At 44.5% G+C, this 72,089-nt stretch overlaps 3 protein-coding genes across 11 annotated transcripts; 1 reads left to right on the top strand and 2 right to left on the bottom strand.

The window, feature by feature from the left end:
- The first annotated feature begins 46,462 nt into the window (after positions 1–46,462).
- LOC125545007 (receptor-like serine/threonine-protein kinase SD1-8) lies at positions 46,463–56,816 on the top strand. Of its 2 annotated transcripts, none has more exons than XM_048708832.1 (8): positions 46,463–47,447; positions 47,631–48,186; positions 54,953–55,084; positions 55,165–55,337; positions 55,509–55,719; positions 55,799–56,036; positions 56,122–56,272; positions 56,356–56,816. In XM_048708832.1, the coding sequence occupies exons 1-8, from the start codon at positions 46,707–46,709 to the stop codon at positions 56,665–56,667; spliced, it is 2,514 nt and encodes an 837-aa protein (XP_048564789.1). In that variant the 5' UTR covers positions 46,463–46,706; the 3' UTR covers positions 56,668–56,816. The 2 variants fall into 2 exon arrangements, with proteins under 2 accessions (XP_048564789.1, XP_048564788.1); XM_048708831.1 differs by having other exon boundaries at positions 46,466–47,447; positions 55,796–56,036.
- On the bottom strand, positions 48,836–54,946 carry LOC125545010. The gene is made up of 2 exons (XM_048708841.1): positions 49,368–54,946; positions 48,836–49,241 (listed from the first exon to the last, which is right to left on the bottom strand). Exon 1 carries the CDS (start codon positions 52,034–52,036, stop codon positions 51,212–51,214), a length of 825 nt encoding a protein of 274 aa, XP_048564798.1. The 5' UTR covers positions 52,037–54,946; the 3' UTR covers positions 48,836–49,241; positions 49,368–51,211.
- A 992-nt stretch (positions 56,817–57,808) lies between the features above and the next one.
- LOC125545008 (nodulation protein H-like) lies at positions 57,809–66,140 on the bottom strand. 8 transcript variants are annotated; one of them, XM_048708836.1, is made up of 9 exons: positions 65,704–66,139; positions 63,190–63,295; positions 62,035–62,152; positions 60,493–61,955; positions 60,053–60,300; positions 59,698–59,956; positions 58,588–58,767; positions 58,245–58,400; positions 57,809–58,161 (listed from the first exon to the last, which is right to left on the bottom strand). In XM_048708836.1, exons 4-9 carry the CDS (start codon positions 60,559–60,561, stop codon positions 57,994–57,996), a joined length of 1,080 nt encoding a protein of 359 aa, XP_048564793.1. In that variant the 5' UTR covers positions 60,562–61,955; positions 62,035–62,152; positions 63,190–63,295; positions 65,704–66,139; the 3' UTR covers positions 57,809–57,993. The 8 variants fall into 8 exon arrangements, with proteins under 8 accessions (XP_048564793.1, XP_048564792.1, XP_048564791.1 ...); XM_048708835.1 differs by having other exon boundaries at positions 63,190–66,139; XM_048708834.1 differs by lacking the exon at positions 63,190–63,295.
- Between the last annotated feature and the right edge of the window lie 5,949 nt (positions 66,141–72,089).

Raw genomic sequence — 72,089 nt, 5'->3', positions numbered from 1 at the left:
CTATAAGAGTTCGCATGACTTAGTCAACTATGCTAGAGCCCATAATAGCTTATGGCTGCACACGGAAGTTTCTAGCAAGAAAAATCTCATGATCCCTTTGAGCCTGGGTGGCGGTCCAAAAGAAAACATGCAAATCCTGGATTACCCAGGTGCCTCAATCCACCCAGATGTGTGTTTAAGTTGCCACCTTAGATAAACCATTAATTAACAAACTCACATCTGTCATGGATATCACTCACCCAACTCCCAAAGGTTTGATAATAAACAGGTAATAGGTACTACCTCAACTACTTCCCATCCCACAATTTAATTAGATCCTAATCATGCAATGTTTGAGGATTTGATCTAATGCAATAAAACTGGGTAGTGGGAAAGGTATGATCAAGTGTTACTTGCCTTGCTGATGATCCGCGAAACCTAGAGATTCGAAGTAACAGGCGGCGCACTCCGGGTATTCTATCGCAGACAAACAACACGCATACAATAAGTACTCATCTAATGCACAGGTAAAACTCAAGTAAGAGATCTAACCAGAAAGTTTAACTTAAGAACTCTGGTTTGCAAAAAGAATCAAATCGAAAGAAGCAATGAAAGTCAAATGGCGAAAGAAAACAACTTCGTTCTACTAATCTGGATCTAAGGCAATTTTTACAGTGTAAAAAACTTGTTTAAGTTGGTTAGACGGATAGAGGGTTTCGAGACGAAACTCCAGGCGCTTGAATCGCCTGATTCCGATAAACGAGCGAAAAGTTATACTAAAACAAAAATCGGATCAGAAATCGCGATCAGAAAATAATCGCGGAAAATCCAAGAAAAAGAAAAATGACGAACGGATTAACGAATGAGTGTTCGTTAACCGGATCTAAACAACGAATACGTTCGTTAAAACGAACGAACGAGCGAATGCTCGCTATTTAACCTAAACCGAAAAAAACCGATCTATATAAAAAACGGAAACTAAAAAAACCGATGGAAAAACTCAACGGTTTTTTTTCGAGAAAAACGGCGGCGCGGAAATCGAGGCACCTCGGCGGCGGGTCGGCGGCGGCGGGGTCCGGCTAGGCGGCGGCAGGCGGCACGGGCGGCGGCGCGAGCGGCGGCGGCGCGGGGCTCGAGGGCGGGCGGGGCTGGCGGCTAGGGTCTGGCCCGGGGCTGGGCTGCGGCTTATAAAGCCTGCCGGGCCAGGAGTCCTAGTCGGACACGGCCCGGTTAGGTCAGTGCGCTTTTTTTAAATAATTACGCAGAAGAAAAATAAAAAGAAATACTAAACGGACTCCAAAAATCTCGAAATACATTTTCCCGGTCTTCTAAAATCAAGCCGCACAAGGTGAACATTTATTTGGGGCCCAAATGCAATTTTGAAAAACGCACATTTTTCCTAAATTCAAATAAAATACCAAAAAACTCCGAAATAAAATCTTACTTGATTTTATTATTAAATCCTCAATATTTCTTTATTTTGGGAAAGTCATTTTATTCCCTCTCTCATATTTTTGTAATAGAAATAATTGATGATAAATAATTAAAATCAAATGATCCTATTCTCAATTTTTGAGAAAACTCAAATATGAAAATAACGAAATCCCCAACTCTCTCCGTGGGTCCTTGAGTTGCGTAGAATTTCTAGGATCAAAACAAAAAGCAAATAAAATATTATATGCAATGATGATCTAATGTATAACATTCCAAATTGAAAATTTGGGATGTTACATATGAAATTCTTCACTGAGGAATTTGCCAGTGAGGAAATTCCTTAGCGAAGAACTACTAGCAGCGGAATAAGTACTCAAAGGTAAACATAACAGAATACAAGCATAGTCATCATGATGAAATGAAGACTGGCACAGAGTACAGGAAACGTAATCACAGGATAACACAGGATGAAGACAAACAGACTGAAGAAATTAAACTGAGAAAATTGAGAAAGTCTTCAGTCAAAGTCTTCAAACACATATATGAACAAACACACAACACAGTTATGAGGAAATTAAAGAGATGAGGAAATAGAACCAGTAAGCTTGGTGAAGACAATGATTTGGTAGACCAGTTCCAACTGCTGTCTCAGTTGTATGTCTGGTTGGAGCGGCTGAGTATTTAAACTCAAGGACACACAGTCCCGGACACCCAGTCCTGAACACGCAGCTCAGGACACCCAGTCCTCACCGTATTCTCCTTGAACTAAGGTCACACAGACCTCGTCCAATCACTCGTGGTAAGTCTTCAGGCGACTTCCAAACCTTCACAAACTTGGTCACTCGGCGATCCACAATTCCTCTTGGATGCTCTAGACCATGACGCCTAACCGTCTGGAAGAAGCACAGTCTTCAAAGGTAACAAGCGTCGGATCCACTCAGGATCAATCTCTTCAGTGATGCTCAATCACTTGGGGTTTGTAGGTGTTTGGGTTTTGTGTTTTTGGTTTTTCCTCACTTGATGTTTTTCGCTCAAAGTCCTCAGAGGATGGGTTGCTCTCAAATGACAAGTGTCGGTTTCTCTCGGAGCAGCCAACCAGCTAGTGGTTGTAGGGGGCGGCTATTTATAGCCTAGGGAGCAGCCTGACATGATAAGACATAAATGCCCTTCAATGATATGACCGTTAGGTGGATAGATATTTTGGGATAGCTGGCGCATAGCACAGCAACGGTCGGAATTTTGAGTAGCAAAATCCTCAGGGCTATCATGTTCCTCACTGTGTAGGCAATCCGCACTGGCGAATTCCTAACTCCTCAGTCAGGACAAATTCCTCAGAGACCAGAAGAACTTCGTCTCTGTCACTAAAGAAATTGACTGAACTGTATGAAATTTCCAATGGCTTCACTCGAAGGGATTGGTAGGTGTAGGATTTTGAGTTGAGCATCACATGGAAATTTTTCCTTAGTATTTCCTCGACCCCCTTTAACAGTACATGAAAGTCTTCAGACACACCAATTTCTTCACTTTCAAAGTCTTCATGAAAGTCTTCAGAAATACCAAAATCTTCAGTCGAAGATATTCATTTTTAGGGCTCAACTTTTCCTGTAAATATCAAACTCCTCATAGACTTATAGATCTATGTACACTCACAAACGCATTAGTCCCTTAACCTATAAGTCTTCAATACACCAAAATCACTAAGGGGCACTAGATGCACTTACATGAAGGGAAAGCTCCTCCTTGCAACTATGCTGTGAATGGGCATGGATACAACATAGGGTACTATCTTGTTGACGGTATTTATCCTCTGTGAGCTACATTTGTCAAGACCATCTCTAAGCCAGTTGGTCAGAAAAGGTCTCACTTTGTCCAAAAACAAGAAGCAACTAGAAATGATGTGGGAGTGCATTTCAAGTGCTCCGGGCCCGTTTTGCTGTTATTCATGAACCTACTAAATGATAGGATTCAGAGACCTTTTGGGAGGTGATGACATGTTGTGTGATCATGCACAACATGATCATGGATTATGAGGCTGAAGATGCTACCACAGCTCTTGAATTTGAGAACATGGGTGATCCTATTGAACTTACAGATCACAATCGGGCCATGTTTGATGAGTTTATTCAAATGCATCAATAAATGTACAACCCAAAAAAGATTTGATTGAGCATCTGTGAGCGGTTAAAAGGGACAACTAGAACATATGTGTTAGCTGATTTTAACTTTGAACTACATTAATTTACAAAGTTTGTTGGATGTATTTAAATTAGAACTATTGTCGCATTTTCAATCATATATGATTTGATGTGTGGTTATTTTAAACTTGCGGACTTAAAAATAGGCAAAAGTTTAGGGGCAAGTTTGGATGGCCGACTTCCAAATCACTATTCATGAACTGATCCTCATCGGTCCACAAACGTATGCAGTGTCCAGGGTCAGCATTGGATATTCCTTTACGAACTTTATCGATGACACGCCAGGCAAAGAATCGCAAGTCATCTCAAGCCAACAAAAAAGCAATCATGAGCCATGATGAAATTTGGGCGTGGAGGGATACAGTTCTTTACCGTACCGGTACCGCTTGTACTATTCTGACAAGCGTCCGGTGATCAACAATGCTAACGAACACCACTGATGAAGTTTTCTCTAATAAAAGATGTGTCTATCATCGTCGGTGGGTGTTGGGGATATGACTACCAGATATGACCCGCCCAGGAGGGGCCGGGTCAACAACAATGGCGGGTTACTTAAGTGAAGCTTGAAGAGTATACAAGGTGACGGTTTATGATATGGCTTATAATAGACCCAAGCCCAGAGGCGGCTTAAGGCCCGTAAGTATAAACCGCCATGTATGAATAAGACTTGTAAAGTAAGGCATGTAGAGATGTCACCGAGCCAGACACGTTGTATGAGCCGGCCTGGACTCTGTAGGCCGCAGGGCGTCAACCCGTGTATATAAGGGGACGACCCGACGGCGGCTTAGGGCAGGAAACAACAGATCGAGAGCCAAGCTAGCGTATTTCGCTCCTTGGTCATCGAAACCTAGCAATACCACATCAATTGGACTAGGCTTTACCTTCACCGCAAGGGGCCGAACCAGTATAAACCTCTCGTGTCCTTTGTCCCGATTAACCCCTTTAAGCTTCCTAGTTGCGATGGGTCCACAACTAAGTCCTTCCACTAGGACATCTGCCGTGACAATTCCATGACAGTTGGCACCCACCATGGGGCCAGCGCACGGTGGATTTGAGTTCTTGAAGGGTAGCTTCGAAGGGCTCAAGGGATAGGCTGTGGGCCGGATGACCAAGAGTCGTCGCGGCAAGCTCTACATCGACGACGCAGGCTGGGACCCCGACGCCGGCTCAATTGAGTATGGGTACCGAGTCCCCTTCGGCGACATCCACACGTCTTCATCGGCCGGATCGAGAAGCCGGGTCCTGAGCCAGACATCTGCACCGACATCATCGAGACGGCTTAGCGCGCAAGACCCGGTCGGGCTCAGCCGGCTATGAAGCGTGCCTTCGTGGGATGCATCCATGGAGGGGAATTTTCTGAAGGATCTATGTCTGGTGGCGAGACAGCCGTCCAGTCTGATGGCGAGTCATCCACGGGTGAGACAGATTCATTGTATCAACTGCAAGATGGTGGGCTTGGAGGTTGTTCCGATGGCAGCAGAATTCCGAACCCCTTCGAGCCACCGAGCAGAGCGGGGATCTTTATGACTAGCACGCAGCCAGCTCAAAACTCTACGACTGCGGCAGCAATAACCACCGGGTCAGCAGCGGCCGAGTTAGGAGGCCCCACACGCGCACCGGCTCAGGTACTGATGGATCTCATGGATAGGATGACGGCCCTTTTGACTGTCGTGGTTGAACCGGAGGATCAGGCTCGGCATGATGCAGAGGTGGCACGGTTACGTGAGGAGGTAGCACAGTTGATACGTCCATTTTGCATCATGCTTTTATATCGATATTTATTGCATTATGGGATGTTATTACACATTATGTCACAATACATATGCCTATTCTCTCTTATTTTACAAGGTTTACATAAAGAGGGAGAATGCCGGCAGCTGGGATTCTGGGCTGCAAAAGGAGCAAATATTAGAGACCTATTCTGCACAGCTCCAAAAGTCCTGAAACTTCACGGAAGTCATTTTCAGAATATATAAAAAATAATGAGCGCAAGAAGTTCTAGAGGGGGGCCACACCCTGCCCACGAGGGTGGGGGCGTGCCCTACCCCCTGGGCGCACCCCCTGCCTCGTGGGTCCCCTGGTGGCCCTCCAATGCTCATCTTCTGCTATATGGAGTCTTTCGATGAGGAAAAAATCATAAGCCATCTTTCTGAACGAGACTGCGCCGCCACGAGGCGGAACCTTGGCGGAACTAATCTAGGGCTCTGGCGGGGCTGTTCTGCCGGGGAAACTTCCCTTCGGGAGGGGCAGATCATCGCCAACGATCCTCTCATCGGGAGGGGGTCAATCTCCATCAACATCTTCACCAGCACCATCTCCTCTCAAACCCTAGTTCATCTCTTGTATCCAATTCTTGTCGCTAAGTCCGGGATTGGTACCTGTGGGTTGCTAGTAGTGTTAATTACTCCTTGTAGTTGATGCTAGTTGGTTTATTTGGTGGAAGATCATATGTTCAGATCCTTTATGCATATTAATACCCCTCTGGTTATTAACATGAATATTCTTTGTGAGTAGTTACGTTTGTTCCCGAGGACATGGGAGAAGTCTTGCTATTAGTAGTCATGTGAATCTAGTATTCGTTCGATATTTTGATGAGATGTATGTTGTCTCTCCTCTAGTGGTGTTATGTGAACGTCGACTACATGACACTTCACCATTATTTGGGCCTAGAGGAAGGCATTGGGAAGTAATAAGTAGATGATGTGTTGCTAGAGTGACAGAAGCTTAAACCCTAGTTTATGCGTTGCTTCGTAAGGGGCTGATTTGGATCCACATGTTTCATGCTTTGGTTAGGTTTACCTTAATACTTTTGTTGTAGTTGCGGATGCTTGCAATAGAGGTTAATCATAAGTGGGATGCTTGTCCAAGTAAGGACAACACCCAAGCACCGGTCCACCCACATACCAAATTATCAAAGTACCGAACGTGAATCATATGAACGTGATGAAAACTAGCTTGACGATATTCCCATGTGTCCTCGGGAGCGCTTTACATCATATAAGAGTTTGTCCAGGCTTGTCCTTTGCTACAAAAAGGATTGGGCCACCTTGCTGCACTTTATTTACTTTTGTTACTTGTTTCTCATTACCAATTATCTTATCACAAAACTATCTGTTACCTATAATTTTAGTGCTTGCAGAGAATACCTTGCTGAAAACCGCTTATCATTTCCTTCTTTCCTCGTTGGGTTCGACACTCTTACTTATCGAAAGGACTACGATAGATCCCCTATACTTGTGGGTCATCAAGACTCTTTTCTGACGCCGTTGCCGGGGAGTGAAGCGCCTTTGGTAGGTGGAATTTGGTAAGGAAAAATTTATATAGTGTGCTGAAATTTACTGTCACTTGTTACTATGGAAAGTAATCCTCTGAGGAGCTTGTTAGGTGTATATTCACCCCGACCAGTAGAGCAAAGAGTTGCTCCTCAACCTACTGAACCTACTGAAAATGAAAATGTCTGCTTTGAAATTCCTTCGGGTATGTTAGAAAAACTGCTAGCTAATCCTTTTGCAGGAGATGGAACAAAGCATCCTGATGAGCACCTAATATATGTGGATGAAGTTTGTGGATTATTTAAGCTTGCAGGTGTGCTCGGAGATGTTTTTAAGAAGAAGGTCTTCCCTTTATCTTTGAAGGGAGATGCATTGACATGGTATAGGCTATGTGATGATACGGGGTCATGGAACTACAAACGATTGAAATTGGAATTTCATAAGTTTTATCCTATGCATCTTGTTCATCGTGATCGCAATTATATATATAATTTCTGGCCTCGTGAAGGAGAAAGCATCACTCAAGCTTGGGGTAGGCTTAAATCAATGTTATATTCATGCCCCAATCATGAGCTCTCAAGAGAAATGATTATTCAAAAAATTTATGCTCGGCTTTCTGATAACAATCGCACCATGCTCGATACTTCTTGTGCTAGCTCTTTTATGATGAAGACTATTGAATTCAAATGGGATTTATTGGAAAGAATTAAATGCAACTCTGAAGATTGGGACCTCGACGAAGGTAAGGAGTCAGGTATGACACCTAAGTATGATTGTGTTAAATCTTTTATGGATACCGATGTTTTTCGTAAATTTAGCACTAAATATGGACTTGACTTTGAGATAGTAGCCTCTTTCTGTGAATCTTTTACTGCTCATATCGATCTCCCTAGGGAGAAGTGGTTTAAATATCATCCTCCCATAGAAGTAAAAGTAGCTGCACCTATTAAAGCTGAAGAAAATACTATCACTTATAATGATCTTATTGTTCCTACTTCTTATGTTGAGAAACCACCTTTCCCTGTTAGGATAAAGGATCATGCTAAAGCTTCAACTGTGGTTCGTAAAAGCAATATTAGAACTTATACACCTCCTGAGCAAATTAAAGTTGAACCTAATATTGCTATTGTTAAAGATCTCTTGGCTGATAATATTGATGGGCATGTTATTCATTTCTGTAATGAAACCGCTAGAATTGCCAAACCTTGTGCTAAAGATAAACATAGACCTGTGGTAGGCATGGCTGTTATTTCTGTTAAAATAGGAGATCATTGTTATCATGGCTTATGTGATATGGGTGCTAGTGCTAGTGCAATACCTTTTGACTTATACAAAGAAATTATGCATGACATTGCACCCGCTGAGTTAGAAGATATTGATGTCACAATTAAACTTGCCAATAGAGATACTATTTCACCAATGGGAATTGTTAGAGATGTTGAAGTCTTGTGTGGGAAAACTAAATACACTACTGATTTTCTTGTTCTTGGCTCCCCACAAGATAGCTTTTGTCCCATTATGTTCGGTAGACCCTTCTTGAACACTGTTAATGCTAAGATAGACTACGAAAAGGATGTTGTTACTATTGGTTTGGGTGATATGTCTCATGAGTTCAACTTTTCTAAATTTCATAGACAACACCGTGAAGAGGAATTGCCTAGTAAAGATGAAATTATTGGTCTTGCTTCTATTGTCATACCTCCTTGTGATCCTTTAGAACAATATTTTCTAGACCATGAAAATGATATGTTTATGAATGAAAGAAGGGAAATAGATGAAGTATTCTTTAAACAGGAACCCATCCTAAAACACAATTTGCCTATTGAAATCCTAGGGGATCCTCCTCCACCCAAGGGTGATCCCGTGTTTGAGCTTAAACCGTTACCTGATACTCTTAAATATGCTTATCTAGATGAAAAGAAGATATATCCTGTTATTATTAGTGCTAACCTTTCAGAGCATGAAGAAGAGAGATTATTAAAAACTCCGAGGAAGCACCGCGCTACTATTGGATATACTCTTGATGATCTTAAGGGCATTAGTCCCACTCTATGTCAACATAAAAAAATTTGGAGAAAAGATGCCAAACCAGTTTGTGATCACCAACGACGGCTGAATCCTAAGATGAAAGAAGTGGTAAGAAAGGAAATACTAAAGCTTCTGGAGGTAGGTATTATTTATCCTGTTGCTGATAGTCAGTGGGTAAGTCCTGTCCATTGGTCCCTAAGAAGGGAGGTATTACTGTCGTTCCTAATGATAAAGATGAATTGATTCCACAAAGAATTATTACAGGTTGTAGGATGGTAATTTATTTCCGCAAATTAAATAAGGCTACTAAAAAGATCATTACCCCTTACCTTTTATTGATCAAATGCTAGAAAGATTATCCAAACATACACATTTTTGCTTTCTAGATGGTTATTCTTGTTTCTCTCAAATACCTGTGTCAGCTGATGATCAATCTAAGACCACTTTTACTTGCCCGTTCGGTACTTTTGCTTATATACATATGCCTTTTGGTTTATGTAATGCACCTGCTACCTTCCAAAGATGCATGATGGCTATATTCTCTGACTTTTGTGAAAAGATTTGTGAGGTTTTCATGGATGATTTCTCCGTCTATGGATCCTCTTTTGATGATTGCTTGAGCGACCTTGATCGAGTTTTGCAGAGATGTGAAGAAACTAATCTTGTCTTGAATTGGGAAAAGTGCCACTTTATGGTTAATGAAGGTATTGTCTTGGGGCATAAAGTTTCTGAAAGAGGTATCGAAGTTGATAAAGCCAAGGTTGATGCTATTGAAAAGATGCCATGTCCCAAGGACATCAAAGGTGTAAGAAGTTTCCTTGGTCATGCCGGTTTTTATAGGAGGTTCATTAAGGACTTCTCAAAAATTTCTCGGCCTCTGACTAATTTATTACAAAAAGATATACCTTTTGTCTTTGATGTTGATTGTGTATAAGCATTTGAAATACTTAAGAAAGCATTGATCTCTGCACCGATTGTTCAGCCACCTGATTGGAATTTACCCTTTGAAATTATGTGTGATGCTAGTGATTATGTTGTAGGTGCTGTTCTAGGGCAAAGAGTTGATAAGAAATTAAATGTTATTCAATATGCTAGTAAAACTCTAGACAATGCTCAAAGAAATTATGCTACTACCGAAAAGGAATTCCTAGCAGTTGTATTTGTTTGTGATAAGTTTAGACCATATATTGTTGATTCTAAAGTAAGTATTCACATGGATCATGCTGCTATTAAATACCTTATGGAAAAGAAAGATGTTAAACCTAGAGTTATTAGATGGGTGCTCCTGCTACAAGAATTTGATTTGCATATTGTTGATAGAAAGGGAGCTGAGAACCCCGTTGTAGACAACTTGTCTACGTTAGAGAATGTGCTTGATGACCCACTACCTATTGATGATAGCTTTCCTGATGAACAATTAAATGTCATAAATGCTTCTCGTACTACTCCATGGTATGCTGATTATGCTAATTATATTGTTGCTACATTTATACCACCTAGTTTCACATACCAACAAAAGAAAAGGGTTTTCTATGATTTGAGGCATTACTTTTGGGATGAACCACACCTTTATAAACAAGGAGTAGATGGTGTTATTAGACGTTGTGTACCTGAGCATGAACAGGAATAGATCCTACGCAAGTGTCATTCCGAGGCTTATGGAGGACACCACGCTGGAGATAGAACTGCACATAAGGTATTGCAATCAAGTTTTTATTGGCCTACTCTCTTCAAGGATGCCCGTAAGTTTGTCTTGTCTTGTGATGAATGTCAAAGAATTGGTAATATTAGTAGACGTCAAGAAATGCCTATGAATTATTCACTTGTTATTGAACCATTTGAAGTTTCGGGCTTTGATTATATGGGACCTTTTCCTGCCTCTAATGGATATACACATATTTTAGTTGTTGTTGATTACGTTACTAAATGGATAGAAGCTATTCCACCTAGTAGCGCTGATCATAACACCTCTATTAAGATGCTTAAAGAAGTTATTTTTCCAAGGTTTGGAGTCCCTAGATATTTAATGACTAATGGTGGTTCACATTTTATTCATGGTGCTTTCCGTAAAATGCTTGCTAAATATGATGTTAATCATAGAATTGCCTCTCCTTATCACCCACAGTCTAGTGGTAAAGTATAATTGAGTAATAGAGAACTCAAATTAATTTTGCAAAAGAATGTTAATAGATCTAGAAAGAATTGGTCCAAGAAACTTGATGATGCATTATGGGCCTATAGAACTGCATATAAAAATCCTATGGGTATGTCTCCGTATAAAATGGTTTATGGAAAAGCATGTCATTTACCTCTCGAACTAGAACATAAGGCTTATTGGGCTATTAAAGAGCTCAATTATGATTTCAAACTTGTCGGTGAGAAGAGGTTATTTGACATTAGCTCACTTGATGAATGGAGAACCCAAGCCTATGAGAATGCCAAATTATTTAAAGAAAAAGTTAAAAGATGGCATGAAAAAAGAATACAAAAGCGTGAGTTTATTGTAGGTGATTATGTATTATTATACAACTCTCGTTTAAGATTTTTGCAGGAAAACTTCTCTCTAAATGGGAAGGTCCTTACTTTATCGAGGAGGTCTATCGTTCCAGTGCCATAAAAATCAACAACTTCGAAGGCACAAATCCGAAGGTGGTAAACGGTCAAAGAATTAAACATTATATCTCAGGTAATCCTATAAATGTTGAAATCAATGTTATTGAAACCGTAACCCCGGAGGAATACATAAGGGACACTTTCCGGAACGTTTCAGACTCCGAAAAGGAATAGGTATGTGGTACGGTAAGTAAACCGACTCCAAAACAGTTCTAATGGCAATTTTCTTCCGTTTTGGAATATTTAGAAAAATAGAAAAATAAGAAACAGTCCGGGAAGGACATGAGGGCTCCACGAGGGTGGAGGGCGCGCCCTACCCCCTTGGGCACGCCCCCTACCTCGTGGGCACCTCGTGTGCTCCCCGGACTTCATTTTCTTACACGACACGTGTTTTGGTCGATAAAAATTCATTATATAACCTCCCGAAGGTTTTGACCACCGTATCACGCAAAAATCTCTTGTCTTTGTTTCGAGCTGTTTTTTTGACAGATCCAGGTCATCATGTCGTCTTCAAGTGCCCCCAAGGACCAGTTCTTCGAGAAGGTCATCAATCCCTACCTCGCGGAAGTGCTGCAACACCCTCAAACCATTGAGATGCGTGAGGGGTTGTTGCAGATCCGCGATGTTGAGGGACCAAGGAAGACCGGAAGCATGGAGGCAAGGCTCGAGGCATTGGAGCAAGAAGTTTTCAAGTGTTAGGAGATGGTGGAGCGTGGACTCGATTCCAATCACATTATGATCACGGATTTCACCAACAACCACAAGCTGGACGTCGAGGACATTGGGGAGGACATCTTCAAGCTTCATGAGAAAATCAAGCACCTCCAAGCCCAGATCTATGACCTACAAAATCAAAACTGTGAGTATGAATATAGATTCAAGAGGATGAGTTTGGCTGTAGATTTGAGGTTTCAGGAGACTCGATCATCCTTCTATGATGGTGAGCCTATGCCTTGGAAGAAGGACGACAAGCCTACGCCATCAACAAAACCATCAACTTCTTCACCAAAAAAGGAGACATAATCACATGGGTATGGGCACTCCCCTTGGCAACTACCAAGCTTGGGGGAGTGCCCCGGTATCGTATCACCATCACTTTTATCTTTACCGTTTTTCTGAGTTCGGTCCTTTTGATAATATCTTGATCTAGTAGCATAAAGTTTTTAGTATGATCTAGTTGTGAGTTTTGCTTTATGATCCTTCTATGTAATCGAATCCATGAGCTATATATAACAAAGATTAGTGTTGAGTCAAGGGCTTGATTATTTTGCCATGATATTGAGTGAATAAAATAAAAGAGAAAGAAATAAAAGAGACCATATGGATCTTATGGAGAGTAATGAGCTCGCAAAGAAAAAGTATGATGAATAAAAGTTGTTGAGAGTTGACAAACATAGTTTTGGTCATCGTTGCAATTAATAGGAAGTAATAAAGAAAGAGAGGTCTTCACATATAAATATGCTATCTTGGACATCTTTTATGATTGTGAGCACTCATTAAAATATGACATGCTAAAGAGTTGACGTTGGACAAGGAAGACAACATAATGGGTTATGTTTTCTTACATCTGAGATAAATTATATTGTCATGGATCATCCAACATGGTTGAGCTTGCCTTTCCCTCTCATGCTAGCCAATTCTTTGCACCAAGTAGAGATACTACTTGTGCTTCCAAATATCCCTAAACCCAGTTTTGCCATGAGATTCCACCATACCTACCTATGGATTGAGTAAGATCCTCCAAGTAAGTTGTCATCGGTGCAAGCAATAAAAATTGATCTCTAAATATGTATGACTTATTAGTGTGGGAGAAAATAAGCTTTATACGATCATGTGATATGGAAGAAATAAAAGTGACGGACTGCATAATAAATGTCCATATCACAAGTGGCAATATAAAGTGACGTTCTTTCGCATTAAGATTTTGTGCATCCAACCATAAAAGCGCATGACAACCTCTGCTTCCCTCTGCGAAGGGCCTATCTTTTACTTTTATCTCCTGCCTTACATAAGAGTCATGGTGATCTTCACCCTTCCTTTTTACATTTTATCTTTTGGCAAGCACAACATGTTGGAAAGATCCTTGTATATATGGCTAACTGGATGTGAGTTTTCATGAACTATTATTGTTGACATTACCCTTGAGGTAAAACGTTGGGAGGCAAAACTATACGCCCCTATCTTTCTCTGTGTCCAATTAAAACTCCATACCCATAAGTATTGTGTGAGTGTTAGCAATTGTGAAAGACTATATGATAGTTGAGTATGTGGACTTGCTGAAAAGCTCTTATATATTGACTCTTTCCTATGTTATGATAAATTGCAATTGCTCCAATGACTGAGATTATAGTTTGTTAGTTTTCAATGAAGTTTATGATTCATACTTGAAATTGTGATTGAATTGTTACTCTAGCATAAGAGATCATATGACAAGAATTATATAAGTTGCTGTTCTAAGAATGATCATGATGCCCTCATGTCCGTATTTTATTTTTATCGACACCTCTATCTCTAAACATGTGGACATCTTTTTCGATTTCGGCTTTCGCTTGAGGACAAGCGAGGTCTAAGCTTGGGGGAGTTGATACGTCCATTTTGCATCATGCTTTTATATCGATATTTATTGCATTATGGGCTGTTATTACACATTATGTCACAATACTTATGCCTATTCTCTCTTATTTTACAAGGTTTACATAAAGAGGGAGAATGCCGGCAGCTGGGATTCTGGGCTGGAAAAGGAGCAAATATTAGAGACCTACTCTGCACAACTCCAAAAGTCCTGAAACTTCACGGAAGTCATTTTCAGAATATAAAAAAAATAATGAGCGCAAGAAGTTCCAGAGGGGGGCCACACCCTGCCCACGAGGGTGGGGGCGTGCCCTACCCCCCTAGGCGCGCCCCCTGCCTCGTGGGTCCCCTGGTGGCCCTCCGATGCCCATCTTCTGCTATATGGAGTCTTTCGATGAGGAAAAAATCATAAGCCATCTTTCCGGACGAGACTCCGCCGCCATGAGGCGGAACCTTGGCGGAACCAATCTAGGGCTCTGGCAGAGCTGTTCTGTTGGGGAAACTTCCCTCCGGGAGGAGGAAATCATCGCCAACGATCCTCTCATCGGGAGGGGGGTCAATCTCCATCAACATCTTCACCAGCACCATCTCCTCTCAAACCCTAGTTCATCTCTTGTATCCAATTCTTGTCTCTAAGTCCGGGATTGGTACCTGTGGGTTGCTAGTAGTGTTAATTACTCCTTGTAGTTGATGCTAGTTGGTTTATTTGGTGGAAGATCATATGTTCAGATCCTTTATGCATATTAATACCCCTCTGATTATGAACATGAATATGCTTTGTGAGTAGTTACATTTGTTCCTAAGGACATGGGAGAAGTCTTGCTATTAGTAGTCATGTGAATTTGGTATTCGTTCGATATTTTGATGAGATGTATGTTGTCTCTCCTCTAGTGGTGTTATGTGAACGTCGACTACATGACACTTCACCATTATTTGGGCCTAGAGGAAGGCATTGGGAAGTAATAAGTAGATGATGGGTTGCTAGAGTGACAGAAGCTTAAACCCTAGTTTATGCGTTGCTTCGTAAAGGGCTGATTTGGATCCACATGTTTCATGCTATGGTTAGGTTTACCTTAATACTTTTGTTGTAGTTGCGGATGCTTGCAATAGAGGTTAATCATAAGTGGGATGCTTGTCCAAGTAAGGACAACACCCAAGCATTCGTTCACCCACATACCAAATTATCAAAGTACCAAACGCGAATCATATGAACGTGATGAAAACTAGCTTGACGATATTCCCATGTGTCCTCGGGAGCGCTTTTTTGTCCATGCTTGTCCTTTGCTACAACAAGGATTGGGCCACCTTGCTGCACTTTATTTAATTTTGTTACTTGTTGCTCGTTACCAATTATCTTATCACAAAACTATCTGTTACCTATAATTCAGTGCTTGCAGAGAATACCTTGCTGAAAACCGCTTATCATTTCCTTCTGCTCCTCGTTGGGTTTGACACTCTTACTTATCGAAAGGACTATGATAGATCCCCTATACTTGTGGGTCATCAACAGGCCAAGGAACACTTGGCGGCGGAGGACGTCAGGATGGCTACAGAGTGGGCGGCTTTCGATGCTCGGGCTCAGCAGCTTCAATCAGAGGCCTTTCGGCTCACGATGGATCTGAACGCATCAAATGAGGTCATGAGGAGAAGGCATCAGAAGACTCAATCATGTCTGCCTCTGACTTGCGATCCTAGGAACCTCTTCCACACACCCGGGACAGGTCCCAGCAACCCGCCAGAGGTGAACCGGATTGCAACACCCGGGGCTGGGGCGCCGGTTCAGCCACAGACTATGGAACCACCTCGTGTGAATACTGCTCCGCCTCGTTATACACCGACACCACCGGGTCATTTTTCTAACCCTTTGGAGAGTCTGATCGCTGCATCGGCACGTTTGGCGGCTCTCCCAATGGAGGGCGACTCTCCGACGGCGATTGAAATGCGAAGGGTCAGGGAACTTCTTCAGACAGCTCTGGCACAACAGGAGGCATACTCATATAGTCGAGACAGGATTCATTCAACCCCTCGCCCAAGCCGGAGCCCGAGCTATAGCAGGCATATGGATTCAGCGGCCGTGTCAAGCAACGCCCAGCGCCGTAACCAGCCGCACAGGCATGACCCGGCGCGTGATGGAGCTCTTAACTTGGTTGACCAGGATAGGATCCGCCAAGAGGCTGAGCGGGCGGTTCAACAGGCAGCTGAGCAGGCGGCTCACCAAGCTTTTCTGGTTTATCCAACGACCACTGTTGAAGCAGGTGTGGCTACAAGAACAGGAGGTGTCCCTTGCTTGGTGCCGACTCTACGTAATGAGCGTTTGCCAAAGGATTTCAAGGGGCCTCGGAAGGTGCCTAATTACACAGTCGACTTATAGCCCGGGGCATGGATTGAAAGTTATGAGATGGCCACGGAATTTCTGGAGGTCAGTGATGCAGCAATGGCTAAATACTTCACTATGATGCTGGATGGAACGGCCCGCACTTGGTTAAAGGGACTGCCACATAATTTCATTGGTTCCTGGGCTGAGTTAATGGCCCGGTTTATTCGGAACTTTAAAGATACATGCAAGCAGCCCATGTCGATTGTGGACTTGACTAATTGCAAGCAAGAGGAAGGTGAGTCCATGGCCCATTGGGTGCGCCGGGGAAAGGAAATAATACATTCATCTGACAAGATGGATGCCGGCTCTGCGGTCTTAATGTTGGACAAAAATTGTTGTTTTGAACCTCTGAAATAGAAGCTAGGGTGGCTCAAGCGCGATTGTAATGACATGGGCCAGCTGATGGCGGCTCTAGTCAAATATGCCGATTCATATAGTACCAAAGATCCTGCGTCTGATGAACAGAAGACAGGGAAGGGAAAGAAAAACGGCAACGCTAAGGCCTTCAGCATAACCCGACAAATCAAGGGGTAATAACAAACGTAAGGCTGACAGTAGCTCGGAGTTTGTGGCGAATGCGCAAGGCAACAATCAACGGCGTAAGGGGAGGCCACCTCCTCGGTCAGGCGGGTCAGGTCCCACCCTCGAGCAGTTGCTAAATGAACCCCGTCCAAGACACGGCACCCGGTAGAAGCCGGCCACCCATCTATGGAAAGACTTTACGATCATGAAGGCTTTCAAGAATTCTAACATGTTCGACGGTAATCATGGACCTGGCGGCGGCACAGGCGGTGGCGGTTTTCATGGCCCGGGCGGCAATTCAGGCGGTGGCTGTTTTCATGGCCAGGGACCTCAAGGTAATCAGGGTGGTTATAATCAGCAATCTGGCCAAGGAGGTCAGTAGGAGCAATCCGGGTTTCAGAGTAACCCAAAGCAGCTAAGTAGTGGGCTGTTGGGGAACGTAGTAATTTCAAAAAAATTCCTACGCACACGAAAGATCATGGTGATGCATAGCAACGAGAGGGGAGAGTGTGTCCACGTACCCTCGTAGACCGAAAGCGGAAGCGTTAGCACAACGCGGTTGATGTAGTCGTACGTCTTCATGATCCGACCGATCAAGTACCGAACGTATGGCACCTCCGAGTTCTGCACACGTTCAACTCGATGATGTCCCTCGAACTCCGATCCAGCCGAGCTTTGAGGGATAGTTCCGTCAGCAGGACGGCGTGGTGACGATGTTGATGTTCTACCGTTGAAGGGCTTCGCCTAAGCACCACTACGATATTGTCGAGGTGGACTATGGTGGAGAGGGGCACCGCACACGGCTAAAATATCCAAGAGATCAATTCTTGTCTCTATGGGGTGCCCCCTGGCCATGTATATAAAGGAGTGGAGGAGGGGGAGAGGGCCGGCCCCTATGGCGCGCCCTGGAGGAGTCCTACTCCCACCGGGAGTAGGATTCCTCCCCTTCCAAGTAGTAGGAGTAGGAGACAAGGAAGGGGAAGAGGGAAGAGAAGGAAGGAGGGGGCGCCGCCCCTCCCCCTAGTCCAATTCGGACTAGTCATTGGGGGGGCCTGCCTCTCTCCCTCTCCCCTAAAGCCCAATAAGGCCCATATACTTCTTCCCCCGTATTCCCGTAACTCCCCGGTACTCCGAAAAATACTCGAACCACTAGGAACCTTTCTGATGTTCGAATATAGTCGTCCAATATATCGATCTTTATGTCTCGACCATTTCGAGACTCCTCGTCATGTCCCCGATCTCATCTGGGACTCCGAACTAACTTCGGTACATCAAAACACATGAACTCATAATATAACCATCATCTAACTTTAAGCGTGCGGACCCTACGGGTTCGAGAACTATGTAGACATGACCGAGACACGTCTCCAGTCAATAACCAATAGCGGAACCTAGATGCTCATATTGGCTCCTACATATTCTACAAAGATCTTTATCGGTCAAACCGCATAACAACATACGTTGTTCCCTTTGTCATCGGTATGTTACTTGCCCGAGATTCGATCATCGGTATCTCAACCTAGTTCAATCTCATTACCGGCAAGTCTCTTTACTTGTTCCGTAATACATCATCCCGCAACTAACTCATTAGATGCAATGCTTGCAAGGCTTAAGTGATGTGTATTACCGAGTGGGCCTAGAGATACCTCTCTATGATCGGAGTGACAAATCCTAATCTCAAAATACGCCAACCCAACAAGTACCTTCAGAGACACCTGTAGAGCACCTTTATAATCACCTAGTTACGTTGTGATGTTTGGTAGCACACAAAGTGTTCCTCCGGTAAACGGGAGTTGCATAATCTCATAGTCATAGGAACATGTATAAGTCATGAAGAAAGCAATAGCAACAAACTAAACAATAGCAACAAACTAAACGATCAAGTGCTAAGCTAATGGAATGGGTCAAGTCAATCACAACATTCTCCTAATGATGTGATCCCGTTAATCAAATGACAACTCTTTGTCTATGGCTAGGAAACATAACCATCTTTGATCAACGAGCTAGTCAAGTAGAGGCATACTAGTGACACTCTGTTTCTCTATGTATTCACACATGTATCATGTTTCCGGTTAATACAATTCTAGCATGAATAATAAACATTTATCATGATATAAGGAAATAAATAATAACTTTATTATTTCCTCTAGGGCATATTTCCTTCAGTCTCCCACTTGCACTAGAGTCAATAATCTAGTTCACATCTTTATGTGATTAGTTCACATCTCCATGCGACTAATACCCAAAGGGTTTACTAGAGTCTATAATCTAGTTCACATCGCTATGTGATTAACACTCAAAGAGTGATCATGTTTTTCTTGTGAGAGAAGTTTACTCTATGGGTCTGCAACATTCAGATCCGTATGTATTTCACAAATTTCTATGTCTACAATGCTCTGCACGGAGCTACTCTAGCTAATTGCTCCTACTTTCAATATGTATCCAGATTGAGACTTAGAGTCATCTAGATCGATGTAAAAAGATTGCATCGACGTAACTCTTTACAACGAACTCTTTTATCACCTCCATAACCGAGAAATATTTCCTTAGTCCTCTAAGGATAATTTTGACCGTTGTCCAGTGATCTACTCCTAGATCACTATTGTACTCCCTTGCTAGAAAGATGCTAAGGTATACAACAGGACTGGTAAACAGCATAGCATACTTTATAGAACCGATGACTCAGGCATAGGGAATGACTTATCATTCTCTTTTTATTTTCTGCTGTGGCCGGGTTTTGAGTCTTTACTCAACTTCACACCTTGCAACACGGGCAAGAACTCCTTCTTTGACTGTTCCATTTTGAACTACTTCAAAAATCTTGTCAAGCTATGTACTAATTGAAATAACTTATCAAGCGTCTTGATCTATCTCTATAGATCTTGATGCTCAATGTGTAAGCAGCTTCACCGAGGTCTTTCTTTGAAAAACTCCTTTCAAATACTCTTTTATGCTTTCCACAAAATTCTACATTCTTTCCGATCAACAATATGTCATTCACATATACTTATCAGAAATGTTGTAGTGCTCCCACTCACTTTCTTGTAAATACAGGCTTCACCGCAAGTCTGTATAAAACCATATACTTTGATCACTTTATCAAAGCATATATTCCAACTCTGAGATGCTTGCACCAGTCCATAGATGGATCGCTGGAGCTTGCTCACTTTGTTAGCACCTTTAGGGTCGACAAAACCTTCTGGTTGCATCATATACAACTCTTCTTTTTATGAAATCCATGAAGGAATACAGTTTTGACATCCATTTGCCAGATTTCATAAAATGCGACAACTGCTAACATGATTTGGACAGACTTTTAAGTATCGATACGAGTGAGAAAATCTCATCGTAGTCAACACCTTGAACTTGTTGAAAACACTTTGCGACAATTCGAGCTTTGTAGATAGTAACACTACTATCAGCGTCCGTCTTCCTCTTGAAGATCCATTTATTCTTAATGACTCACCGATCATCGGGCAAGTTAATCAAAGTCCATACTTTGTTCTCATACATGGATCCAATCTCAGATTTCATGGCCTCAAGCCATTTCGCGGAATCTGGGCTCATCATCGCTTCCTCATAGTTCGTAGGTTTGTCATGGTCAATTAACATGACCTCCAGAACAGGATTACCATACCACTCTGGTGCAGATCTCACTCTGGTTGACCTATGAGATTCGGTAGTAACTTGATCTGAAGTTACATGATCATCATCATTAGCTTCCTCACTAATTGGTGGAGTCACAGAAATAGATTTATGTGATGATCTACTTTCCAATAAGGGAGTAGGTACAGTTACCTCATCAAGTTCTACTTTCCTCCCACTCACTTCTTTTGAGAGAAACTCCTTCTCTATAAAGGATCCATTCTCAGCAACAAATGTCTTGCCTTCGGATCTGTGATAGAAGGTGTACCCAACTGTCTCCTTTCGGTATCCTATGAAGACACATTTCTCTGATTTGGGTTTGAACTTATCAGGATGAAACTTTTCTTATAAGCATTGCAACCCCAAACTTTAAGAAACAACAACTTTGGTTTCTTGCCAAACCATGGTTCATACGGTGTCGTCTCAACGGATTTAGATGGTGCCCTTTTTTAACGTGAATGCAGCTGTCTCTAATGCATAACCCCAAAACTATAGTGGTTAATCGATAAGAAACATCATAGATTGCACTATATCCAATAATAGTACGGTTATGATGTTCGGACACACCATTATGCTGTGGTGTTCCAGGTGGCACGATTTTGTGAAACTATTCCACATTGGTTTGATTGAAGACCAAACTCGTAACTCAAATATTTGTCTCTGCGATCAGATCGTAGAAACTTTATTTTCTTGTCACGATGATTTTCCACTTCACTCTGAAGTTCTTTGAACTTTTCAAATGTTTCAGACTTATGTTTCATCAAGTAGATATACCCATATCTGCTCAAATCATCTGTGAAGGTCAGAAAATAACGATCCCCGCCGTGAGCCTCAACACTCATCGGATTGCATACATCAGTATGTATTATTTCCAATAAGTCAGTTACTCACTCCATTGTTCCGGAGAACGGAGTCTTAGTTATCTTGCCCATGAAGCATGGTTCACAAGCATCAAAATGATTCATAATCAAGTGATTCCAAAAGCTGATCAGCATGGAGTTTCTTCATGCGCTTTACACCAATATGACCTAAACGGCAGTGCCACAAATAAGTTACACTATCATTATTAACTTTGCATCTTTTCGCTTCAATATTATGAATATGTGTATCACTACGATCGAGATCCAACGAACCATTTTCATTGGGTGTATGACCATAGAAGGTTTTATTCATGTAAACAGAACAACAATTATTCTCTAACTTAAATGAATAACCGTTTTGCAATAAACATGATCAAATCACATTCATGCTCAATGCAAACACCAAATAACATTTAGGTTTAACACTAATCCCAAAAGTATAGGGAGTGTGCGATGATGATCATATCAATCTTGGAACCACTTCCAACACAGATCGTCACTTCACCCTTAACTAGTCTCTGTTCATTCTGCAACTCCTGTTTCGAGTTACTACTCTTAGCAACTGAACCAGTATCAAATACCGAGGGGTTGCTATAAACACTAGTAAAGTACACATCAATAACATGCATATCAAATATAGCATTATTCACTTTGCCATCCTTCTTATCCACCAAATACTTGGGGCAGTTCCGCTTCCAGTGACCGGTCCCTTTGCAGTAGAAGCACTTAGTCTCAGGCTTAGGTCCAGACTTGGGCTTCTTCACTTGAGCAGCAACTTGCTTGCCGTTCTTCTTGAAGTTCCCTTTCTTTCCCTTTTCCCTTTTCTTGAAACTAGTGGTGTTGTTAATCATCACACTTGCTGCTCTTTCTTGATTTCTACCTTCATCGATTTCATCATCATGAAAAGCTCGGGAATCATTTTCGTCATCCCTTGCATACTATAGTTCATCACGAAGTTCTACTAACTTGGTGATGGTGACTAGAGAATTCTATCAATCACTATTTTATCTGGAAGATTAACCCCCACTTGATTCAAGCGATTGTAGTACCCAGACAATCTGAACACATGCTCACTGCTTGAGCTATCCTCCTCCATCTTTTAGCTATGGAACTTGTTGGAGACTTCATATCTCTCAACTCGGGTATTTGCTTGAAATATTAACTTCAACTCCTGGAACATCTCATATGATCCATGACGTTCAAAACGTCTTTGAAGTCCCGATTCTAAGCTGTTAAGCATGGTGCACTAAACTATCAAGTAGTTATCATATTGAGCTACCCAAACGTTCATGACGTTTGCATCTACTCCTGCAATAGGTCTATCACCTAGCGGTGCATCAAGGACATAATTCTTCTGTGCAGCAATGAGGACAATCCTCAGATCATGGATCCAATCTGCATCATTGCTACTAACATTTTTCAATATAGTTTTTCTCTAGGAACACAATAAACGGGGAGCAACATCGCGAGCTATTCATCTACAACATAGATATGCTAATACTACCAGGACTAAGTTCATGATAAATTAAAGTTCAATTAATCATATTACTTAAGAACTCCCACTTAGATAGAACTCCCGCTAATCATATAAGTGATCACGTGATCCAAATCAACTAAACCATGTCCGATCATCACGTGAGATGGAGTAGTTTTCAATGGTGAACATCACTATGTTGATCATATCTTCTATATGATTCATGCTCGACCTTTTGGTCTCAGTGTTCCGAGGCCATATCTGCATATGGTAGGCTCGTCAAGTTTAACCTGAGTATTCCGCGTGTGCAACTGTTTTGCACCCATTGTATTTGAACGTAGAGCCTATCACACCCGATCATCACGTGGTGTCTCGGCACGAAGAACTTTTGCAACGGTGCATACTCAGGGAGAACACTTATACCTTGAAATTTAGTGAGAGATCATCTTATAAAGCTACCGCCGAACTAAGCAAGATAAGATGTATAAAAGATAAACATCACATGCAATCATAATATGTGACATGATATGGCCATCATCATCTTCTGCCTTTGATCTCCATCTCCAAAGCATCGTCATGATCTCCATCGTCACCGGCATGACACCATGATCTCCATCATCTTGATCTATATCAATGTGTCATCACATGGTTGTCTCGACAACTATTGCTCTTGCAACTATTGCTATCGCATAGCGATAAAGTAAAGCAATTATTTGGCGCTTGCATCTTATGCAATAGAAAGACAACCAAAAGGCTTTTTCCAGTTGCCGATAACTTCAACAAAACATGATAATATCATACAACAACTTATATCTCATCACGTCTTGACCATATCACATCACAACATGCCCTGCAAAAACAAGTTAGACGTCCTCTACTTTGTTGTTGCAAGTTTTACGTGGCTGCTACGGGCTGAGCAAGAACCGTTCTTACCTACGCATCAAAACCACAACGATAGTTCATCAAGTTAGTGTTGTTTTAACCTTCTCAAGGACCGGGTGTAGCCACACTCGTTTCAACTAAAGTTGGAGAAACTGACACCCGCCAGCCACCTGTGTGCAAAGCACGTCAGTAGAACCAGTCTCACGTAAGCGTATGCGTAATGTCGATCCGGGCCGCTTCATCCAACAATACCGCCGAACCAAAGTATGACATGCTGGTAAGCAGTACGACTTGTATCGCCCACAACTCACTTGTGTTCTACTCGTGCATATAACATCTACGCATAAAACCAGGCTCGGATGCCACTGTTGGGGAACGTAGTAATTTCAAAAAAATTCCTACGCACACGCAAGATCATGGTGATGCATAGCAACGAGAGGGGAGAGTGTGGCCACGTACCCTTGTAGACTGAAAGCGGAAGCGCTAGCACAACGCGGTTGATGTAGTCGTACGTCTTCACGATCCGACCGATCAAGTACCGAACGTACGGCACCTTCGAGTTCTGCACATGTTCAACACGATGACGTCCCTCAAAATCCGATCCAGCCAAGCTTTGAGGGAGAGTTCCGTCAGCACGACGGCGTGGTGACGATGTCGATGTTCTACCGTTGCAGGGCTTCGCCTAAACACCGCTACGATATTATCGAGGTGGACTATGGTGGAGAGGGGCACCGCACACGGCTAAAAGATCCAAGAGATCAATTGTTGTCTCTATGGGGTGCCCCCTGGCCACGTATATAAAGGAGTGGAGGAGGGGAAGAGGGCCGGCCCCTATGGCGCGCCCTGGAGGAGTCCTACTCCCACCGGGAGTAGGATTCCTCCCCTTCCAAGTAGTAGGAGTAGGAGACAAGGAAGGGGAAGAGGAAAGAGAAGGAAGGAGGGGGCGCCGCCCCTCACCCTAGTCCAATTCGGACTAGTCATTCGGGGCTCGCGGCCTGCCTCTCTCTCCCCCCTAAAGCCCAATAAGGCCCATATACTTCTTCCCGCGTATTCCCGTAACTCCCCGGTACTCCGAAAAATACCCGAACCACTCGAAACCTTTCCGATGTCCGAATATAGTCATCCAATATATCGATCTTTACGTATTGACCATTTTGAGACTCCTCGTCATGTCCCCGATCTCATCCGGGACTCTGAACTACCTTCGGTACATCAAAACACATAAACTCATAATATAATCGTCATCGAACTTTAAGCGTGCGGACCCTACGGGTTCGAGAACTATGTAGACATGACGAGACACGTCTCCAGTCAATAACCAATAGCGGAACCTGGATGCTCATATTGGCTCCTACATATTCTACGAAGATCTTTATCAGTCAAACCGCATAACAACATACGTTGTTCCCTTTGTCATTGGTATGTTACTTGCCCGAGATTCGATCATCGGTATCTCAATACCTAGTTCAATCTCATTACCGGCAAGTCTCTTTACTCGTTCCATAATACATCATCCCGCAACTAACTCATTAGTTGAAATGCTTGCAAGGCTTAAGTGATGTGTATTACCGAGTGGGCCCAGAGATACCTCTCTATGATCGGAGTGACAAATCCTAATCTCAAAATACGCCAACCCAACAAGTACCTTCAGAGACACCTTTAGAGCACCTTTATAATCACCCAGTTACGTTGTGATGTTTGGTAGCACACAAAGTGTTCCTCTGGTAAACGGGAGTTGCATAATCTCATAGTCATAGAAACATGTATAAGTCATGAAGAAAGCAATAGCAACAAACTAAATGATCAAGTGCTAAGCTAACGGAATGGGTCAAGCCAATCACATCATTCTCCTAATGATGTGATCCCGTTAATCAAATGACAACTCTTTGTCTATGGCTAGGAAACATAACCATCTTTGATCAACGAGCTAGTCAAGTAGAGGCATGCTAGTGACACTCTGTTTGTCTATGTATTCACACATGTATCATGTTTCCGGTTAATACAATTCTAGCATGAATAATAAACATTTATCATGATATAAGGAAATAAATAATAACTTTATTATTGCCTCCAGGGAATATTTCCTTCATGGGCAGTATCATGTGTTCACCACCAGTTTATGCAAAAGGGACCAGAAACTTCATAAGAGAGCGGTCAATGCTGTTGAGCCGGTGGTTCCTCGTTATTTGAGATGGTCTGAGCAGCCTATTCTATGGAGTAGGGAGGATCACCCGCCCCGGGTTGACAATCCGGGTCATCTGGTTTGGTGGTGGCGCCTCAGGTTTGTGGATATAAGTTCACTAAAGTACTCATGGACGGAGGCAGTAGCATCAACATCCTCTATTATGAGACATTTCGTCGCATGGGGTTGACTGACAAAAGTCTTAAGACGTCCAACACTGTTTTTCATGGAGTGGTGCCTGGTAAGTCGGCATATCCAGTGGGTAAGATTGAGCTGGAGGTAGCTTTTGGAGATGAGCATGATTCCAGGGCTGAGAAATTAACCTTTGGGGTGGTCAAAATCAAGAGCCCGTATCATGCCCTGTTTGGATGACCGGCTTATGCAAAATTCATGGCACGGTCGTGTTATGTTTATCTGCAGCTCAAGATGCCGAGTTATAAAGGTACTATCACAGTACATGGAAGTCGGAAGATAGCCTTAGAGTGTGAGGAAGGTGATGCTGCTTACGCAGAATCTGTTTGCGCGACTGAGGAGTTAAGTTCTACAAAGACAATGTTGACCCGGTAGACATGACATCTTTGAAGAAGCCAACTACCGAACATGAGCCAGTGCTGAAGTTTAAGTCAGCTGACGAGACCAAGATGATTGATTTTGTTCCTGGCGACTCATCCAAACAGTTTATTACCAGTGCCAATATGGATCCCAAATAGGAAGGCGCGCTCAGCGAGTTCATCCGTGAGAATCGGGACATCTTTGCATGGAAACCTTCTGACATGCCGGGTGTACCGAGAGAACTCGCTGAGCACGCTCTTAATATTGATCCAAAATTTAAGCCGGTCAGGCAGTTTCTTCGGCGGTTTAATGAAGAGAGGCGTAAAGCTATTGGTGAGGAGGTGGCCCGGCTCTTGGCGGCCTTGTTGAAGTTTTTCACCTAGAGTGGTTGGCTAATCCGATGCTTGTACTAAAAAAGAACGACATCTGGCGCATGTGTGTGGATTATACAGACTTAAACAAAGCTTGTCTGATCCTTCGACTCTCCCTCGTATTGATCAAATCATTGATGCTACGGCGGGTTGTGAGCGTTTAAGCTTTTTGGATGCTTATTTGGTTATCATCAGATCAAGATGGCAATTAAGGACCAGGAGAAGGCGGCTTTTATCACTCCGTTTGGAGCCTTATGCTATGTGTCTATGCCTTTTGGGCTTAAGAGTGCCCAGGCAACTTATCAGCGCTGTGTACAGAACTATCTTCATGATTAGATTGGGCGCAACATTCATGCTTATGTGGACGATATAGTGGTGAAATCCAGAGAGAAGGAAACCTTGATAGATGATCTGAAGGAAACCTTTGATAACCTTCGGGTCTACAAGATGATGCTTAACCCGGCCAAGTGCGTTTTTGGAGTACCAGCGGGCAAGCTTTTGGGTTTTTTGGTGTCTAACAGAGGCATTGAGGCTAACCCAGAGAAAATCAAGGCAATTACGTCTTTGGCTAAGCCGGCGTGCATCAATGACGTCTAGCGGCTGGCGGGTCGTGTTGCAGCTTTAAGCCGGTTTATAAGCCGGTTAGGTGAGAGGGCTATGCCATTATATCAAATGATGAAGAATACGGATGATTTTGTTTGGAGTGATGCTGCTAATTCTGCCTTTGAAGATCTGAAAAGACAGCTCGCTGAGCCGCCGGTTCTTGCTGCTCCCATTGATAAGGAGCCACTGTTGTTATATGTGGCTGCTAACACACGTGCTATTAGTGTGGCCATTGTTGTAGAGTGCAAAGAGGCTGGCAAGGAATATCCGGTTCAACGGCCGGTTTACTACGTCAGTGAGGTGCTCATTGAGTCCAAACAGAGATATCCACATTGGCAGAAACTTGTTTATGGGGTGTTCATGGCGAGCCGGAAGCTTAAGCATTACTTTCAGGGTCATCCTATCACTGTGGTTAGTTCTGCTCCCTTAGGAGATATTATTCAAAATAGTGAATCCACGGGATGAGTCACCAAGTGGGCCATTGAACTTGGGTCTCATGGTTTAAAGTATGTGCCACGTACTGCCATCAAATCTCAAGTGCTGGTGGATTTCATTAACGATTGGACAGAGTTGCAAATACCCGAAGAGAAGCCAGACAACACATATTGGACGATTCATTTTGATGGGTCCAGGCAATTGGAAGGCTCGGGGGCTGGAGTTGTTTTAACTTCCCCTCGAGGTGACAAATTTTGTTATGTGTTGCGGTTTATGTTTCCTTGTACTAACAACGCAACTGAGTATGAGGCCTTACTCCATGGTCTTCGAATGGCTAAAGAAATGAGTTTAAGCCGGGTAAGGTGCCTTGGCAACTCAGATTTGGTGGCTCGACAAGTATCAGGAAAGTGGGACTCCAAGGATCCTCTCATGGCGGCTTATCGCCGTGAGGTCGATGCTGTTGTTGGACACTTCAAGGGTTATCAAGTGGAGCACATTGACCGCAGAAAGAATGAAGCAACTAATGCTTTAAGCCGGTTGGGATCTCAGCGTAAGCCGGTGCCGCCTAACACTTTTTTAGATGTTCTGCATAACCCTTCTGTCAAGTTGCCTACAGAGGAAGACTTGGTTGTTCCAGACCCGAAGGCACAATTGGTGGCGGCTCTTCATGTCATCCCAGATTGAACAGTGTCGTATTTGGCTTATATGACCCGGGGGGAGTTGCCGGAGGATGAGACCTTGGCTAGACAGATAACTCGGTGGTCTAAGTCAATGACAATATCCAATGGTGAGTTGTATCATCACAGTGTCACCGGAGCATTTCAACGTTGTGTTTCTCCTGAAGAAGATCAAGAAATTCTCCATGAGATCCATGAAGGACATTGTGGCCATCATGCCGGTTCAAAGTCTTTTGTGGCCAAAGCTTTCCACCATGGTTTCTACTGGCTAATGGCTCACGCCGATGTGGAGGATCTGGTCAGTAGATGTGATGGGTGTCAAAAATTCGCACGACGGGCGCACGTGCCGGCTCAGTAATTACGGATGATTCCAATTACTTGGCCGTTTGCAGTCTGGGGGCTTGATATGGTCGGACCTTTCAAAAGATCCAAAGATAAAAAGACGCACCTTTTGGTGGCAGTGGACAAATTCACAAAGTGGGTTGAGGCAGAGCCGGTTCGTAAGTGTGATGCGGCCACGACGGTTCAATTCATGAAGAAAGTTATCTTTCGTTTTGGTTTTCCACACAGCATTATCACTGACAATGGCACTAACTTGTCCCAAGGAGCTATGGAAGAATTCTGTCAACGGGAACATATCCGGCTTGATGTTTCGTCAGTAGCTCACCCCCAATCCAATGGTCAAGCTGAAAGAGCCAATCAGGAAATCCTGAAAGGTCTCAAACCCCGGCTTATGGTTCATTTACAACGGACGTCGGGTTGTTGGGTGGAAGAGTTACCCTCTGTGATATGGAGCATCAGTACTACCCCTAACAGGTCTACGGGTTATACGCCTTTCTTCATGGTTTATGGAGCAGAGGCAGTCCTGCCCAGTGACATCCGTCACGACTCACCCCGAGTGGCGGCTTACATTGAAGCTGATAAAAAACAAGCCCGTCAGGATGCACTTGACCTATTAGATGAAGAGCGTGACTTAGCAGCAGCCCGTTCAGCAATTTACCAACAGGACCCACGTTGTTATCACAGCCGCCGGGTTAAGTCAAGAACCTTTCAGGAAGGTGATTTGGTGCTCCGGCTCATCCAGGATCAGTCTGATGCACACAAGCTATCCCCACCTTGGGAAGGACCCTTTGTGGTCAGCAAGAACTTGAATAACGGGTCATACTACCTTATCGATGTTCGAGAGCACAAATACTCACGTAAGTCGGACGAGGAGACCCGCCGGCCGTGGAATATTGCTCATCTTCAGCCTTACTACACTTAAGCCACTGGCTCTCATAATGTACATACTTTGACGTTGTATATATTATGATAAGTAATAAAGCAGGACCTCTGTCCTTTTTATCCTTAATGATCACATGTCTTTTAAGTATAAGACGACCAATTGGGGGCTGACCGTATTCAAATCTAGCTTAACCCTCTTAGTCCGGTTCATGATCGTATTCGAATCTAGCCATTAAACCTCATGATCACTAGGGGGCTTCCTGTTCAAACATAGGTCGTATTCGAACCAAAGAGAACATAGCTGTCGTTACCCTCTTGATCGGTGCAAAGCCAAACTCGCTAGGGGGCTTCCTGATCGTATCCGAATCATAGCTTAACCCCTTTTGGGTCCGACTTGGATCGTATTTGAATCAGGGTCGTTAAAAACCTCTCAAGGTCATTTGGGGGATTCCTATTCAAACATAGGTCGTATTCGAACCAAAGAGAACATAGATGTCAGTACCCTCTTGATTGGCGCAACGCCAAAGACACTGGGGGCTACATGACCGTATTCGAATCCTAGCTTAACCCCTTTGGTCCGGTTTACTAATCGTACTCGAATCAGAAGCCTCCAAATCTTTCTTGATACTTGATTTACATTATTTGAAAGATAATCTTTTGTTTTACTAGTTTTTGTTGTCTAGAATCTAACTGTAAGTATGGTTTAAATTTAAACCGGCTTGGTTCTTTGGCAATGAGTTTCCAATGTATAACAGTCATCATGCATACGGAAGTATTGGCTTCTAGAAAGATTGGGTTATCACCCTTACTATCCGGGTCACATAAGCCGCCAGTCCAGATTCAAAGAACACAGGTATGATATTGTCGTTTAAAATTCATAAACAGACTTATATGTGTTTTTCTTTAATCAAAGGCTTTCCGGCCTTATTTATCTTTACATCTAACCTTGATTATACCATTATGTTAATTTCATAGTTATGTATTGGGTGTTTTGACCCATCCAGCGACAAACCACCAGGACGGTTTTTCATCTTTTTACATACAGGAACAGATTCAAACGCTACGGATATGATAAAGGATGTAAACCATATATTGACATAACGGATAAAAGTGTCATACGCAGTATGATATACGTGATGGCATAGGCAGAACATGAAGTTTTAAGCTAGCCTATTACAAGGCGTTTGGATCCCAAAAGGTTAATACTGTTTTTCAACTAAGCAGATGTCGGTTCATTAAATCTTAGCCGGATTATTTGGATGGTTACGACTCCTCCCTCACCGGTTCATCTTCCTCCACCGTTTGGAAACTGGGCTTGGACCAATCAAAGCCATGAAGAGCAACGAACTCAGCTTCATCATCAATTAGACCAGACGGGTCAATTTCTGGGGCAAAGGTGTGTTGGTGAACCGGCGGGATTAGATCTGTCACTTTATACGAAGGAGTCGCCATCTTTTTATTCTCAGCATCAAAACCCGGCTGATACTTATCAACATTGGTCTCGTTGCCAAGGATGGTAGCATGAGGTCGAATTCCCTTCACGCAAGCAGCAAAATCTTCTTGATCAAACGGAGTCCCGTCTTCCTTAAAGCTGGGATACCCCTTGGCTACATGCGTCGGGTCTAGCTCCGACACCCAGGCTTTGGAGCGGCTTAGAGCAGTTAGGGCTCTGGCTCTCGCACAGGACCGTTTGACTTCTTGGAATCTCGCGGGTAAGATAGATAACTTGTTCAAGACATCACTCAAAAGGTTTTGTCTTTGGTTGACTGGGGAGATAATCGCAAGAGCCCGTTGAGCTCCAGTATGCAGTTGCTCCACCAGGGTGTAAACCGCCTTGAGCTTTATCAGACTGTTTTGGCTCAGATTGCTGCTCCATGGACCTACGAGGTATTCCAAAAGGTTAACCAGGCGGCTTACATTATGATGGCAAAAATAGAGTTTACGTAAATAATACGAGAACTCACCAAAGATTGCAGAGACCATCTGAGACACACGGCTTTTTAAACCGGTGAGTTCAGCAGTAACCTCTTTGAGAGCCGCCTCGGCCGTTTCAGCATGCTGTATCAGCAAGGCTTTTTCATCGGCCCAAGATTTTTTTCTCTACATCAAAACTGGTCTTCAGTTTCTCTGCTTCAGATAGGCTCAACTGGAGTTTGGATTCAGTATTCTTTATCTCAGTCTCTTGAGCCGCCAACCGGGTTTTCGCAACAGCTAGTTGAGAATCCAAGTCGGTTATGGCGGCCTGCAAAAATGCACAGGTGTGTCAAAGTTTGTCCCAATAGAGATCATAATGATTAAAGTCCCAAGTACTTTGCAAAGCAACACCACTCGGCACTTGGCGGCTAATGTCTGCCAAAGTAATTTTTAAATGCAGAAATGACTCTTCTAAAAAGTCCCAAGTGTTTTATAGGTAACAACGCTTGGCACTTGGGGGCTAATGCATGATATTCAGAAGGTTTTTTCCTCTTAAGCCGGATAACAATGTTAGTTTGGACTGGGTCAAGCAAATTATGAAGTTAAGTACCGGCTCATTCATGATGAATTAAGCCGACCCTTGGGGACTACAGGTGATATTATACTCATCAACCTATATCACAAGTCTACGGATCATTCAAGCTTATCATAATCAGGAGACTTGGGGGCTGGCAGAGCAAATAAACTACTGAAAGCCGGAGAACATACCTCATATTTCAGTTGCAGCTGTTTGACCATCTCAATTTCAGAGTCACGGCTAGAATGCACATGACTAAGGTAGCCAGATAGCACATCACTAATACTCACGTGAGCATAGTGAGAGATGTCAAACCGCACTTTTTGCTTTTCCAAAGCCTCTTGCTTGGCGGAGTGTCTGGCTAGCACAGTTGGATTGCCCGGTTCAACAAATCTACTACCGGTGATTAAAACGTCACTGTCGTAAGTCGACGGCGGGTTAGCTAACCTTGACGGTTCAAAAGTAGATGGGTTGAGAACAGTTTCGTCAACAGACGGTTCAAGAGGATCTATACGAACGTTGACAGCAGGGTCTTCTGGTGCTTCAGGTTGTCCCGGGGCAGGAGTTGGCAGTGCCGGTTCAGCGGTGTCCGGGTTTTCAGTCGGCTTAACCACCCTGGCCTTCTTGGGTTTTGCTTGACCGCTAAGAGGAATTTGATGAGTCAGTATAATGATATGGACATAAAGATACAGAAGAAGGATAATTATCTTTACCCAGGGGCAGTCTTGAAAGTCGGAAGTTGAGTTTGTGAGGAATCACCAGAAGAACGAGAGACCTCCTGAAAAAGTGAAATCACAATTTAAAAGAGCAAGGAAGTAGATTCATTGATAAAAGCAAAAAATCAAAGGTGAAAGAAACCTCATTTTGGCGTTTCTGAGGAGTTTTTGGTAAGCCCGGGGGGCAGTTCATGGTCGTCACTGGTCCGGGTATGGCGGTGGCTCTCATGTTGTTGTTTTTTCAAAAGAAAATGAGGATCCAAATAATCCAAAGGGTGTGAAAACCTTACTTTCCGGGTTACCAGTCGAGGTTTCTGTCTTGGCAAAGGTTCTGAGTCGGAGGAAATAGTTACCTCTTCTTCTACTGCCTGGCTGGCCCCCGTGTCATCCTGGCAATAGCAGTGTCAATAAGGTTGTTAAAAAGCAGGCCAAGAGAGTCAAGGGCTACCTCCGACTCAGAAACATCATCCAGCTTGGACATATCAAAAGCAGTTCTTTTCTTCTTAGATTTTCGGGTTGTCTTATTGGCGGCTATGGCGGCGGCTCTAGCCTTCTTGGGAGCTTCATGATCATATTTGGCCTTCCAAAAGTCAGATTTGGCCTGTAGGCAAATAACAGGTTAAAAGCCATGCAAGTACTTAACTACTGAAGGAAAAAGGGAGTCAAGGGGATTTACCTCTGGTGCCGGGTTAAGTTTGCAGAAAGGATTCAATCCAACTTCACTACAGTCCTCGTATTTACAGTTTACAAGGGCGGTTGACATTTCAACGATGGCCTCTTCAGTCAGTTGTAGAGAACTATGACGCAGAGGGTCATCTGGTCCTCCGGCATAGTAATACATCAAGTCAGAGCGGCGACTAAGAGGGATGACCCGCCATGCGATCCAATAGTGGATCAAGTCAACTCCAGTTAAGCTGTTTCCCAACAAGGCTTGAACCCTTTTGATGGTTTGGATGAGCTTCTTACGTTCAGCAGCAGTAAGCTTGTCAGGGAGTGAAAACTTAGTGTCAAGACGCTCCGGGCGATAACCCGACATTGGTTTTTCATCAGCTGGCGACGTCTTTTCCAATCCTTGGGATGGCTTGGTAAGACTACTGAGGGAAAGATAGCATCCCGTCAGCGTTGAATCGAAATACCACCAGTTCCAAGCTGGGGCCGTTGGTGTATTCATTCTGGCGGTTCAAATAGAAATACTCTCTGAAGAGTTCAACACTAGGTTCTTCTTGAAGATAAACCTCGCAGAGCACTTGGAAATTGCAGATATTTGATATCGAATTGGGTCCAAGATCTTGTGGATGAAGCTTGAAAAAGTGCAGAACATATCTGAAGAATTTTTAGCCAGGCGGTGAAAACCCCCGGTTCATATGGTCAGTAAAGATGATAATTTCACCATCTTTGGAATGAGGTTGTTCTTCGGCCAGGTCCGGGGCGTGATATGTCTCCAACGTATCTATAATTTTTGATTGCTCCATGCTATATTATTTACTATTTTGGACTATATTGGGATTTATTTTCCACTTTTATATTGTTTTTGGGACTAACCTATTAACCGGAGGCCTAGCCCAGAATTGCTGTTTTTTTTGCCTATTTCAGTGTTTCGAAGAAACGGAATATCAAACGGAGTCCAAACGGAATAAAATCTTCGGGGACATGATTTTCTCACCGAACGTGATCCAGGAGACTTGGACCCTGCTCCAAGGAACAAAAGAGGCGGTCACGAGGGTGGAGGGTGCCCCCCTAGGGCGCGCCCCCTGCCTCGTGGGCCCCTCGTTGCTCCTCCGACGTACTTCTTCCTCCTATATATACACACGTACCCCCAAACGATCAGAATAGGAGCGAAAAACCTAATTCCACCGCCGCAACTTTCTGTATCCACGAGATCCCATCTTGGGGCCTGTTCCGGAGCTCCGCCGGAAGAGGGCCGTCATCACGGAGGGATTCTACATCATCCTAGCCCCTCCGATGAAGTGTGAGTAGTTTACCTCAGACCTTCGGGTCCATAGTTAGTAGCTAGATGGCTTCTTCTCTCTCTTTGAATCTCAATGCAAAGTTCTCCCCCTCTCTTGTGGAGATCTATTCGATGTAATCTTCTTTTTGCGGTGTGTTTGTTGAGACCGATGAATTGTGGGTTTATGATCAAGTCTATCTATGAATAATATTTGAATCTTCTCTGAATTCTTTTATGTATGATTGGTTATCTTTGCAAGTCTCTTCGAATTATCCGTTTGGTTTGGCCAACTAGATTGGTAGTTCTTGCCATGGGAGAAGTGGTTAGCTTTGGGTTTGATCTTGCGGTGTCCTTACCCAGTGACAGAAGGGGCAACAAGCCACGTATTGTATCGTTGCCATCGAGGATAACAAGATGGGGTTTATTTCATATTGCATGAATTTATCTCTCTACATCATGTCATCTTGCTTAAGGCGTTACTCTGTTTTTAACTTAATACTCTAGATGCATGCTGGATAGCGGTCGATGAGTGGAGTAATAGTAGTAGATGCAGAATCGTTTCGATCTACTTGTCACGGACGTGATGCCTATATACATGATCATGCCTAGATATTCTCATAACTATTCTCAATTATGTCAATTGCTCAATGTAATTTGTTCACCCACCGTAGAATACTTATGCTCTTGAGAGAAGCCACTAGTGAAACCTATGGCCCTCGGGTCTATTCTCATCATATCAATCTCCATCACTTTAATCTTGCTTTGCTTTTTACTTTGCCTTTACTTTTTACTTTGCATCTTTATACCAAAAATACCAAAAATATTATATCTCTCAGATCTCACTCTCGTAAGTGACCGTGAAGGGCTTGACAACCCCTAATCGCGTTGGTTGGGAGTAGCTATCGCTTTGTGTAGGTACGAGGGACTTGAGCGTGGGCTCGTACTGGATTGGTACCTTGGTTCTCAAAAACTGAGGGAAATACTTACGCTACTCTACTGCATCATCCCTTCCTCTTCGGAGAAAACCAACGCAAGCTCAAGATGTAGCAAGAAGGATTTCTGGCGCCGTTGCCGGGGAGTCTATGCAAAAAGTCAACATACCAAGTACCCATCACAATCCCTATCTCTCGCATTACATTATTTGCCATTTGCCTCTCGTTTTCCTCTCCCCCCCAATTCACCCTTGCCGTTTTATTCGCCCTCTCTCTCTATCCTCCCTCTCTATTTGCCTCTTTTTGCCCGTTTGCTTTTTGTTTGCTCGTGTGTTAGTTTGCTTGTTTGTCGCGATGAATCAACCGAGATTTGGTGATCTTCACCTTAAAAGGATAGAGGAGATCGAAACCAATGTTAGGAAGTTTATGGTTTTGCAATTTAAGCATAATAATTTCTTTAGAAACGAGCTTAAGGAACAAAAAAGTTTTATGAGTTATATGAATAAAGAGCTTGATGATACGTCTAAATAATTTGGGGGTATAAGATCCCAAATTGCTCGTCTAGAAAAGATGACTGCTGAAATTTCGGATATGCAAGCCACCTTAGTTAATAAGATGGCTGCTAAACCGGATACCTATGAAAATCAAGATGAAGATCTAAAAGTTATTGATGTGTCCCCTATTAAATCTTTATTTTGCAATATGAATCTTGATGAAACTGAATATGATCTTCCTTTACCTAGAAGGCGTTCTAAAAATTCGGAGTATTTAGATCTTAATGATGAAATTGACGAAAGTGGGATTGAAAGAAATAAAAATCTAGATGTTGCTAAACCCACTATATTGGATTTCAAGGAATTTAATTATGAAAGTTGCTCTTTAATTGATTGTATTTCCTTGTTGCAATCCGTGCTAAATTCTCCACATGCTTATAGTCAAAATAAAGCCTTCACCGAACATATTGTTGATGCCTTGATGCAATCTTATGAAGAAAAACTTGAGTTGAAAGTTTCTATCCCTAGAAAACTCTATGATGAGTGGGAACCAACTACTAAAATTAAAATTAAAGATCATGAGTTTTTATGCTTTGTGTGATTTGGGTGCTAGTGTCTCTACTATTCCCAAGACTTTGTGTGATTTACTAGATTTCCGTAATTTTGATGATTGCTCTCTAAACTTGCATCTTGCGGATTCCACTATTAAGAAACCTATGGGAAGAATTAATGATGTTCTTATTGTTGCAAACAGGAATTATGTGCCCGTAGACTTCATTGTTCTTGATATAGATTGCAATCCTTCTTGCCCTAATATTCTTGGTAGACCTTTCCTTAGAACGGTTGGTGCGATTATTGATATGAAGGAAGGGAATATTAGATTTCAATTTCAATTAAATAAAGGGCATGGAACAATTTCCAAGAAAGAAAATAAAATTACCATATGAAACTATCATGGGAGCTACTTATGGATTGCCTACCAAAGATGGCAATACCTAGATCTATCCTCGCTTTTATGCCTAGCTAGGGGCGTTAAACGATAGCGCTTGTTGGGAGGCAAACCAATTTTATTTTTATTCCTTGTCTTTTTCTCCTGTTTAGTAATAAATAAATTATTTAGCCTCTGTTTTGGTTGTGTTTTTTATGTTTAATTAGTGTTTGTGCCAAGTAGAACCGTTGGGAAGACTTGGGTAAAGTCTTGTTGAACTTGCTGTAAAAAACAGAAACTTTAGCGCTCACGAGAACTGCTGTCATTTTTATTTGAAGAGTGCTATTTAGTTAATTATTTTTGAATATGATTAATAGATAAATTCCTCACGTGCAGCAATTTATTTTAGAATTTTTGGGGTTCCAGATCTTGCGCTAGCTACAGATTACTACAGACTGTTCTGTTTTTGACAGATTCTGTTTTTCGTGTGTTATTTGCTTATTTTGATGAATCTATGGCTAGTAAAATAGTTTATAATCCATAGATAAGTTGGAATACAGTAGGTTTAACACCAATATAAATAAAGAATGAGTTCATTACAGTACCTTGAAGTGGTCTTTTGTTTTCTTTCGCTAACGGAGCTCACGAGTTTTCTATTTTGAGTTTTGTGTTGTGAAGTTTTCAAGTTTTGGGTGAATTCTTTTGATGGATCATGGAACAAGGAGTGGCAAGAGCCTAAGCTTGGGGATGCCCATGGCACCCCCAAGATAATCCAAGGACACTAAGAAGTCAAAGCTTGGGGATGCCCCGGAAGGCATCCCCTCTTTCGTCCACTTCCATCGGTAATTTACTTGGAGCTATATTTTTATTCACCAACGTGATATGTGTTTTCCTTGGAGCATCTTGTATTATTTGTGTCTTTGTGTCTTAGTATGCCACAATCATCCTTGCTGTACACACCTTTTTAGAGAGCCATACATGAATTAAAATTTGATAGAATACTCTATGTGCTTCACTTATATCTTTTGAGCGTAGTAATTTTGCTATATGTGCTTCACTTAGATCTTTTAGAGCACGGTGGTGGATTTGTTTTAAAGAAACTATTGATCTCTCATGCTTCACTTAAATTATTTTGAGAGTCTCTTACTATCATGGTAATTTTCTTAATAATAATATGCTTGGTATTCAAGATTTGTGAAACTTTCTTTTGAGTGTGTTGAATACTAAGAAAAGATTGAAGCATGATAATTGTTTTGAGATATGGAGGTGATAATATTAAAGTCATGCTAGTTGAGTAGTTGTGAATTTAAAGAATACTTGTGTTAAGGTTTGTGATTCCCGTAGCATGCACGTATGGTGAACCGTTATGTGATGAAGTCGGAGCATGATTTATTTATTGATTGTCTTCCTTATGAGTGGCGGTCGGGGACGAGCGATGGTCTTTTCCTACCAATCTATACCCCTAGGATCATGCGCGTAATACTTTTCTTTGATAACTTCTAGATTTTTCCAATAAGAATATGGGTTCTTTATGACTAATCTTGAGTCCATGGATTATACGCACTCTCACCCTTCCACCTTTGCTAGCCTCTCTAATACCGCGCACCTTTCGCCGGTATCATACACCTACACCTTCCTCAAAACAGCCACCATACCTACCTATTATGGCATTTCCATAGCCATTCCGAGATATATTGCCATGCAACTTTCCACCATCTAGTTCATCATGACACACTCCATCATTGTCATATTGCATACTTGGTACACCGCCGGATGCATTCACATAGAGTCATATTTTGTTCTAAGTATCGATTTGTAATTGTTGAGTTATAAGAAAAATAAAAGTGTGATGATCATCATTATTAGAGCATTGTCCCAGTGAGGAAAGAATGATGGAGACTATGATTCCCCCATAAGTCGGGATGAGACTCCGGACAAAAAAGAGAGGCCAAAGAAGCCCAAATGAAAAAAGGGGAGGCCATAAAAAAAGAAAAGGCCCAAATAAAAAAATGAGAGAAAAAGAGAGAAGGGACAATGTTACTATCCTTTTAACACACTTGTGATTCAAAGTAGCACCATGATCTTCATAGTAGAGAGTCTCTCATGTTATCACTTTCATATACTAGTGGGAATTTTACATTATAGAACTTGGCTTGTATATTCCAATGATGGTCTTCCTCAAAAATTGCCCTAGGTATTCGTGAGCAAGCAAGTTGGATGCACACCCACTTAGTTTCTTTTTGAGCTTTCATATACTTATAGCTCTAGTGCATCCGTTGCATGGCAATCCCTACTCACTCACATTGATATCTATTGATGGGCATCTCCATAGCCCGTTGATACGCCTAGTTGATGTGATACCATCTTCTCCTTTTTGTCTTCTCCACAACCATCATTTTATTCCACATATAGTGCTATATCCATGGCTCACGCTCATGTATTGCGTGAAGATTGAAAAAGTTTTGAAAGAGTTAGAGTATGAAACAATTGCTTGGCTTGTCATCGGGGTTGTGCATGATTTAAATACTTTGTGTGGTGAAGATGGAGCATAGCCAGACTATATGATTTTGTAGGGATAACTTTCTTTGGACATGTTATTTTGAGAAGACATAATTGCTTTGTTAGTGTGCTTGAATTATTATTATTTTTATGTTAATATAAACTTTTGTCTTGAATCTTTCTAATCTGAATATTCATACCACAATTAAGAAGATTTGCATTGAAATTATGCCAAGTAGCACTCCGCATCAAAAGTTCTCTTTTTATCATTTACCTACTCGAGGACGAGCATGAATTAAGCTTGGGGATGCCTGATACGTCTCCAACGTATCTATAATTTTTCATTGCTCCATGCTATATTATCTACTGTTTTGGACTATATTGGGCTTTATTTTCCACTTTTATATTATTTTTGGGACTAACCTATTAACCGGAGGCCCAGCCCAGAATTGCTGTTTTTTGCCTATTTCAGTGTTTCGAAGAAACGGAATATCAAACGGAGTCCAAACGGAATAAAATCTTCGGGAACATGATTTTCTCACCGAACGTGATCCAGGAGACTTGGACCCTGCTCCAAGGAACAAAAGAGGCGGTCACGAGGGTGGGGGCGTGCCCCCCTGCCTCGTGGGCCCCTCGTTGCTCCTCCGGCGTACTTCTTCCTCCTATATATACACACGTACCCCCAAACGATCAGAACAGGAGCCAAAAACCTAATTCCACCGCCGCAACTTTCTGTATCCACAAGATCCCATCTTGGGGCCTGTTCCGGAGCTCCGCCGGAAGAGGGCCGTCATCACGGAGGGCTTCTACATCATCCTAGCCCCTCCGATGAAGTGTGAGTAGTTTACCTCAGACCTTCGAGTCCATAGTTAGTAGCTAGATGGCTTCTTCTCTCTCTTTGAATCTCAATACAAAGTTCACCCCCTCTCTTGTGGAGATCTATTCGATGTAATCTTCTTTTTGCGGTGTGTTTGTTGAGACCGATGAATTGTGGGTTTATGATCAAGTCTATCTATGAATAATATTTGAATCTTCTCTGAATTCTTTTATGTATGATTGGTTATCTTTGCAACTCTCTTCGAATTATCCGTTTGGTTTGGCCAACTAGATTGGTAGTTCTTGCCATGGGAGAAGTGGTTAGCTTTGGGTTCGATCTTGCGGTGTCCTTACCCAGTGACAGAAGGGGCAGCAAGGCACGTATTGTATCGTTGCCATCGAGGATAACAAGATGGGGTTTATTTCATATTGCATGAATTTATCTCTCTACATCATGTCATCTTGCTTAAGGTGTTACTCTGTTTTAACTTAATACTCTAGATGCATGCTGGATAGCGGTCGATGAGTGGAGTAATAGTAGTAGATGCGGAATCGTTTCGATCTACTTGTCACGGACATGATGCCTATATACATGATCATGCCTGGATATTCTCATAACTATGCTCAATTCTGTCAATTGCTCAACAATAATTTTTTCACCCACCGTAGAATACTTATGCTCTTGAGAGAAGCCACTAGTGAAACCTATGGCCCCCGGGTCTATTCTCATCATATCAATCTCCATCACTTTAGTCTTGCTTTGCCTTTTACTTTGCCTTTACTTTTTACTTTGCATCCTTATACCAAAAATACCAAAAATATTATATCTACCAGATCTCACTCTCGTAAGTGAACGTGAAGGGCTTGACAACCCCTAATCGCGTTGGTTGCGAGTAGCTATCGCTTTGTGCGGGTACGAGGGACTTGAGCGTGGGCTCCTACTGGATTGATACCTTGGTTCTCAAAAACTGAGGGAAATACTTACGCTACTCTGCTGCATCATCCCTTCCTCTTCGGGGAAAACCAACGCAAGCTCAAGACATAGCAGGGCGTGATATGACATAATGTTCTTCTCTAGTAAATATCCGATGGTGACAAAATCCTTCAAAGTGTCATCAGTGACTGTGGAAGGGACCCGGTTGAAGACTGTTGTCGTCTTTGGCAGCATGATGAAAAAGGACAAGCTAAAAAAGAAAGTAATTTGCCGGTTCAAGTTAATTGGTGGAATCATAGGTTAATGATTGCAATACAGATGAGTAATGGCGGCTTAAGTAAGGGCTAATGATATATGACGGAAAAGTGAGCCGGCATGATAAGCCGCCATGACTAAAGGTATTCAAAAGTTGCCAGCAACAAAAAAATGGCTAAGTACTGAGATAAACAAGTTTCAAAGGCTGTTGTTATTATCTTGGATCAAGATTGTTCAAAAACGGAAAATGAATATAGAGCTAAAAAACAGTACAGAGGAGTTCATCGGTTCTAAGTAGGCCTTTGTACAAGAAAAGGGGATCTACTAGCATCTAAAATGGATGCGAAACAGCTACCGCATGAGTTCCATAGTTCTTTTAGATCAAAAGAGGATGTTGTGGAGAAACTACGAAGAATCTTGATGAACAGCGAAGAACACAAAAGAACTTGCAAACCCTAATGCGGATCTAAGGTGCGGAGAAGTAAAAACTTACGGACGCAGTTCTACTACGGAGGATCGCCGCCGTTCTCGGGACAAGCTCAGGTTGATGCAGCGCCCAAGGTTGAGGACGAGGTGAGCGTTACGGCGGCGACGGAGTTTGAGCGACAGAGGGGTTGCGAGAGAAGGAAAAAGAAGAATGAGGAAGATCAGCCGTGCCTATTTATAAGGAGATAGGTGAACAGGCAGGCGCAAAAAACGAGGAAGGCTAAAATGATGATTATCCAGCTAATTAAATGCCTCGATTTTTGGAAGGCATTTAAGATAAGGATCCATTAAGATGACGTCGTGGTGGGTTTCCAAATTTTCTGAAGATGACGGCATGGCGGATTACAAGGCTTTTACAAGCGGTGGAAGATGGATTTCTTCTAAGTGTTGAAGATTGACATGAACAAAGTTCAAATCAACCTAGGGCCTAATGTTGGGGATATGACTACCAGATATGACCGGCCCAGGAGGGGCTTGGTCAACCACAATGGCGGGTTACTTAAGTGAAGCCCGAAGAGTATACAAGGTGACAGTTTATGATAAGGCTTATAATAGGCCCAAGCCCAGAGGTGACTTAAGGCCCGTAAGTATAAACCGCCATGTATGAATAAGACTTGTAAAGTAAGGCATGTAGAGATATCACCGAGCCGGACACGTTGTATGAGCCGGCCAGGACTCTGTAGGCCGCAGGGCGTCAACTCGCGTATATAAGGGGATGACCCGACGACGGCTTAGGGCAGGAAACAACAAATCGAGAACCAAGCTAGCGTATTTTGCTCCTTGGTCATCGAAACCTAGCAATATCACATCAACTGGACTAGGCTTTACCTTCACCGCAAGGGGCCGAACCAGTATAAACCTCGCGTGTCCTTTGTCCCGATTAACCCCTTTAAACTTCCTAGTTGCGATGGGTCCACGACTAAGTCCTTCCACTAGGACATCTGCCGTGACAATTTCACGACAGTGGGCGTGTGGAGATGTGTCATCGGCAGATCTGTTCTTGGTGGATTTGCTTGGATTTGGTCATAGTTCGTCTACGCTTGTGCGTCTTCAAGTTGGATCTTTTCGATCTACGCTACTCTTCAATGGCGGCGGTTGCTGTTCTGCTACGCTGGTCATATGGGGCCTTAACATGACGACTTCCGGACTGTCTACTGCGACAAGTTTGTCCTAGCTCCGGCAAGGGAGGGACGATGACGGCGGCGCGCCTTTGGCTTGCTTCGTGCTTGTAGTCGTCGTTAGATGATCTACAGATCTAGAAGTAATTTTTATTTCTTCTGGTGCTCGTTCTACCGCCATGATTGAAGATGAATATATCAGAAATTTTCTGGCAAAAAAGAACTAATATAAAATTGTTAGTAATATTACTAACATAAGATTGTTTAGTTCATTATCACTATTTAGTGATCTAAATCACTATCACTACTTAGTGATCTAAATGATCTTATATTAGTTTACAGGAACTACATGATTTGAAAAGCAAATTTAATGGGCTGACTCTGGGTAAACCTTGTGCGCAAGGCCCGGCTCTTCTTGTAAATGTTTTGCTGCATTCTACAAAACTATGATAAACCTTGGCATGTTCTTGGAAAAAAGTACATGATGAACATGACAATTAAGAAGGGTTTTGTTTGAAAGGCACACAACATACTAAATAGAGCTAAAATCGCAAAAGAAGATAGGGCTAAATCAATACATGACAGCCCTATTCAAAAAATGCCTGACGGTTGAGCCAAGTATAATTTGGCGTTGTGGCCGGACAAACTCAAATAAGGACCAGGGGTTGAGCTTTCACGTTCAGAGAAAAAAATTAAGGCATCTCAGTAATAGAACATCCATATATTTGAACTGAACGGTCCAGACACTTTTAGATCTTCAACATGGGCAATCAAAATAGATTGGACATGTCCAAGCGTTTGAAATCTCGTAGCCTGCCCTAAATGCCAGGAGCTCTTGGACATCCAGTTGTTTGCCATGTCAGACTCCGAACGTTGGACTACCCAAAAACCCTCTACGGTGGCCACCCTAGAACCCTCCGCGCATTCACTCTGTCCTGGCCGGCCATCGCCTACACAAATTGGCGGCGACGCGAAGACCGAAAAGCCTACTTTGGCTTTAAAGTTGACCAGTCTCCTCCTCCGCAAACCCTATCAGCGCGATCCTCCTACTCGCCCACACCTCCATCTACAGCCGCACAACACTATACCTCGGGTCGCTTTGATGGGAAAGAAGACGACACCGAGAAGACCTGAACGCCATGGCTGCTCGGAGGTCAGGATCCAGTTCTCATCGTCACCCCTAGTCGTCGGGCCCGTCATCCTCAACCGCTCCATCCACCGTGAAGGCGAAGCCGTTCTCCTCAGACGACGTGGTAGAAGCCGCCCTTGCTCGTTGTGTCGGCGGATGACGAGTTCGTTGTGCAGATGGAAGAGGCCCTACACCGGTCATTGATCGATCCGGGGCTGGCGTCATCATCACCGTCACGGAACCGCGACGTCCAAATCGGACGACACCGCGTGAAGGAGGAGCCATTCTCCTGCCGTGTAACCGTCGCGTCCAAACCATACGTCGCGTGAAGGAGGAGGAGGAGTCTCCGATGCAGCCGGGCAGCAATGGCGTCTGGTCCTCCCCGCCACTAAGAAGGAGGAGTCGTCCTCCCTGGCGTTGTCCGAGGTGCCCCCGCGCCTCAATTATTACCTCAAAGGCATCGGCGCCTACAACGCATCATCACCAAAGTGCAAAGTAGAGGTATAGACGTGCCACCCAGAGCGGCGCAAGGCGGCATTTGCCAAGACCCGAGTGGTGTTCTCCATGGTGTCGGCCTATGTGCTTGCATACTCGAACTCGCGGAGGCTTGGGCCCTTGAACTGTCCTAGACCACCGTCGAGTCGGACGGCTGCCGCTGGCGCCCGGTCGACATACAACTCCCTCCAAAGTGCATGTGTATTTTGGTGGCCTGGCAGGGATGTCGTGACGCCTGGCGGGTCTTTCGCCAGTGGCACAAAAATGAAGACGATGGCACCTGGCCTAGTTTTAGTTTGGTTTAGTTTAAGTTTAGGTTAAATTTGTTAAATATCATCAGTTTACATGTAATATATGGAACTTGCTTCAAGTTTCGTCTATGTTTTGTGTTTGATCCATTTCAAATGGACCGGAAATTTGATGGCTCCGGTTAGATGTCCTCTACCCCACCGAATGTCCGCGGAAACGTTCGTGTCCGTGAACATTTGGTGATGTCCATTTAATGATCCCTTTCTTGACAAATGATGAACTTTATTAGCTCAAAATGAAGCATCAAGGGGATACAAACATGCTGAGCAACATACCCGGTCTCTACATAACTAGTATGCTCACAGCCAACCCCAACACACACACATAAAAATTACACCAGCAACTAGCAAAGTCAAACAAGACCAAAGTTATGCATGATGAAAAAAAGAACTCTTAAGCGATAGAAACAATGATCAACAATCTACAACAACAACCATATCCACACCTACAACCACTTGACAACATTGGTACGCCGAAAAGGATTTCCAACAACAACGCCTTAAGGAAGGGAACGGACGTATAAGCGCCGCCGTCGCCGGATCCAGCCATCAAAGGCTAGATCATTGGTTTTCACCCTGAAGAACAAGTCCGAGCAATGCCTTCAACAAGGTAACAACACAATAAGCATCACTATTGCTAGATATAACCAATAGAGTCAGACCTCGGGTTTTCACCCGGAGCTTGAGACTGATACTATCTATGTGTAGGTTTACTGGTCCCTTCGTATTTTGTGCCTAACTTTGACAGTAGATTTGACTAACAATTTTTTTTGAAGCACATTGACTAACACATTATAAGTTGCATGTCACAAGACTTGTATTGTTGGATTCATATTTAAGGTTTCCAATGATACTATTTTTAGGGTATAGAATTATTTTTTAATACTTAAATCAAAGATCAAATTTTGACAAGAAGTGATGTATGTGTCTAACCGGAGACATGAGCCACAAAAGACAGAAACAAACTCTCCCGGCCGACTCCCTGTCTCGAGTCCTTATTTTCGTATTACTCAATGAGCTCTTTTACCCAATCTGTACTGAACTCCGTTGCAGAAATCGGAGATTCTGGAGCTCCAGCGTTCTCTACTAAAAGGAAGAGTTCCTGTCCAGGTTCGCAGTGAGCAGCCACTCTGCACTCCACGACGACATGCAGCAATCCTCCACCAACGCCCTATCCTGCAGCTACCGTCCCGAACGCCAGCGCGCGTGAGCGTGACACAATCCACAGTGTCGTGGTGGCACCGCTCCTTCAGATCGAGCCATGGCGTCGTTTGCTTGTTACCTCGTCCTCCCCCTGCTACTCGCGTCCACGGCATGCCATGCCAGGGACGCCGTCACGCCGGGCCGCCCGCTCGCCGCGAACCAGACGCTGCTCTCGGCCCCCGACGGCAAGTTCGTGCTCGGCTTCTTCACCCCGCCGGGCGCCAACAGCACCTACGTCGGCGTCTGGTACGGCAAGGTCTCCGTCCGCACGGTGGTCTGGGTCGCCAACCGCGAGCGCCCCATCCCCGGCGGCGTCGCGGACAACCACGGCGCCACGCTCTCCGTGTCCGCCACCGGCACGCTCGCCATTGCCACGGCCAACTCGACCGTGGTGTGGTCGGTCAAGCCGGCGGCCGCGCTGGCGAGCCCCGCGGCGCGGATCCTGGACAGCGGCAACCTGGTGCTCGCGGGCGCGGGCGGCGGCGTGGCGTGGGAGGGGTTCGACTACCCGACCGACACGCTGCTCCCGGACATGAAGCTGGGGGTCGACCTCGTGAAGGGGCGGAACCGGACGCTGACGGCGTGGAAGAGCCCGTCGGACCCCTCGCCGGGCCCCGTGGTCATGGCGATGGTCACGTCCGGCGACCCCCAGGTGTTCATCTGGAACGGCGACGACCTGGTCTGGCGCTCCGGCCCCTGGGACGGCGTCCAGTTCACCGGCGTGCCGGACACCGTCACCTACTCCGACTTCACCTTCAGCTTCATCAACAACGCCCAGGAGGTCACGTACAGCTTCCACGTAAGAAACTCATCGCTCATGCACGCACGCACACGTACTCCCTCTGTTCTGAATTTTGTCGTAGGTATGAATGTATGTAGATATATTTTAGTTTTAGATACATTCATTTCTACGACGAGTAATTTGAAACAGAGGGAGTAGTACACTTCTCACGGCTCACCTGACGGCTCGGTAATCATCAAGGTGCACAACGAGTCGATCATATCGAGGCTGGGGCTGAACACCACGGGGAACAACGGGGTGCTGCAGCGGTCGACGTGGGTGGAGGCGGCCGGGACGTGGAATCTCTACTGGTACGCGCCCAAGGACCAGTGCGACGCCGTGTCGCCGTGCGGGCCCAACGGCGTGTGCGACACCAACAACATGCCCGTCTGCTCCTGCCTGCGCGGCTTCGTGCCCAGGTCGCCGGCGGCGTGGGCGCTGCGGGACGGCCGGGACGGCTGCGTGCGGGCGACGCCGCTCGACTGCCGGAACGGCACCGACGGGTTCGTCACGCTGAGGCACGCCAAGGTGCCGGACACGGTGCGGAGCCTCGTGGACATGAGCCTCAGCCTGGAGCAGTGCCGGCAGGCGTGCCTCCGGAACTGCTCCTGCGCCGCCTACGCCAGCGGCAACGTCAGCGCCGACCGCCGCGCCGACGGCTCCGGCTGCGTCATGTGGAGCGCCGGGCTCACCGACCTGCGCGTCTACCCGGACTTCGGCCAGGAACTCTTCGTCCGACTCGCCGCCGCCGATCTCGGTACGCATACTCTGCATTCTACTACAATACATACGCCGCGTTCCTCCATATACGTACGTATCTTGTATTCTAACTTATAGTAGTATTCCAAAAAGAAAAACATTCGTACGTACGTGCGTACGGGTTAGAGCACATTTCACCACATTCGCATTACATAGTGTTCGCTCAAAACAAAACATTGTGTTGGTATCTAAAAAATGACCTCAGTATATTTCCAGCGGTATGTATGTGCCCAATTATTGCATATCTAAGTGGCTCAATCAAACTAAAAAAACAAAGAAAATGCTTGCACGAATCTTAGTGTAGAATCAATGACATAGTACTTAAATATGCAATACTTAAAGCATATCTAGATATGCTTTTGAATAACTGTATTTTCGATACCAACACTATGACCTTAGTATATAAAAAAATAGTTTTGCTAAAGCACATAAAATATTGTACATTTGGGTCCTATGTTATTGATTTTACATGAAAATTCGTGTGGGTATATTTTTTATTTTTCTTTATTTATATATTTTATTGAGTTACTTAGATGTACATGGCACATCTAAATGTGTCAGCCCCATAAAATGTATATTTGACATATTATAGTGTTGCCTAAAAAAATACTTCAACCATCAAATAGAAGCATCTTTTATCACAAATATACAAGGATTGCATATTTTCATTGATAGGTAAGAGAGAACAATCATACAGATAAGAAGGGAGGCACCACACTCAGTTGGGCTCAGCAGAACAAGGGGTGCTGAGCCCTCTAACACACATCAAACTAAACACGCCTAGCCCATCTCATAGGACACATAACACAAAAGACCACACCACAACCAAAGCCGGGCCAACCGGAAGCACGACCAAACCATGAGGCCAAACTGGATCAACGTACCCTGCACCCAAGCGCCAAGTAATTGCAAGTGGTCAGCAGAAACTAGTCGGGCCCAACGAAGGCGTTGTCCAAGAGTCGCCACCAACGGAGTACATTGCGCCTCAAAGGCTCATGTCACGGCAGCGAGTTCACCAAAAGGATTCGAGGTGCCACGGCGGCGCCACAAGACCTGCCCCAGTGTATTGCACAGAGACCAAAAAAGGGACTGATTATTTATAAGTAGCCTAAAAATAGGTATGGGGCAAGTCGATTTTTGAGCAATCTCGGATCGAAATCAAACAGCTGATCTTCTTACCTCAACCTCCCGACCGCACCTATTTCGGTCCGCCTAATCCAGCGTCGGCTGGGACGCCTGTTGCTACCATGTGCGCCTCGTGACCTCCCCCACCGTCGTGCTGCCGCATTCCCCAGCCACCCCTTTGAACCTCCCCGGACACCAGATTTCTCCAGCGAGCCCATACACCCATCTGAACCAGTCAACCCTCGAGCCCCCTATATGTGCTTCGGGTTGCTCCTGTCCAAGGCCTCCTCGACATCACCGCACCTCGCCACGGGGGCGCCATCTTCGGCCTTAGGGCTGCGCGTCGTCTTCTTCCCGACCCCACTTACCCGAGTTGCAAATTCAAGCAATTTACATATGGCTGTTGCGAAAAAACAAATGGGGCTCCGCTCGTTTTCTGTTAGGGGATCATGTTAGATGGCGAGAGCCACTGTTGCATTTTGTACTGTAGCGCGTCCTTTCCCTTGCATTTCTCTCTATCATGAGCCCGATCTTACGAGAAAAAAGGAAAGAAAAAGGCGGTGCTTAAGTTGGACAGGGACCAGACCACAGCCAGCCATCGCTCCATGAATTGGTCCCGAGAGCTTTTAATCCCGAAAGCAGGGCCATTCATGCATCCGAAAAAGGCGCAGCGCAAGCTTTGATCTGCACAGCGCGGCAAAAAGCTCAATTATGCGAGCTAGTAGTAGTACGGTGGAACAGGCGCCGCCACCGAAACGAGAGGCTCCACGACTCCAACCGTGCATCTCACCTGACCCAAGGTCCGAAATTTCTAGTGGAACGTACGCACCCTCGTTACACTTTTGTTTCACTAAGCTTCGGGCATACTCCTACGTAGCATATGCTCGGTAGTCGACACGTTGATCCATTTCTGTTCGGTCAGAGGCATCGCGTGTGAATGCTTGCATGCCATTGGCAAGCAGATTGGTGGCGATCGCTCTCGCAAAGGCATCTACTGCGCCCTCGCAAATCGCTCCGAATTTGCCCGATTGGGACGGCAAACCGATGGGGAATTGGAATTGGGGATTCGGCCACTCAGCTTGTTCTGACTTCCGTGACATGGCGACGTCGGTCGATCGGCTTCTCGGATCAGGAGCGCGTCAAGGTCGGCCGGCTGCGGCGGGAATCACACCTGGTCTGTGAGGTCTCCGTCGAGCCTCAACGTGTATCTCCCCCCCACGCTCAATGCTTTGATACTACGTTCTCTGTCTGATGCCACGATCGAAAGGACGAAGAAGACGGGCAGCATGCGATGCGACGGGGTTTCCTCTTTTTCCCAAGGGAATCAAATGCTCTTTCGTGATGTGGCCCGGGGTGAGTCCGGCTGATTTGGACGTGTGGTACTACCACACTACACTACACTAGGGAAGGACCAATGTTGCATGCATGGCCTTTGTAGGCCACGAGAGGCACGTGGAACGTGGCTAGAATCGTACCACCAGTTGGTAGGTCTTTTTCTTTTTTTGAGGGAGTTGGTGGGTGAAATTTCGCTAATGAGGATAAAGCTCTAGTGATAAGATGCTCCTTGCCAACTGAAAGATGGACAGGGTTATGCAGTCTTCCTCCGTAAGAAAAGCTATGCAGCCTCCACTCTCTACTGCTTCGTGCTTATAAACCTTAGAGCATCGTCAACCGTTGGCCCCTCAGAGAGCGATTTTACGTGTCCCCTGGAGGCGAGCCGCGCTTAAATCGGCGCGGGGGCGAGCGGGTTCCCAGCCGCTCGCCCCAGGGTCACCCCGGACGCGTTTTTTATTTTTTTTTAAAAGCTGAATTCGGCGAAGTTCGGCTAAAATTCGGCAAACTTAATATTCATATTAAACATGTTCGGCGTTTTACATAAATTATTAAAAAAAACTAATCTATGGGGCGAAGAACTCGATCAGCGCGACGAAGTCGCCGATGTCGTCATCGTCGTCGGCGGCCTTCTCCTTCTTGATGGCGCGGCCGCCCCTGCTGGACCCCTGTCCGGCGTCTCCATGGTGGACAGGCGGTGGCGGCGCGTCATCATCGTCGTCGCTGTCCTCGAGGACGACGATACCTCCCTCGTCACAGCCACGGGGACGAGCTTCGAACCGCGCGAGGGCGGCGCACTGGCGCTCCTTCTCCGCCTGCAGCCAGTCGTCGCGCGCCCATTTGAGGGCTGCCTCGTTGTCGAGCGCCTCCTCCTTCACGCCGCCGGCGAGCCGGGGCTCCGTCTTCACGACGGGGAGCCCTGGCTCTGTCTTCGGCTTGACGAGTCGGGGAGGGGCCGAGGACGAGGCGCGGCCGCCGCCTTCGTTGATGATGATGCCGGCCGGGCGGGTGCGCCGGCCGAGCGGGGTCTCCGCTGCGGGCTCGGCCTTGACGCCGAACACCGCAGGAGAACCAGAGGAGTGGGACGAGGAGTGGGAGGAGGAACGGGACGAGGATGACGAGCCGGAGACGAACCTCCTTGGCATCCATTGCACGGCGGGGCACCGGAGCGGCGGCCGGCCCTCGAGGGTATGTGAGCGGCGGGTTGTTGCCGCCCTCGAGGTGCGCGAGAACCTCGCGGAGCATCCGGCCGGGGACGGACCACCACAGTCATTGCCCCTCGCTATTCCACCGGCCGCCCGCCACCACCGGTGCCCCGTTGGAGGAGGCGAGGCGTTGCTCCTGACGGTGCTGGAAGTACGCCGCCCACGTCTCGTGGTTGTCGCTGGCATACTGTGGGGAGGCGCGCTGCTCCTCGGTCAGCGACGACCGAACGCGGTCGACCTCGCCGGCGAAGTGATCGGGGCGCGCGACGACGTCCGGCAGGGGGGATGGGGACGCCTCCGGCGCTGAGCCTCCATCCTGTTGGCCCAGCGCGCATGTCTGGAGGCGCCGGAATGTTCGCCTTGAATAGCAGGTACGCCTCCCACGTCTGCAGCGAGCGGCGGCGAAGCCGTTGGCCGCCGCTCCGTCGCCGGGGAACCGCTCGCACATTGTCGTGGATGGGCTGGGAGAGAGGAGAGATTCGTCGGCGGCGGAGAGAGAGACAGAGAGGTTCGGCGGCGCTAGAGAGAGACAGGGAGCACGGCGTCTGTGGTCAACGGCGGGGGTGGGGTGATGCTTTTTATAGCCGCCGGGGAGGCGTGAGTACGCGGGGCGGGGAGTGAGGCGGCGTCGCGCCGTCCGTGAAGAGCCGCCCCGTAAGGAATCAATGGAAGGCTGACCGGCAGTAGCTTTGGCATTGATTTCCCGCGGAAAACCGAGGCGTTCGTGGGACGACGAGGCGAGTGTCGCTGACTCGGCGGGCCCGCGGCTCTTTTGCGCCAAAACCATTTCGCCCGGCGCCCCCGATCGCCCCCAGCGCGTCGGGTTCGGCTTGGGTTCGCCAACGTCAATTTCGGTCCGAATCGGCGAAAATTAGACTTCTGGAAACGTGACTGAGCCGATTTTTATACGCTGACGCCAAAAAATCGACTAAGAAAAGTGTCTTGGAGGCTTGGCTGAAGATGCTCTTAGCATGAAGCCCGTGCAGCGTGCCATGGATTTGGTTGGCAGTCATGAGGCAACAATGCTAGGAATTAGTTAAACGCTTGCTCTTATGGTAGAAACTTGAGCCGCCCTCCCGAATGAGGCCAAACCCACGACGTCGGCAGTAACGCAGCCTCTGCGGAGCGGACCAACATGCCATGGGTTTTGGACCTTTTGATGCTCCACGACGTCGACGTCGGCAGTGGGCAGTTTTGGACTTTTGATGCTCTTCACAAATGTACATCAAAAGGAATAAATACCATCTGCTAGATAGTACTTCTTTGTATACTCATATCCATTCATCATGAAGTTGCAAGTTGGAGCATCGTCACTAGCAAGTCCAGCAAAGAAAATGAGACCGTTGCAACACATTGATATCACTGAAAGTACCCGCCATACAAAGAAAACAATGCCAAATACATAAATTCTCGGATGCTACGGCCTCTAGCACAATTGTTGCATCACGAGACTTGCCACAATACTGCCCGTGCCATGCCTTCGGGCAGTTTTTCCGAGTCCAATGCATGCAATCAACGCTTTCTAGCATGCCGGGCCAACCTTGCTTCTCATTTGCTGCCATCAACTTTATTGTGTCTTCCTCGTTGGGTTCACGAAGATAGACAAGACCACAAGACTCGAATCATCACTTTGACAAAACCTACGCACTGACTCAATTATAGTATCGGCATAGTCAGCCGGAATATCATATGCAATCACACGCATAGCTACGGAGATTTTTTTGATAGGCACTAAAACCCAACAAGCCCGCGACGTTTCTCCTTTGAGTAAAAAACCGGCAATTGGCTTCGCAAGCTTTTTTACGAAGAGTGATCAGCGCAATTGATACATTCTCCGAGAGAGGTGCGGCGAATAGGTTGGATTGTCCGTGAAGTAGTCTTGCATCAACATCATATTCCCGAGATGGCGGTTGCGAGGGATGCAAAGACGGCCGACGGCCGTCTCTTGCGGTTTCGATCCTCCACCTCCTTCACGGCTACGACCGCCACAACCATCTGCTGACGATGGCGCTCGAGTATCGATTCGACGTCTGAGTCGTCGGACGAGCACGAATCCTCGAGCAAAAGTTGCTCGCACGGCTCAAATCCATCTACAAAAAAAAACGCATAGACACTCGCATCAACGAAACTTCTGCGACCGAGCTACAAGGGAAAGAAAAGAGGCTCACCGGGGCGGCATCGACCGATGGCGGCTCGGCGAATCCGGGGCGGGGGCCGACCGGTGGCGGCTCAGTGAATTCGTGGTGGGCAGTGGCTCATGGCGGTCGATCCAGGGCGGCGGCGACATCGCAGTGGCTTGGCTCGTCGGATCCGGGGCGGGCGCCGGGCGGCTACGGGGAGCGCACGCGCCGAAATGTCCTACTAACCGCTTTCACGGGATACAGGGCACCGACTGGGCGAGGAGTTAGGGGAAGGGGGGCTTTGTTTTCGCGGATCAAGGGAGGATTTTACCGCGCCCATCAAAAAAAATTACGGGTCAAACGCTTTTATGGTTTTTATTCGGGACATTTTTTTCGTCGAAAACCGTAAACTGATGGTTATTTTGTGAGTCAGGATGTTTTAAGGGATCTGCTAGAGATGCTCATAACATGGCAGCCACAGCAAATCTGCTGGAAACCAAATCACCATCACCATAGGCAGGCGTCCGACACCCAGCTTCCGTGAGAAGGTTATTAATCAGCCAAAACGTGGTCGCCGCAGCAGCGTCTTTTTGGTAGGACGGGGCCTCCACAGCCACAAACCACAAAACGTGGTCGGGTTGGTCGCTCAGCACCACTCGGCACATGCAGAGCTACAAAGCGTTTTAGGATTCAATAATTGCAGTAGTAAAAGCCAGACAACCAAATCTGCCAAAGCAGCAGCAGCCCGGGCCCGGTCAGGCATCACTTTGCTTTATTCATTTGCAACTGCAAGCTGGTCCGATGTGTAGCGCCAGAGCTCTTGGGGGCATCTGAAGCTCGCACTCAGGCCTCGGCTGCTGAAGCAGAGCAAAGAGCATGTGACATCTTGGGATGCTCATAAAAGCATCTGTTCCTCTAGAACTCCAGATGAATGTGCAGGCATATGCATCCTCAAACTAACCGTTCATGGTTTATCACACAGGTATAACAAGTAAATCCAAGAAGAAACACGTAATAATCGCAGTCGTCGCCTGCGTCTCCGCGCTGGCATTCCTTTTAGCAATCGCTGGTGTTTTCTTCTGGACAAGAGGGAAGAAGAAAGCAAGAAAAACAGGTAGCATCCAGATCCACTAGACTTCCAACTGAACTAATACATGACGTTTCTGAATGTTATTCTGATTCTTATGTCTCCAGGATCTAGTAAATGGAGCGGCGGTTCACGCAGCACTCCCCGCCAGTATGATGGAAGTAGTCACAATGATGACTTGGAACTGCCGATATTTGATCTGGGGACAATTGCAGCTGCCACCGATGGTTTCTCCATCGATAATAAGCTCGGCGAGGGTGGCTTTGGACCAGTATACAAGGTTAGCATTCTATATGGCATATCTACACAATGCATATTGATGAAACAATAAGCAACATCAAGAACACTAATTAATCGAAAGGAACAACATAATCATTTTAAATCAACAAACTACGGCAATTTGAAAACTCTGATCTGCTAAAGTTTGAAAGCATCTCTTTCAAAATTACAGGGTAAGCTCGAGGATGGACAGGAAATAGCTGTTAAGACACTTTCAAAAACATCCGTACAGGGTCTCGATGAGTTCAAGAATGAGGTTATGTTAATAGCTAAACTCCAGCACCGGAACCTTGTCCGGCTTCTTGGCTATAGCATTAGTGGACAAGAAAGGCTACTTATCTATGAATACATGGAAAATAAGAGCCTTGACTACTTCCTATTTGGTAACCTCTCAACCTTTCACTTTCTGACCTCAAATATTGTCTGACAAAATTACCAACATGTGTTTGCATATGTCAGCAGAAAAGTCCAACAGTATCCAACTTGATTGGCAAGTGCGATACTCTATCATAGAAGGCATTGCTCGAGGATTACTGTATCTCCACCAGGACTCAAGATACAGAATCATCCATAGAGACATGAAGGCAAGTAATGTTCTTCTAGACAAGGAGATGATTCCCAAAATTTCTGACTTCGGGATGGCAAGAATGTTTGGCAGTGAAGAGACAGAAATAAATACGTGTAAAGTCGTTGGCACATAGTAAGTATGATAACAGGGAAAACAAATATTTGATTATACAAATGAGTTTCCCAATATTAATCATATTGACGTGGCTATTCTGTAGTGGCTACATGGCTCCAGAGTATGCAATGGATGGAGTCTTCTCAGTCAAATCAGATGTATTTAGTTTCGGCGTATTACTGCTGGAAATAATAAGTGGTAGAAGAAACAGAGGGGTGTACTCCTACTCAAATCACCTAAATCTTCTAGGACATGTAAGAACATAGTCATCCATACATAGAAGTTGTGTTTCTCAGTTAAATTTCAAGATAACTTCGTCAGGTTTTTCATTCTGCAGGCATGGAGCTTATGGAACGAAGGGAAAGGCGTAGAATTAGCAGATGAAACCATGAATGGCTCGTTCAACTCAGATCAAGTACTCAAATGCACCAGAGTGGGGCTCCTGTGTGTGCAAGAGAACCCAGATGATCGTCCATTGATGTCTCAAGTGCTTATGATGTTAGCTGCTACAGATATTGCCACATTGCCAACTCCTAAGCAGCCTGGTTTTGCAGCTAAAAGAATTCAAATGGAAACAGAGACGTCATCAAGCAAACCAGACAGCAGCATATTCGGCAGTGCGACTGTTACCATAATTGAAGGTCGATAGGAAGCTAAGCTGCTTATTGAACTTACCAGGGGTTCTATATTATAGAATGAGGATTAGTACATTACTATTTTCTTATCGATTGTGCATCTGGGCAAAAGGGACTAATGTTGTTTTGAATAATATCACATACTAGAATGAAGATTGCTTCAGCTCAGCAGTCATTTTAAACTGTGGTGGTCATTGTTGACAAGTAACAACAGAAAGTAGGAAAGTTCTGTTATCTGGTATTATTTTGAAGTCACAAATCAGAATGAAGATTATGTCCGCACAGCAGTTATTTTAAATTGTAGTGATCATCAATGAAATGAAAGTAACAGAAAATAAAAAGGTTCTGCTACAAGGCAATATATTTCAAAGCACCTCACACCATTAATATTCCATGTCCTGAAGGTTTCAAACTCTTAATTCCTAAGGATATTTTTCTTATCTTTACTTTATTTTTAAAATAGAAGAGACGAGGGTTTTTTCTAGCCATCAGCATATTGTTCCAGCTCGGTGGGAACCCAATTATTTTCCTCAGGATCTCTTGAATGAAATTAGGGAACAAAGTAAGTATATTAGATGGATTTAAATAGAATTTCTAGTATCTCCTATTCTAATTTCGCAAACAAATCACAACTAAAGCAAAATCAGGCACCAGCACCTGTGCAATGTCGGATTAATAGTCCTTGCAGTATATCAAGTTCTGACACAAAATTGAGCACTCAAATAACTTTGAACAGTACTTAAGTATTTGTACTTGGAAATCATAATCGTATATTTTCCCATATTATGTCCTGAAATCATGAACATCTAATATCCAATAATAAATTAACTACCTTAGATCATCAACAGGTCATGTCTTATTGGACTATGTTTCCCCATTTATCAGTTACAGCCGTCAGAATCTACAGCTATCCAAACATCGTCATACAATAATCAGGAACAGTGAAGTGATACCTAAACATAATGTAATCATCAACCACTTATATATTCTGATCTAAGGGAAGAGGTTTTGGTGTAAGATGATCATAACTTTGTATGCTCTGATGTAATAGGGTATCCCCTTGCTCTACTTTGCGATCCGTGTCCTGGAGACTAAAAGCTTAAACTGGGCAAAAAAGCCTTCTATCTGAATTTAAAAACTTTGTATGGTAAGCTATTAATTTAATCAGCTAATTTATATATATGTTAGGACGTCAAATGGAAACCAAATGAGCCCTTTGAATTAGCACATGATGGACACAAGTGCCAACTTTGGCTTACTCTGCTAGCTATGGCAGGGGAGAAAGAAGGGGTCAAAAGAATGAAACTCACTACAACATTATTTACACCTAGCTAATTTGGTCATCTTCGACCATTCAAGAAGCTCTGGTATTGAGTCCCATTCAAAGTATTAGAAACATCAGTCCAATTATCAATATGATCACGCAACCGTTTAGTATGGATTTTCACATGCCGACTGGATAGCTTCATCTTTGGCAATTTCAGAAAATCCAGCACATCTGTAAGCTTCTGAAAGAAAGCAAAATAGATGTTACCGAGAGAAATAAATGTTGATTAATTCCCAAACATGAACATAATGCAAGAGGGCTCACAGTGCGATTGCTGACCACATCCTCATAGTACAGGACAATACTCCGGATCTTCTTGAAACTCACTAAACCATCAGCTGCCAACTTATCAGACCTTTTCAGTTCAGCAATCAACGATTTTGTGTCTATTGTTGGCTTATACTGAGCAAGAACATCAGCCTGCAGAGAAGAAAAATGGAGAATTTTTTAATTCTGCGGCACATCCAAAATAGCACAGAAGATAAAGTAGTTAAAGGTGCGCTAAGATGTAGGGGGGTCATCCTTGATTTGTGATACCAAAATTTGCAGACATAAAATAAAATTTATCACACTGTGGGCTGTAAGATCAAGGGGAAAAAAGGTGAACCTGGCCTCTGTGATGCACATGAGCTTTGTGAGTTCCATTTAGTTGCTTCGTATTTCTATCATAATCATTTGCCAATATAGAGACATATCGCTGCAGAAGGTTTCTTCTTAAAAGGAAAATTAAAGACACACCCCTTCGGTTGAAATATTCAGCTATCTCTTGATGATGTTTCATCAGACCCTGTAATTCCACAAAACAATCGTATCAAAACAAGTAAACCAGGCCGGCTAAGATTATCGGAAGAGATGCAGCACATTAAATAATTACAGTACAGAAAATACTGCTTACGAACAAATCAAAGGAAAACCTGATTTATAACAAACGTTAGATTTCCTCAAAGACAAAGTACAAAGAGAGCATTGAGATAAATTACCGTATCACCCCCCCCCCCCCAAAAAAAAAAAAAAAAAAAAAAAAAAGAAAGCATGTTCTTGCCTCTAGTGTATAACTTCTTATGTGAAGGCTGTCTTGTGCATCTTCATCATATAACGCTTACATGCTTACATTTTGTATATACCATATAAATAGAAAATATATATACAAGGACCTCCTCTACAGTTTTTGGTAAAAAAAATGAATGTGGCCCCCTTTATGTAATGAACACATTTAATAGGTAGATAATCTAAACAAGGCTGATAATTCAAACATACAAGATTAAAAATGGGGGGAAAGTATTGCAATGGCGAGAAGTAAAAAGAGGTTTTAGTACTTGGCTGCCCTTATCATTATGATAGTTACTAAGGTATTTTCGCAGGTTATTTCCATGAAATCATGTTACCATTAACGCTTTCTGGCAAGCTGACTTCTTATGTTATGAATATGTTCTAAAGAGAGTTTGCAATGGTCATGGGGCAGTGCATCAACTAATTGTTACTTCACAGATATCAGATAGTGCTGCAGTGCTCCAAAAGTTGACCAACCATTCTTCATGGTAATGTAGCCAAGGTTAAGGGCAGCAGGCAAGTCATTATCACGCAGCTATTTACAGAACATGTAATTCAGCGACAAAATAACGTTCTTCAAATTTAATTTGATGAGCATGTCTTACTTTTTTTTCCCACCTTATGGAGTAACTAACAGAACAGTAAACAACTAATGGCAAAATATTACCTGATTGAGCATCCATTTCAACCCCACAGCAGCCGTGCACTCATTTTTAGCGGCACTGCTGACCCAGTCGAGATTGTACAATTTATTGAGTGTTTGTGTGATGGCCGTGACATTGCTACGCCTGTCTTTGACAGAGAAAATCTCTCCATTTGAGCTAATATTCTCGTGGCTATTCAACAAGGTTTCAAACCATCCACTTCCCGACCTCTGCATCGACAAGATAGCAAAGAATCTAACTGGTGTGCATGCACATTCTTTCCTATAACAAACAAAGAAACAAACAGAAGAGCAAGTTACTCACCAGCCTTATAAAACGTAAAATCAGATGCCCAAGTGTATCTATCTACCTCCATACCTACTATAAGTATTGGGTGTGGGGAAGTGCACGTAAGGGATCTCGGTCTCTGGAACTCCCGGGTGGTGGCAAGGCTGCTCCCTTTCTTTCTCTATCATGTTGGTCTGCCTGAGCCCGAACAGCATCCCGTTTTGCTTGAGAGATAAGGAGAATATGTATACGCCCACAAGGGTGGCCAGGGCCAGTATGGCAACCCATGACGCGAGCGGGTACCTCCTTGTAGGCTTTGTGCTCACGCTGGTTGTATCCTGCATTTGGAAGAGTTAATGGCAGGAAACGAAGGGTAAAAGTCAAATAAAATTGATCCATGGCAGTCGCAGATGAAAAAAATCGGTGTACATGAGCTGGTTCCAGTCTGGGCATATGCTGACAACAATCTACAAAAACAGATACTGTGACAGAAAAGAGGGCGGAGGGGGGAAGAATTGGATTGGCCTGACCTTGGCGGCGCCGAAATCCTCCACGGGCAGCGCCACGGAGCTATCGTGCTCTCTCCCTACCCCCTCCATCGAAGAATAATAGCAGCATCAATCAAACATGACAACAACGCCGCCGGCTCCAAAACAAGCGCAGAATCCCACCCAATCTTGGCGGAGTTTCCACAGCACAACGGAAACCGGGGAGAGGAATCGGGCTTGGCTGGAGGGGGGAAGGGGCCGGAGGAAGGTGGGAGGAGAGGCGGCGCGGCGGTCGGCGGGTTATGAGGAGGGGGCGGCGGGGTGTTCGCATCTGGGGGAGAGAAAGGAGGAGGGGTTAGGCACCGCGCAGGTGGAAGGGAGAAGGGAAGGGAAGGGGACGAGGGGGGAGCCGAGGGCGATCGCCTAGTGCGTGTCCATTCTGGGGTTGTGTTCTGGTCCGGGTTTGCTTTGTCTAATCTCGCGCCCCAACGCGAGGTTCGTTTGGGTTGGCCGTTGCCGCTCCCTCGGGCAAGGGAAGGGAAGGGAATCGGATGCATGGCCGGTGAGAAGCGAACCGAGGAGAGGGGAAAAGTGGCCAACACGACTCCGCTCGTATCCGTGCCCCGAGAGGATCGAACGTCTCCCCTTTTTCCTGCCGCGGGAGTTTTTCCTTGGGAAATAAGCTGCGAATACGAGCAGGAATGCTACCTGAAGCAGCCCGTCTCGCCCCGACGACTCGCGCGTCACCGGGGTCCGGCCGGTCCGTACACCCCGTTCCCCAACGCGGCGTCTCCGATTTGGCGCTCGCGTCCCCGTCGGAAGGCGGCGCGCAGAGTCGTTGACTGTGTGCCGCACGCCCCACCCTATTTTTCTCCCCCGCCTTTTTTCTCTCTCCCGCTACGTACATACCGTCCGCCCGCCGACGTCTCGCCGACACAGCCAGTGGCAAGGAGCAAGAAAAAAGAATAGTCCACGGTGGCAGATGGGGGCAGCAAAACATCACGGGGGAGAAAACGATGGTAATATATAACAATATAAAGACACCAAAGCGCATTTCAATCTTTTGTTGACGTCCATTTCAATCTATAATTAATATCAGGACTTTTCCTTTTGATATTAGGGGGAGGGGGGTGATCTTTACCCCTACTTAACCGGTATACTTTTTTGGACGCGTCTAGGGAGCGGCCGTTGGCTCCCTAGCGGTCCCGAGCGGCATGCTAGATACGATAAGTTTATGTCCCCTCCCAGTCCCAACAAGGAAAGAAAGGAAAAAGGCAATTCTCCACAGCACAAAAAAACGTATGGTCCCCAGCGTCCCACTCCAGCCCTGAACCCACGTGATTCTGCCCCCCTCCATTTCTCTTCCACCTTCCTGGTTTCACCAATCAAGCAGTGCACACCAACCCATCTACTGCTGCCTCGCCCACCATCTTCTTCCCCACAAAAGAAGCAACCAGAAACACGCCATGGGAGCCTTCCCTATGTCAGGAGCCGTCAGGGAAGATCTGCCAAGGTGAAGAACAAGAAGATCTGACCTATGCAGTTTTTTAGGAGGAAAAAGAGAAGGAAAGAAGTGAGACATACCAGGCTGCTGTAGATCTTCAACTTGAAAAAAAGAGGAATCAAGGTGGTATGTTCCTCTTCTTCTTCGCCTTGAATTCAACTTCTCCAATCCTTCTTCATATTGACTGCAACTACAGAACTGCTCCAAAAAAAGTTCATCTAAACTTGTGTAAAAACAAACATAAAACCCCAGGAACACACAAATATGGAATTGCATATTGTGGAACTTTTGATTTGGTTGCGACCAACTATTTCGATCGGGTAATCCAACCAACTTTGTTTCAAACTGTGCAACTCACACACAGACAAATGAAATAAATGAACATCATGTTGTACCGAAAATGTAACATATATAGGTCATATGTTCTGGTTTATTGCATATAGTCTACTAGTCATATCTATAATGCAGTAATGTTTTAGTTCATCCAGCTCCTGGTTGGCAGACAAAAACAAAACAAAAAGAAGATGTGTTACTGCTTGTAAGATTGTTGATGCATGAACAAAAACTTCATGAGAAGACATGGGACCCCATGTTGTATGTCATCTTGGCCAAATTTGGAAGAATCCCCTGTGTGAAACTATGGAAAAACAGAAAAAACACTATGTGGCATCAAACCTGACAACATATTGAAACTAGATAGGTTTGTGGTGTGCAACTTATGGCTTCTTTCTATGCAACTTAAAAAAGAATTGTGCAACTGACAAAAGTAATTTGGATGTTTTGACTTGAATAAAAGTACTTTCGGATTTGTGTCTATTGTGTGCAGCTGGAATAGACCTTGTGTGAAAAGCTTGAAAATAGAAAAAATGCAATATAACAGCAAAAAACAGTGCCCATCATGTGTGTTATTTGTGCAACTTGTAGGTGCATCTGTGCAACTGATTAGACCCATGTGTGCAACTGAGAGAATCTACTTCGATGTTTAGTTTGATAAAAAAAGTGCCGCCAAAATTTGATTTGTTTGTTTCAAACTCATGTTGATTTGTTTGTTTGTTCCCTCTTCCACTACCTTTGAGATTGAGAAAAAAGGTGCATCTGTGCAACTACCATGGGTTGCTGTGCCAGACTGATATTCCTAGTTGTGCAACTACCAGAACAAACAAGTGCAAGTAAAAAAATGGGAGCTGCATTAAAAAACAAAAGATAGGGAGCAAAAAAGGTCTACTCGCTTGTACCTTGTCAAACACACCATGCGCTTTCAACTCCCATCTTAGTGACTGTGGTGATTAGATTGTTATCCCATGCCATTGGTTGGATGGGGCAAATTACTTACACGCACATCTAATTAAAATAATTAAGACAGGAAACTTGTTAAAATAGTGAATTTTTAAAGATGACAACTAGTATCAAGTTCATGTGCAACATTGCAACTATGCCTTATATGGATGCCAACCACTATAAGGTTCATGTGCAACTACAAACTGTAGGGGTGCCAACTTGAATTAGTTCCGTGTATGAAAAGAAACTTGCATTATATATGAAGCCAACTATTATGAGGTTCGTGTGCAACTACAACTGCTAGAGATGCCAACAAGAAATGTGACTATGTAGAAACAAGATAATTAAACTGCCTACTAAGTATCACCGTATTGTGCAGCTTTCTCATGCTCATATCCAACTAGGGATACTAAAATGGCCAACTAGTACTACAAAAATGACCAAATTGGATAAACTGCAGGAACTAAAATTGGATGTCATGCGTCTCTCTAACAGATAGCCTGCTATTTGAAGCACTAGTTATGCAAACCTACTATTGATATAAAATCATGTACAGAAAAATCAGAAAAGAAATTGAAATATTAGCAATGGCTTGTGTGAATTACCCACAAACAACCTGTGGGTATGCAACTTCTACATAATTTAACTACAATCACTAGAGGAAATTAGTTACAGCCACGAAAAACGAGAACAAAGTCATGTAGCATACAAAAAAATGCAAAAAATCATCATCGGCAGCAGGCGTATCATATAGTTGGCAAAAATGTCATTGATTATTCGGTTAACAACGAGAGCAAACCAACCGAGCATCCATGTAGTATACAACTACAAAAATAGAATGTGCAATTTGACAGCAATGCAAGCGAACTGAGCATACATGTATGTGCAGAAAATACACCCCAGACTGAACATGCTTTGGGCAGTGTACTCGACTACCTAGAGGCTCTTGTGCAACTAAATTACCTGACTGGCCAACTATGTACTGCTCTGCGTGCAACTTCGCCAGACCTGTCTAAAAAAACTAAAATTGGACACCTAAAGCAAAACGACTAGCCCATATGCAACACACAAAATTCCCTGGCAACCAACAATTCGCCGGAGTCCCATACAAACGCAGAAACAAAACATCGCCCACAACCTGTGAACCACTCCCACCGAAAGCTCGAGCAACCGTCTGCCGCCGTGTGTGGTTCCTCACAGTCGTCGCCACGCACGACAGCAACTTTGTATACTCCCACCGCCCCCTCTGCATCCTATTGCAGCGCGCGACAACAACTCTGCATCCTTATGCCTCAACTAGACTACATTACAGGCCAACTAAGCATATGTGTGTGCAACTAGTCCTGCCAACTAAATATCAATTTGTGTGCAACTAGACTACATTATAGACCAACTGAGCATATATGTGTGCAACTAGACCTTCCAACTAAACATCAATGGGTGTGCAACTAGACTACATTACAGACCAACTGAGCATTGGTGTGTGCAACTAGTCCTGCCAAATAAACATCAATGTGTGTGCAACTAGACTACATCGCAGACCAACTGAGCATATATGTGTGTAACTAGTCCTGCCAACTAAACATCAATGTGTGCGCAACTAAACTACATTGCAGGCCAAATGAGCATATGTGTGTGCAAAAACACCCCGAAGTGCCTGGACATGCTTTTATGCATTGCACTTAACTTCCCTGCCGTTCCTGTGCAACTACATAATCTAACTAGCCAACTGCGTAATGCTCTCTGTGCAGCTAGCCAGATCTATCGAGGAAACACATACGGGGGGAGGGTGCACCACCACCTAGCATCTTGTCCTGTAGACCCAACGCAACACACATTGGGACCGAAGCAAGGAATCCATCCCTATGCCCCACCTATCTGCCACATCCACGGCGACTGGAACCTCGCCGGAAACCGCAGCTGCAGACGTGAAGCTTCAAAACGTGAAACCACAAAACCCAACCACCGCCGCTGAATCATCTTCTTCTCATCCATCTTTGATTTCCCTTGATACAGCAAATCAATTCTTTTTTAGAGAAAAAAGAAGTCTGAACTTTCAAATAGAGTATGACATATGCTTCTAAACTCTTCTTTGAGACAACATTTAGGATAATTGATGTGGGATACTACTATGTCCTAATTCAACAATTCCTGAACAAACTGGTAATGATAATTGTCTTTCTATTATTGCCTGCAAAAATTGCCGCAGTGATTCAAACACAATGCCCCTAATTGTCTCTCAATCCTTTCTACAATTCCCATGATGGCTTAACTGTTGTGTGCAGAACTGCCCAACAAATTTGATGGGGAAAAATTGCTCTTGTGTACCAATCCCCCTTTTCTCTCCCCACGTCTTCTCCACACCTCCTGCTGAATCATCTCTCGGACCATGGAAGCAACACACATGGCTGCCTCGATCCTCAAGTGAAGGAGATAACCACATGAAAAACTAGTTTGAAAAGGGGGCTAACCTTGCGACTTGCAGTCTTGCAGGTTGCCGATGCCGAACCAGTTAACTCCCTCGCCACGGGGACTCGCCTCTCACATGCCGCGGTCGCGCGAGCTCTTCCGCGCTGAACCGCTTACCTCCTCCTGTCGCAGCGGCGCTTCCTGCTACGCGAGGGTCGCGCGAGCTGTCAGTCTCCCTCACCATGGGGGTGACGCGCTCCCACAATAGGCGATGTCCTGCTCCTCCCTCGCCGCATCTGCAGATCCTAAGCCGCTCGGCTCCGTCAGCTCGCCGGATCCAAGATCCCCTGTCTCCGGCACCACGCCGCCGCCGGATCCACGATCCCCTGTCTCCGGCACCACGCTGCCGCGTCGACCCGTGTCGCTGTGGACAGAGGAGAGGGAGGGGATAAGAGAGAGGGGAGGTGTGGGACAGATCATCGAAAGGGTGGGGAATGGACGCCGACCACGAAACGACAGAAATCTACCGATAGGTCCGCATCGCGTCAAAATCCTATGGCTCATGGCCAGCCGCTCGATGATGCGAAATAGTGCGTATGCACTTTTTAGAATTTAGGTACTTTTTTGTGTGAATAAACTTAACCGGTATACTTTGAGGACTATTTTCTCTAAGAAAGGGTTTCCCCCTGTCCCACCCATCATGAATGAATCCATAGCATACAATTGTCATGGAGGCGCTCGGAGCATCACTAATGGCACCTCTATTTTAGGACACATTAAGGTGCTTGAAGTAAAATATGGACCAGCAAAAAGTGAGTTTTTGGGCATCAAATTTTTTGCATCTCCAAGAGCTGCCGTAAAATAGGGCGCCGCATCTCCAACAGCAGCCCGAACACATCAGCCGCGGGACATATTTTTTCTTTGCTCGAAAAGAACGGTCATGTTTCTTCACGCATTTGGAAAAATGTGAAGAAACAATTCCATATACATTCTAAACCATCGTCAAAAGTATCGCTCTAGATACACTGGATTTACACAAATGTACTTGTGCATCAATTGATTGTGAGCCTCTTATCGGTCCCTCCGCAAGAACTCACGGCCGAAAACATAACCACCATAGTTAGGCCTCTTGTTGACGCGCATTGTCAAGATCAACACGATGTCATCCTCTTCGGTCATGTCAAATTCCTTGTCGCAATGAGGAATCACTCAATGGAGAGGATGAATCAATTGTACTCATCTATAATACCAAAATCTCCATCACAAGCTACTCACTTTTGTGCACAACAAAAAAACCGAGCCAGGACTTTTTACCTTGTAGGCAATTGGTCGAACACCTCCAACCCGTGAACGGCCAGTCCACCTTCCACAACACCGCAGACTGCCACCTCGTTAGAGAGAGCCCATCCAAGGACCATCGGCCTAGGGTCCGTCATGGCCAAATTTGGAGCCCCATAGCCCCGAGCATCCATGCTTTGGTGGACACCCGAGTGATCAATCATAGAACTGTTGAGCGGGCGATTATGGGCGAGCTTTGGGCACAAGATATTTATGGAGACATCTTTTTCATGGCTCAGTTGCAAATGCTGCACCTCCAGCATGCCATTGCCACGGTACAACGTGACCCTCTTGCTGTTGACAAATCTACATGGCCTTACGCATGAGAGGAGGGTACATACTCTGCTAAGGCTACATACACGAGGCTATGTCAAGGATTGATTCGCGTGTCGGCTCCACCTTGTGAGGGAGTCCTGGAGTAGGGGGCCCCGGACGTCCGGGCTGTGTGACATGGGCCGGACTAGTGGGCCGTGAAGATATAAGATAGAAGGCCTTCCCCCATGTCCGGATGGGACTCTCCTTTGCGTAGATGGCAAGCTTGGCGTTCGGATATGAAGATTCCTTTCTCCGTAAACCGACTCTGTACGACCCTAGGCCCCTACGGTGTCTATATAAACCAGAGGGTTTAGTCTGTAGAGGCGATCATAATCATATAGGCTAGACATCTAGGGTTTAGCCATTACGATCTCGAGGTAGATCAACTCTTGTAACCCCTATACTCATCAAAATCAATCAAGAAGGAAGTAGGGTATTACCTCCATTAAGAGGGCCCGAACCTGGGTAAACATCTGAAGGAAATATGCCCTAGAGGCAATAATAAATTTGTTATTTATATTTCCTTATATCATGATAAATTTTTATTATTCATGCTAGAATTGTATCAACCGGAAACTTAGTACATGTGTGAATACATAGACAAACAGAGTGTCCCTAGTATGCCTCTACTTGACTAGCTCGTTAATCAAAGATGGTTAAGTTTCCTAGCCATGGAAATGTGTTGTCATTTGATGAACGGGGTCACATCATTAGAGAATGATGTGATGGACAAGACCCATCCGTTAGCTTAGCATAATGATCGTTCAGTTTTATTGCTACTACTTTCTTCATAACTTATACATGTTCCTCAGACTATGAGATTATGCAACTCCCGAATACCGGAGGAACACCTTGTGTGCTATCAAATGTCACAACATAACTGGGTGATTATAAAGATGCTCTACAGGTGTCTCCGATGGTGTTTGTTGAGTTGGCATAGATCGAGATTAGGATTTGTCACTCCGTGTATCGGAGAGGTATCTCTGGGCCCTCTCGGTAATGCACATCACTATAAGCCTTGCAAGCAATGTGACTAATGAGTTAGTTACGGGATGTTGCATTACAGAACGAGTAAAGAGACTTTCCGGTAACGAGATTGAACTAGGTATTGAGATACCGACGATCAAATCTCGGGCAAGTAACATACCGATGACAAAGGGAACAACGTATGTTGTTATGCGGTTTGACCGATAAAGATCTTCGTAGAATATGTAGGAGCCAATATGAGCATCCAGGTTCCGCTATTGGTTATTGACCGGAGATGTGTCTCGGTCATGTCTACATAGTTCTCGAACCCGTAGGGTCCGCACGCTTAACATTCTGTGACGATTTGTATTATGAGTTATGTGATTTGATGACCAAAGTTTGTTCGGAGCACCTGATGAGATCGGGGACATGACGAGGAGTCTTGAAATGGTTGAGACGTAAAGATCGATATATTGGAAGGCTATATTCGGATATCGGAAAGGTTCTGAGTGATTCAGGTATTTTTCGGAGTACCGGAGAGTTACGGGATTCGTATTGGGCCTTAATGGGCCATACGGGAAAGGAGAGAAAGCCCTAAGGGTGGCCGCGCCCCTTCCCCATGGACTGGTCCGAATTGGACTAGCGAAAGGGGGTGCCCCCTTCCTTCCTTCTCCTTCTCCCTTCCCTTTTTCCTATTCCATGTGGGAGGTGGAATCCTACTAGAACTAGGGAGTCCTAGTAGGACTCCACACTTTGGGCGCGCCCTATGAGGGCCGGCCTCCTCCTCCCTCCATCCTTTATGTACGTGGCCAGGGGGCACCCCATAGACACACAAGTTGATCATTGATCTCTTAGCCGTGTGCGGTGCCCCCCTTCACCATAACCCACCTCGGTCATATCGTAGCGGTGCTTAGGCGAAGCCCTATTCCGGTAGCATCATCATCATTGTCATCACGCCGTCGTGCTGACAAAGCTCTCCCTCGACACTCTGCTGGATCGTGAGTTCGTGGGATGTCACCGAGCTGAACGTGTGCAGATCGCGGAGGTGTCGTACTTTCGGTACTAGGATCGATCGATCATGAAGACGTACGACTACATCAACCGCGTTGTCATAACACTTTCGCTTACGGTCTACGAGGGTACGTAGATAATACTCTCCCCTCTCGTTTCTATGCATCACCATGATCTTGCGTGTGCGTAGGAAATTTTTGAAATTACTGCGTTCCCCAACAGTGGCATCCGAGCCAGGTCTATGCGTAGATGTTATATGCACGAGTAGAACACAAAGGAGTTGTGGGCATGGGTATATACATATTGCTTGTTGTCACTCGTTGATTCTTGATTCAGCGGTATTGTTGGATGAAGCGGCTCAGACCGACATTACGCGTACGCTTACGCGAGACTGGTTCTACCAACGTGCTTCGCACACAAGTGGCTAGTGGGTGTCTGTTTCTCCAAATTTAGTTGAATCAAATTCAATGAACAAGGTTATTTCTGAAGATCAAAAAGCAATCATTATACCGCGTTGTGGTTTTTGATGCGTAGGTAAGAACGGTTCTTGCTCAGCCTGTAGCAGCCATGTAAAACTTGCAACAACAAAGTAGAGGACGTCTAACTTGTTTTTGCAGGGCATGTTGTGATGTGATATGGTGAAGATGTGATGAGATATAAATTGTTGTATGACATGATCATGTTTTTTTAAAGTTATCGACAACTGGCAGGAGCCTTATGGTTGTATCTTCATTGCATAAGATGCAAGCGCCATATAATTGATTTACTTTATCGCTATGCGATAGCAGTTGCAAAAGCAATAGTTGGTGAGACGACCATGTGAAGACACGTTGATAGAGATCAAGATGATGGAGATCATGGTGTCATGCCGGTGACAATAGAGATCATGACGGTGTTTTGGAGATGGAGATCAAAGGCACAAGATGATGATGGCCATATCATGTCACATATTTTGATTGCATGTGATGTTTATCCTTTATGTATCTTATTTTGCTTAGTTCGGCGGTAGCATTATAAGATGATCTCTCACTAAATTTCAAGGTATAAGTGTTCTCCTTGAGTATGCACCGTTGCGACAGTTCGTCGTGCCGAGACACCACGTGATGATCGGGTGTGATAAGCTCTACGTTCACATACAACGGGTGCAAGCCAGTTTTGCACACGCGGAATACTCGAATTAAACTTGACGAGCCAAGAATATGCAGATATGGCCTCAGAACACTACAGACCGAAAGGTCAAGCGTGAATTATATAGTAGATATGATCAACATAGTGATGTTCACCATTGAAAACTACTCCATCTCACGTGATGATCGGGCATGGTTTAGTTGATTTGGATCACGTGATCATTTAGATGACTAGAGGGATGTCTATCTAAGTGGTAGTTCTTAAGTAATATGATTAATTGAACTTTAATTTATCATGAACTTAGTCCTGATAGTATTTGCATAACTATGTTGTAGATCAATAGCTCGTGATGTAGCTCACCTTTTATTTTTGATATGTTCCTAGAGAAAAACTATGTTGAAAGATTATAGTAGCAATGATGCGGACTAGGTCCGTGATCTGAGGATTATCCCCATTGCTGCACAGAAGAATTATGTCCTTGATGCACCGCTAGGTGACGGACCTATTGCAGAAGTAGATACAGACGTTATGAATGTTTGGTAAAGCTCGATATGATGACTACTTGATAGTTTAGTGCACCATGCTTTACGGCTTAGAACCGGGACTTCAAAAACGTTTTGAATGCCACAGAGCATATAAGATGTTCTAAGAGTTGAAATTGGTATTTCATACTCATGCCCGTGTCGAGAGGTAGAAGACCTCTGACAGTACTTTGCCTACAAGATGGAGGAGAATAGCTCAACTAGTGAGCATGTGCTCAGATTGTCTGGGTACTACAATTACTTGAATCAAGTGGGAGTTAATCTTCCAGATAAGATAGTAATTGACAAAGTTATCTAGTCACTATCACCAAGTTACTAGAACTTAGTGATGAACTACAATATAGAAGGGATAACAAAAGTAATTCCCAAGCTCTTCGTGATGCTGAAATCAGCGAAGGTAGAAATCAAGAAATAGCATCAAGTGTTGATGGTTAACAAGACCACTAGTTTCAAGAAAAAGGGCAAAGGGAAAGAAAGAGGAACTTCAAAGAAGAATAGCAAGAAAGTTGCTGCTCCCATGAAGAAGCTCAAATCTAGACCCAAGCCTGGAACTGAGTGCTTCTACTACAAAGGAAATGGTCACTGGAAGTGGAACTGCCCTAGATACTTGGCGGATAAGAAGGATGGCAAAGTGAACAAAAGTATATATTTGATATACATGTTATTAATGTGTACTTTACTAGTGTTTATAACAACACCTCAGTATTTGATATTGGTTCAGTTACTAAGAGTAGTAACTCGAAACGGGAGTTGCAAAATAAACAGAGACTAGTTAAGGGCGAGGTGATGATGTGAGTTGGAAGTGATTCCAAGGTTGATAATATCACCATCGCACACTCCCTTTACCTTCGGGATTAGTGTTGAACCTAAAATAAATGTTATTTGGTGTTTGCGTAGAGCATAATATGATTAGATCATGTTTATTGCAATACAATTATTCATATAAGTCAAGGATAATTGTTATTCTGTTTACATGAATAAAACCTTCTGAGGTCATACACCCAAGGTGAATGGTTTATTGAATCTCAATCGTAGTAATACACATATTCATAAAATTGAAGCTAAAAGATGCAAAGTTAATAATGATAGTGCAACTTATATGTGGCACTGCCGTTTAGGTCATATTGGTGTAAAGCGCATGAAGAAAC

The sequence above is a fragment of the Triticum urartu genome, chromosome 3 (assembly GCF_003073215.2).
Source record: "Triticum urartu cultivar G1812 chromosome 3, Tu2.1, whole genome shotgun sequence".
Classification (NCBI taxonomy): domain Eukaryota; kingdom Viridiplantae; phylum Streptophyta; class Magnoliopsida; order Poales; family Poaceae; genus Triticum; species Triticum urartu.
The sequence above is the reverse complement of the archived record's forward strand: the minus strand, read 5'-3'. Positions and strand labels throughout refer to the sequence as shown.

Coding starts and splice junctions, on each gene's coding strand:
- LOC125545010 (XM_048708841.1), bottom strand. CDS start 52,036: ATGCCAGCGACAACCACGAGACGTGGGCGGCGTACTTCCAGCACCGTC.
- LOC125545007 (XM_048708831.1), top strand. CDS start 46,707: ATGGCGTCGTTTGCTTGTTACCTCGTCCTCCCCCTGCTACTCGCGTCC. Junction 55,085..55,164: donor GAAGAAAGCAAGAAAAACAG/GTAGCATCCAGA, acceptor TTATGTCTCCAG/GATCTAGTAAATGGAGCGGC. Junction 55,720..55,795: donor CCTTGACTACTTCCTATTTG/GTAACCTCTCAA, acceptor TGCATATGTCAG/CAGAAAAGTCCAACAGTATC.
- LOC125545008 (XM_048708833.1), bottom strand. CDS start 60,561: ATGGAGGGGGTAGGGAGAGAGCACGATAGCTCCGTGGCGCTGCCCGTG. Junction 60,301..60,492: donor AGGATTTCGGCGCCGCCAAG/GTCAGGCCAATC, acceptor TTCCAAATGCAG/GATACAACCAGCGTGAGCAC. Junction 58,401..58,587: donor ATGTGCATCACAGAGGCCAG/GTTCACCTTTTT, acceptor TCTTCTCTGCAG/GCTGATGTTCTTGCTCAGTA.